General features: G+C 44.8%; 5 protein-coding genes across 6 annotated transcripts; 3 read left to right on the top strand and 2 right to left on the bottom strand.

The window, feature by feature from the left end:
• The first annotated feature begins 5,555 nt into the window (after positions 1-5,555).
• Positions 5,556-6,058, top strand: LOC125535443. Its single transcript, XM_048698492.1, has one exon. It carries the CDS (start codon positions 5,564-5,566, stop codon positions 6,056-6,058), a length of 495 nt encoding a protein of 164 aa, XP_048554449.1. The 5' UTR covers positions 5,556-5,563.
• Positions 6,059-22,738: 16,680 nt separating this feature from the next.
• LOC125536415 (putative pentatricopeptide repeat-containing protein At1g26500) lies at positions 22,739-24,707 on the top strand. The gene has a single exon (XM_048699632.1). The coding sequence runs from the start codon at positions 23,076-23,078 to the stop codon at positions 24,633-24,635; it is 1,560 nt and encodes a 519-aa protein (XP_048555589.1). The 5' UTR covers positions 22,739-23,075; the 3' UTR covers positions 24,636-24,707.
• A 156-nt stretch (positions 24,708-24,863) lies between these two features.
• LOC125536414 (disease resistance protein Pik-2-like) lies at positions 24,864-30,052 on the top strand. The gene is made up of 2 exons (XM_048699631.1): positions 24,864-26,772; positions 27,365-30,052. Exons 1-2 carry the CDS (start codon positions 26,357-26,359, stop codon positions 29,829-29,831), a joined length of 2,883 nt encoding a protein of 960 aa, XP_048555588.1. The 5' UTR covers positions 24,864-26,356; the 3' UTR covers positions 29,832-30,052.
• A 13,254-nt stretch (positions 30,053-43,306) lies between these two features.
• On the bottom strand, positions 43,307-47,209 carry LOC125536412 (pentatricopeptide repeat-containing protein At1g26460, mitochondrial). Its single transcript, XM_048699628.1, has 7 exons — positions 46,515-47,209; positions 45,667-45,883; positions 44,997-45,476; positions 44,271-44,477; positions 43,961-44,101; positions 43,704-43,890; positions 43,307-43,595 (listed from the first exon to the last, which is right to left on the bottom strand). Exons 1-6 carry the CDS (start codon positions 47,147-47,149, stop codon positions 43,708-43,710), a joined length of 1,863 nt encoding a protein of 620 aa, XP_048555585.1. The 5' UTR covers positions 47,150-47,209; the 3' UTR covers positions 43,307-43,595; positions 43,704-43,707.
• Positions 47,210-48,049: 840 nt separating this feature from the next.
• Positions 48,050-51,898, bottom strand: LOC125536413 (COBW domain-containing protein 1). Of its 2 annotated transcripts, XM_048699629.1 has the most exons (11): positions 51,657-51,898; positions 51,002-51,219; positions 50,733-50,808; positions 50,341-50,475; positions 50,005-50,094; positions 49,675-49,833; positions 49,478-49,597; positions 49,181-49,291; positions 48,814-48,895; positions 48,644-48,725; positions 48,050-48,413 (listed from the first exon to the last, which is right to left on the bottom strand). In XM_048699629.1, exons 1-10 carry the CDS (start codon positions 51,807-51,809, stop codon positions 48,670-48,672), a joined length of 1,200 nt encoding a protein of 399 aa, XP_048555586.1. In that variant the 5' UTR covers positions 51,810-51,898; the 3' UTR covers positions 48,050-48,413; positions 48,644-48,669. The 2 variants fall into 2 exon arrangements, with proteins under 2 accessions (XP_048555586.1, XP_048555587.1); XM_048699630.1 differs by lacking the exon at positions 50,733-50,808 and having other exon boundaries at positions 50,341-50,455; positions 51,657-51,896.
• Between the last annotated feature and the right edge of the window lie 19,287 nt (positions 51,899-71,185).

Genomic DNA, 71,185 nt, shown 5'->3' with positions numbered 1-71,185 from the left:
ATCAAACATGTCAGCAGTAGATAATCTATCAGGATGGAGGCCCCTCGTCATTGGTGACATTGTCCCAGCCACAAAACTTCTCCAACAAAACAGCTCCATCTGACAGCAGCAATTGGGTTCACAAAACCAACATAAAAAATCAGTTCTGAATTGATAAACTAAATGATAGCTAAAATTTATACCGGGTCATAGGAGAATTCACACAGTTTGGCAAATATACAGGCTATAGTACATACACAAAATAACAGCTCTAGGCATAATAAACTTGCAACTTCTGTTGAACACCAAGAACAAGAAAGAAGCATACAATTGCATCCATTCACCATTGCATCAAGTTGTTCCCTTCAAACCTCCAAGAGTGATGGCGGCACCGGCATGACCACACCTGCACCAGTTCACCGAACCAATGAACCAAATCAATTGTTCACACTGTGTTATGATGAACAAATTCTAAGACATCACATCACTGTAGCAGTCCAAATAAATCGGTACATTAGCTTTGAACAAATACTGATATAGATCGAGTTTCTAGCTCAGGGTTGTACGTGCACAAGTCTTATTACTTATTGCCTCACGCAGCGGTCTGTATTGATCCCATTGATCGATTGACTGCTGCCATGAACTGCTGCTGATGAGTTTGATTTGGGCGACGGCTGGCCAGCAAGTCCCATGGAAGAGAGATATAAGGGAGAGACAAAGCTTATATGCATGAAATAGATTACTTCACATCGCGACGGTGGCGGACACCCGGCTGACGGCAAGTTGGTAAGGCAAATGAAAATTAAGGCGCTCTAACCGGAACAGAGGAGTGGAGCGACCATTACCAGATGGAAGAAGATGCACACACAAGGGGAGAGGAAGAGCGGCATGGCAGAGTAACCCACCGACGGCCGTGCCTCCAGTCTGCCTCCCCCGCGCCCCTCAGTTCGTCTCCACCGCACTCGCTCGAGGGCGCGATCACGCAGCCGTGCCGCTGTCTTGCTTTGATGCCGCCGCACGTCATTCCTAGAGAGACCAAGATGGGAGAGATGAGCAGGCTCAGGTAGAGGGAAAAATCTGTACCTCACACCCGTCTTCCACCATCATCCTAAGCCCGCCGCCGATGCTGCCCTGAGCGCCACTGTTTCATCTATCTAGACGCCACAGGAGAAAAACGTGATGGGAAGGGCTCATAGGGTTTGGCTGTCGTGGGTGAGAAGGATATGATCTGGGATTGATCGTCCGTGGCCATAAAAGGAAGATTAAAGTGTCTAAAAAAGGAAGATTACAAAAGCAGGAAGGTAGGGAATCGGTCTGCCAACAAAATTGATCGACCAGGTGGACTTCAAAGGGGAGAAAAAAACATGTGGGATCGATGGAAAGGGAGGTCGAACGAACGAACCAACGACGTACAGACTGCTACTTTAGGAATAGAGATTAGGGGAATATATATATATATATATATATATATATATATATATGTATATATAGGAGTAGGATTTCTACAAGTGCTTGCCACAGAACTAGTTAAGGGTTTTAATGGTGCAAAAGTTCTCAAAAATTTTGAAAAAAATACTGAACCAGCACACCTATAATATAACATGATCCAACGGAGGGATTAAAGAAATACGACTGTATGTGTTCTGGACAAAAAAAACAAATAGTTCAGTATATATTTATGTCGCGGTGAGCTGAAATGCTTATTATTTTTGGCTAGGACACATAAATGCATATTTTGACAATCCCTCCGTTGGATCATCTTATTACATTAGAGAGATGCTCCCATATTTATTTCATATTTTTTGATAACTTTTGAACCGTTAAAAGTTTAGGGACACTTAACTAGTTCTGTGGCAAGCTATGGTAGACACAGTTTTACCTATATATATATATATATATATATATATATATTCATTTTTCCCGTCCTCCACTGACCCTTCCTCCCACTCTCTCCCTCTCTGCGACTCCCTCATAAAGATTATTTCCTAAATTTTGTTTAACTTAGCATTACCCTCTTTTTTGTTGCCCCTGCCTCATCGAAGGGGGTCCGGTCCATCTGGCATCCAAACACGGTGGCGGATGGGAAACCGCTTCATTGGCGCGTTGAGATGGAGGTGAACGCATAGGCGTCGTTCGACGCAAGTATGGCTCGGCGTGCCCGTCATGCAAGACAGCATGCGCGAAGGCGGCCACGGCCCTCGCAGCAGACGTTGGCGAGGCGGAGTCGCACTCTACGGTGCTGTGTATGGTGCACGGCCACCCCGGCTGCTGCAACCGGTTATGGTGGACGTAGCCGGCTCAATCCATCATCGATCCCACATCCACCGGAGACGTGCAGACGACAGGCTCTGACGAGGAAGAGTAACGCATGGGAGATGGCGGCAACTCGAGTCCTGTTAGCCGGTACGTGTCCCATGTCCTATTGAACCTCGCCAGCGACCGGAGCAACACTTTGAGGGGCACAACCGGCCGCTAGACAAGGTTCCGGCGGAGATTAGGTTTGATGTTGCATGTAATATGGATTTGATGATTTGAATATGAAGTATCTGGTTGAGGAATCGATTGTTTGTGTGCTGGCCTGTAACTGTACGCAGACGCGTCCACAGGCGATTGGGGACCGGATCTTGGTACTTGCGTATTTTTAAGCAACCATATATTTCATTAGACAATCGATTTACAAAGATTACACATATGATCACCATAGGAGAAAAATATGCTTGTCAAGCAATTTTGCACAAAGAATTTCACAATAAGTAAAATTAATATTCCACCCTTGGAAAAACTTGTGCCTCGCCGAAACGTAGTCCACAAACATCCTCCGCCACCATCATGGCAACGCCAGAAAAAGAATAGCCGCCATACCAAGATCTGGGAGAGCACCATCGCATACAAAGATACTTTTCGAGCCGATGAAGCGGGTCGCCGCAAACTATGAAACCGAGTCTTTGTGGCATGTAGGCCAGGGATCTTCTCGGTGGTCACCAGATCTCGACGTCGTCAACTTCATCCAAAATAGTCGAAAAAGAGGAACGTCGCCGCCTAACGTCGTCCATGCACCCAACTGCAAGACAGTAAACACAACTATAGCAGCTGACACGAACGCCACCCGCGAGAGCGCCGGCAGCCGACCACCAGACACGAACCTCGCTGGACCCAAAGATCAGCGAGACGACCGAGCCACCTGCCCCCCGTTGCCACCAGTTGGAATGACGGCGAGATGGAGGAAGAGCAAAGGCAATTTATTCTGATGAGGTGCCGTCTCCTCCATGGAAGCAGCGCCCCAAGAAAACACTACGCCAACCCTAAACACAAGTCAGAGCCGAAGCACCAGGGTCCCCACCCCTCCCGTCGCCAAAGCGATGGATGGAGGAGGCAGGGACCGGCGGGCAGCGGATTGGAGGCCAGTGAAGTTGGGGGCAGAAGGATTGCCCGGGTCCTCTTTTCTCGGAGGGAAACAAGGTGGACTGGTACTTGCCGTTTGTAAATGCTCTGAAGCGAATATGAGAAAGGGAGCCATAGGTGGGACTGTTTTTTTTTCTTGTTTTTTGACGTCAAATTTTAACATGGATGACGGGGAGGTGGGGTCGTTCGGTGGGAGGGAGGAGATCGACGAAGGTAACCTGGGGGTTTCCTTTTAATGTTAGAGATTTGCAAAATATAACATTTTATTTTTGTATTAGGAAAAACTGTAAATGTGATTCAATAGTAGAGTTAATAGTAATAGATAATAAATGATATATTGCATGGGATTAGCAATTTTTTAGTATTGAGGAATACTAAAAATCTTTTGGAACGTTATTTTAGTAATAGATTCAATAAATAATTTTATTTTGGAAGGTTATTGAGAAAAATCTTTTGTCTATGTTTTAGAAAAAGTGATAGCATATATATGGTGTGATTTTTGAATTTTTGATTACTAATATTTACGTGATTTAATTGAATCAGCACCTACCATGAAAAAACAGAGTTGAGAGGTGAGGCAAAAATTAACCATGTAGCGTGCTCGGTTTTCGATAGGACTTGGTTTCCCTATTTGAATGTTACTGTTTATTTAAATGGAAGGTTATTGGGTGGATTAGGGGTGGACCCCCTGAAAATCAGGGGGTGGAGATATTAGGGCCTCCTTTGGTTCACATGATAGAAATGTTATAAAAATAGAAAAATCATAGAAAGTGAGATGACATGTATCTCAATTTCTATAAAGAAAGAGATGCCACTTGATGCATATAGGATATGAATTTTTCCATTGAGTTTTACAGTAGGAATTAGGTGGGTTGGAGTCTTGCATACACATCCCGTGCACACACATACCTTATGCATGTGGTGGGACCCGATCAGAGAAGCCTGTCGGGTGAGTGGTCAAGTTTTAATGAATTCGCTCGTTGGAGCGCGCGAGCTTGAAAGAGCTTTTCCGGGATTAGAGTCCTGCATGCACATCTTGTGCACACATATACCTTATTCACATGGTGGGACCTGATCAGAGAAGCCTGTCAGTTAAGCGGTCGAGCTTTGATGGATTCGCTCATTGAAGCGCACGGGCTTGAAAAAGCTTTTCCAGGATTAGAGTCCTGCATGCACATCCCGTGCACACACATACCATATTTATGCGGTGGGACCCGATCAGAGAAGCTTGTCGGTTGAGCGGTCGAACTTTGATGGATTCGCTCATTGGAGCGCGCATCTTGAAAGAGCTTTTCCGGGATTAGAGTCATGCATGCACATCCCGTGGACACGCATACCTTATTCACGTGGTGGGACCCGATTAGAGAAGCCTGTCGGTTGAGCGGTCGAGCTTTGATGAATTCGCTCGTTGAAGTGTGTGGGCTTGAAAGAGCTTTTCCGAGATTAAAGAGGGTGTTTGTTTTTAGGGACTTATTGGTTTAGGGACTTAAAAAAAGTCCTTATAAGTTCCATCTAAACCAAATAGGAGGGACTTATAGGGACTTATGAAATAAGACTATCAAGGAGGGACTTATAGGGACTTATAGTTGTAATATGGTCTTATAGAGACTTATAAGTCTGAGGAACCAAACAGATAGACTTTTTAAGGACTTGGAACTTATAAGTTAGGACTAAAAAAAGTCCTAGGACTTATGAATCAAACAGGGCCAAAGTCTTGCATGCACATCTCGTGCACACACATACCTTATTCACATGATGAGACCCGATCAGAGAAGCTTGTTAGTTAAGCGGTCAAATTTTGATGAATTCGCTCGTTGGAGCGCGCGGGTTTGAATGAGCTTTTCGAGGATTAGAAACACACAAGAAAAACATATACGATTACTTCCACACTTTCCGATTTATGATCAACAAATGGCAGTCATTAACGCGCGATCTAGTAACTGATTTCTCTCAATAAATACGAGATTTTATGTTGCGTCGTTAAAGACACTAAAGCGCTAGCCAGCTAGATCTGATTGATTTGGTAAAGACTGCAAAAGCAAGAAAAATTGATATATTTCTATTGATTTCATTCCATCTGTTCCTTACTTAATCCATTCTATTCGTTGCCTGCATGCATAAATACACGCCGCCGACTGGTGTGATACGATAGTCACGGTGAGGTGAGGACGACGACAGTCATATGTCGATGGATCCTCATGCTGTTCTACTTCTCACCCTCATCCTCCTCCTGGGTACCGGAGACGGCAGCCTCGCCGTCGGCACTCCGTCCGCGATCATCAGAACGACATGCGCGGCTGTCGGAGTGGGTTACGACTCCTGCGTGGGCGCGCTCTCGGCCGCCCCGGCCGCCGCGGCCGCCAAGGACGCGCGTGAGCTCGTCGTCGTCGCCACCAGCCTCATCGTGGCCAATGTCACGTCGACGGTGCTCGTCCTCGACGACCTTGTCAAGAACCTCGGGGAGTGCCTCCGCTCCTACAGGCACATGAACAAGAACCTAGCGGGCGCGCTCGGTGACCTAGCTGCTGGGCGCCTCAAAGCGGCGACCGACAAACTGCTGCATGCCTCCTTCGCGCCCAGCGACTACGACATCCTCTTGCTCGAGGGGAGAGCGGAGAAGAACCCGATGAGCGAGGAGAACAACGACGCCCGTTGGCTGTCCCGACTGGCGGAGTGAAATATATGGTTGGTCCATAAACTTAAATTAAAAGCACACTTTAGACCACAAACTCAAAATCTGCACAGATTAGGCCACAAACTAGATTATGAGCACACTTTAGACCAAAAAAACGTTTCGGAGGTCTGATCCTGCACACGTGGCTGCCACCTCGGCTATGACTAGACCGCTCTGCGAGTGTTATCTTTCCCAGGGTGTTAATTGCAAAATGGACGAAACTGAAATCCCGCGCCAATCACGGCTGGACCAAGCCCTTCCTTTCTCGTACTCTTCTCTGGACGGTTTCCGTGGAGCAGGACGATCGACGGCGACCTAAGGCGGCTCAACGCCGGCAAGCCGTGGATGGCTCGGCTGCGTGAGAAAACCGATCCTCCACCCTTATATGGTATGATCTTCCTCCTCTCCTCTTCTCTTTGCTTCTGTGTCCTCTTCCATGGAATAGGGCATATGTGATCATCGACAATTGGATCTTTTCTTTGTTGTTAATCATTTTCGATGGATTGATGCCAAATTTCTGTACTGAGGTCTAGTTTGTAAGCATGGCTGCCGTTTTGTTCCTATGTGTGGTGATATAAGGGGGAAAACCTGAACCTTTACACTCAGTTTAAACTGAATATATATGTGCAAAAAAACTGAACCCTTACACTTGTTCCTATGTGTGAAAATCTGCTCCGGACAGGTGGAAGAATAAATCGTATTCAGTACAAAAACTGAAGCTTTACACTTTGTTGTAACTGAATATATATATGGGAAAGAACTAAACCTTTACAAATTATTCCTATGTGTGAAATCTACACTATCTAGGTGAAAGAACAGATCATTTTCGGTGCTAAAACTGAACCTTTATACTCTGTTTTAACTGAAAAAATGAACATCTACTCATGTTCAGCGCAAAAACTGAACATATTCTCATATTTAGTGGAGAAACTGAATATATATGTGCCATATTCATTGCATGAACTGAATATAGGTGGTGATCTAAGGGGAATGATACGGCTCAAATAGCTTTGAGTCGATTTTATGGGGTGTCCCTGATCTTTCACCGGCGCATAGGGCTATCAGATTAGAATTGACCCGAAGCAGATGAATTAAAACAAACCAGATAAGATGTGTACGGGGCGGAAGTACTGGTATAGTTGCAGGAAGTAGTAGACGTGGTAGACGGATGGATTATGCTAATGATGATCAGCGGCGGCGGCGGCGTAATTAGCCAGATGGAGTTCACAAACTAGTAGTAGTAGATGAAAAAAAGAAAGGACTGGATCGCTCCTTGAAGAACAAGAACCGAACAAAGCTATGCCCTGGAGATCAAGTCGCCAAAACACATGCGATCACCGATCCAATTCATGGAACGCAGGAACACAGAGGGGCGCACATCATCAGATGCCTTTCTGAGTATTTTTCTTGACCAAAACTAAAACCTCCCTTTTACATGGCCATATGGCCTTTATTTATAGTCGCACGCAGGCAACCTGGGCTAAGCCCAAAACTCACGAGAACACAAACCGGACTTGACAAAACTAAATAAACTAGGACTCGGCTAGATTCAAACTAGTAGACTTTCCATGTAACTAGGAGACCTTCACGTGCATGGTTTCCTACTACCACCGCGAAGATGATTAATTCCAACGCGGGGGAGTCCGAAAGTTTGGCATGATATCTTGCTTTGGTGGTGTCACTGTTGATTGATATTTAACCGAACATTGTATCTTCTGTCGATTTGCACGCGGCACAGGTCCAAGTATACCTGCGCCTCTTCTCCACATGCCAGCTGCTTCTCCACGTTGTGCTGGTATGACATATTTTCTAGAACCGGACTCCCACACCTCCTTCTCAGGCGTGACCTTTTTCGACGATGCAATAATATTGGGTACATAACTAGGCATGATTACATCAGGGAAAAAACAGAACCTTGCACTCTGTTTGAACTGAATATATGTGCACAAAAGTAATGCATGTTTTTTGTTGAAGTGCAAAGATTGAACCTTTACTTTGTGTTAGTGTGCATTGTAGGTCTCAATGATCCAGTGTTCACTATTGAGGTTCATCATGGTGGATTTTTCTGTGGTTTGGGAAGCAACAAAACATATATTGATGATAAAATTGACTTCTTTGACTTTTGTGTTGTTGAGGAATGGTCAGTACTTTATATTGTGGATTTGTTGGAGAAATTGGGCTACCCCGACAGTACCAAGTACAAGGTGTACTGGTTGCTGCCTGGCCACACAATTGTTGATGGTTTTTTCTTTGTGTGCAATGATGATAACCTTCAGAAGCTCATTTCTTCAGTGCCCAGGGACAACAATATAGTTCTTTATTTGGATCAGATGTATTTGATTGACAATAGCATATGGGATGGTGTGTTGATAGAAGCAAATGCTTCAGAACAGCCTAGTATCATTGTGAATCAATGCAAGCCTACAGAGCAGTTTTCAGGGCAGCCAGAGGGAGATATCACTCGCCAGATGGATGAGAAGCTGGAGAGATTGCAGAAATTTAAGAGCTTGAAGGAAGATGGTAGTGACAGTGACAGGCTTGATTCAGATGCAGACTTTTTTGACAGTGACAATGATCCATTTGATGGAGATGATGATTTGTTTGCCGCCTTTGTGGATCAAGATGTGAAAGATTGAATGATCCCTGACAAAGGTAGACAACAAGTTCAAGACAATGAGGTGAAGGACAAGGATAAGAAGGATAAAAGGAAGAGGGAAGATTCTGATGGTGAGCTTGAATTACCAGATTCTGAAGATGAGAACTTCAAGTTCAAGTTCAAGTCATTCACATCAGTGGACATGAAGGAACCCGAGTTTAAAGTTGGAATGTTCTTTTCAACTGTTGAGCAGTTGCGAGAAGTAATAGATGAATATAGCATAAAAAACAGAGTGCCTGTGAAGAAGATCAGAAATACTAGAACCAGGGTTGAGGTGATATGTGTTGAAGATTGTCCCTGGTGCTTGTATGTAAGTCATGACACCAGGTCCAAGAGTTTGCTTGTCAAAAGATATATCAATGAGCACACCTGCAGCAAAGAGTGGGCTATCAAGGCAATGACAGCTCCATATATTGCCAAAAAATATCTTGAAGATATCAGAGATAATGAGACGATTGATGCACAATCATTGGGGAAAAAAGTGCAGAAGGACTTCAACTTGGCTGCTGGAAGAATGAAACTATAAAGGGCAAAAAAGAAAGCAATGACTGTTATTAGAGGTGATGAGGAGAAGCAATACAATTTGCTTTGGGATTATGCTCAGGAGATAAGGAGATCAAACCCAGGGAGCAGTGTCTTCCTAAACTTGGATGTTCATGGTTTGTTCCAGACTATGTACTTCTCCCTTGATGCTTGTAAGAGGGGGTTCTTAGAGGGCTGTAGGCCTCTACTTTTCTTTGATGGTTGCCACTTGAAAACTAGGCATGGTGGTGTGATGTTGACAGCAATAGGGATTGACCCTAATGATTGTGTTTTTCCAATTGCAATGGCTGTGGTGGATGGGGAGAACAAGAATAGCTGGAAGTGGTTCATGAACACTTTGAAGCGAGACTTGAACATCAGCAACACTGCGGCATATACCATCATGTCAGATAAGCAGAAAGGTTTGATACTTGCAGTAGAACAAGAATTTTCAGATTGTCCACATAGGTTTTGTGTAAGACATTTGTACCAAAACTTCAACACGATTCACAAGGGGGAAGTTCTCAAGGATCAACTTTGGGCTTGCGCTAGATCTAGCAACACAGAACAGTTGGAAAGAAACATGGAGAAACTCAAGTTGTTGAGTCCAGAAGCACATGCATGGCCTGATGGGCACCCACCAGACCAATGGTGTAGAGCCTTCTTTGATTGTTTCTGCAAGAGTGACACACTAATGAATAATCATTGTGAAGTGTTCAACAAGTAAGATACTAAACATATATGTGTTCATGTTCTTTGTGCCATTCATGTTCTTTATAGTGATCTTGTTCTTCATTACATGTGCACACAGATACATACTTGATGCTAGAGAGCTTCCTATCCTTAGTATGTGGGAGAAGATAAGGATGCAGCTTATGCACAGAATGGTTGAGTATGCAAGGATTTGTGAGAACAAATGGACTGGCAACATATGCCCCAAAATCATGGACAAACTGCAGAAGAATGTGAAATATGCAAACAATTGTTTTCCTCACAGATCTGGGCATGGAGTATACGAAGTCAAGAGCAAATCCTTCAGCTATGAGGTCAACATGCTGCAAAACAGTTGTGACTGCCGGAGATGGCAACTAACAGGCATTCCATGTTCTCATGCAGCTACTTGCATGAGAGAGGAGAGAATAAAGCCCGAAACACGGATAGCAGCTTGTTATACAAGGGACAAGTATATGAAAACTTATGGACACACTATATGGCCAGTTAGGGACAAAAGTTTTTGGGAAAAGACAAATGGAAGGGAAGTGGGAGCACCATTGTATAAGAAGAAAGCCGGAAGGAAAGCAAATAAAAGGAGAGAGCACCCATCAGAGAAAGAACAAGGTACAAGGCTCAGCAAGCATAGTGTGAAGATGCATTGTAGCCATTGCAGAGACCCTAACCACAAGAGGCCAGGTTGCCCTATCCTACATCCAGCACTGAAACTTCAACCACAAAGAAGAAACAATGAAGAAGATATTGATGATCCTTCTATTTTAGAGGTTAAAAAGAGCAATCGTTTTTATTCCTTAGAGCTAAATGAATTGTTATATTTAATGCAGCTAATCTTTGCTTCATTATTTTCAGCATATTGTTCCTGAAGAGGGCATTCCTGAGTTAATTCCAACACAATGCAGTGAAACTCTAGTTGACGAACTGCTAGTAGAAGAAGTACATATAATCATTTGAACAAATTGTTTAATACTCTATTTCAGTTACTACTTCCCACTAATCCTTGCTTTATTATTTTTGCAGATCACTGAGTTGGAGAATTTTCACAGTCGAAGGAAAGGTCCACTGCCTAGCAATGCTTTCGTTGAAGAGCACATAAATAATATTCCTGCTCCAAGGGCAACAATAGCAACAAGGGGAGGGATGGCCATAGCAAGGGGAAGAGGAAAGGGGAGAGGAAGGGAAAGAGGAAGAGCAACTAGCTCTACTACAAGTACTTCTATACTTGATGATGTTGTGCCAACTACCAGAGGGAGAGCAAGAGCGAGAGGCACTACAAGGAGAGCAAGTACAAGCAGGGTCACAGGAAGTATTTCTGTAGTTAATGATGCTATAGGAGCAAGTGATGCTGCTTCAAACATGGTAGATGATGTCCCAAGAGCAAGCACAAGAAGACCAAGAAGTGGAGGAAGAGGAGATGGTGCAGCCAGAGAGAGAGAGAGAGAAGTATCAAACACGGAAGATTGTACCACTTGCTCTTTGGGTCTCATTAGTTAATTTCCTGGTTTCTGTCATGCTTATGAAAATTGGAGATTTGGTTGTGATACTTTCTGGAACTATGAAGTTGTGATGTGAACTTGGAACCTTTCACTTTTTTTAGGGAATGGAACCTTTACTTTTGGAACTACGTAGCAGTGTCATATTTATTTCATCAAGCAAGCTTATGAGCATAATCATGTGCACTATGATGTTATATTTCACATGAATCTGCATGTTATTGTTGGAAATATGCCCTAGAGCAATAATAAATTGGTTATTATTATATTTCCTTGTTCATGATAATCGTTTATTATCCATGCTATAATTGTATTGATAGGAAACTCAGATACATGTGTGGATACATGTGTGGATACATAGACAACACCATGTCCCTAGTAAGCCTCTAGTTGACTAGCTCGTTGATCAATAGATGGTTACGGTTTCCTGAACCATGGACATTGGATGTCATTTGATAACGGGATCACATCATTAGGAGAATGATGTGATGGACAAGACCCATCCTAAGCATAGCACTAGATCGTGTTAGTTCGTATGCTAAAGCTTTTCCTATGTCAAGTATCATTTCCTTAGACCATGAGATTGTGCAACTCCCGGATACCGTAGGAGTGCTTTGGGTGTACCAAACGTCACAACGTAACTGGGTGGCTATAAAGGTAGCACTACGGGTATCTCCGAAAGTGTCTGTTGGGTTGGCACGAATCGAGACTGGGATTTGTCACTCCGTGTGACGGAGAGGTATCTCTGGGCCCACTCGGTAGGACATCATCATAATGTGCACAATGTGATCAAGGAGTTGATCACGGGATGATGTGTTACGGAACGAGTAAAGAGACTTGCCGGTAACGAGATTGAACTAGGTATTGGATACCGACGATCGAATCTCGGGCAAGTAACATACCGATAGACAAAGGGAATTGTATACGGGATTGATTAAGTCCTTGACATCGTGGTTCATCCGATGAGATCATCGTGGAACATGTGGGAGCCATCATGGGTATCCAGATCCCGCTGTTGGTTATTGACCGGAGAACGTCTCGGTCATGTCTGCATGTCTCCCAAACCCGTAGGGTCTACACACTTAAGGTTCGGTGACGCTAGGGTTATAGAGATATTAGTATGCGGTAACCCGAAAGTTGTTCGGAGTCCCGGATGAGATCCCGGACGTCACGAGGAGTTCCGGAATGGTCCGGAGGTAAAGAATTATATATAGGAAGTGCTATTTCGGCCATTGGGACAAGTTTCGGGGTCATCGGTATTGTACCGGGACCACCGGAAGGGTCCCGGGGGTCCACCGGGTGGGGCCACCTGCCCCGGGGGGGCACATGGGCTGTAGGGGGTGTGCCTTGGCCTATATGGGCCAAGGGCACCAGCCCCAAGAGGCCCATGCGCCAAGAGATGGGAAAAAGGGGAGAGTCCTAAAAGGGGAAGGCACCTCCGGGGTGCCTTGGGGAGGATGGACTCCTCCCCACCCCTGGCCGCACCCTTCCTTGGAGGAAGGGGCAAGGGCTGCGCCTCCCCCTCTCCCTTGGCCCTATATATAGTGGGGAAAAAGGAGGAGCAAACCAATCTAAGGCCTGGCGCCTCCCTCTCCCTCCCATGACACATCTACCTCCTCCCGCAGCGCTTAGCGAAGCCCTGAGGGATTGCCACGCTCCTCCATCACCACCACGCCGTTGTGCTGCTGCTGGATGGAGTCTTCCTCAACCTCTCCCTCTCTCCTTGCTGGATCAAGGCATGGGAGACATCGTCGGGCTGTACGTGTGTTGAACGCGGAGGTGCCGTCCGTTCGGCACTAGGATCTCCGGTGATTTGGATCACGATGAGTACGACTCCATCAACCCCGTTCTCTTGAACGCTTCCGCTTAGCGATCTACAAGGGTATGTAGATGCAATCTCCTTCCCCTCGTTGCTAGATTACTCCATAGATTGATCTTGGTGACACGTAGGAAAATTTTGAATTTATGCTACGTTCCCCAACAGTGGCATCATGAGCTAGGTCTATGCGTAGTTTCTATGCACGAGTAGAACACAAAGTAGTTGTGGGCGTCGATATTGTCAATTATCTTGCCGTTACTAGTCTTATCTTGATTCGGCGGCATCGTGGGATGAAGCGGCCTGGACCAACCTTACACGTATGCTTACGTGAGGCTGGTTCCACCGACTGACATGCACTAGTTGCATAAGGTGGCTGGCGGGTGTCTGTCTCTCCCACTTTAGTCGGATCGGATTCGATGAAAAGGGTCCTTATGAAGGGTATATAGCAATTGGCATATCACGTTGTGGTTTTTGCGTAGGTAAGAAACGTTCTTGCTAGAAACCCATAGCAGCCACGTAAAACATGCAAACAACAATTAGAGGACGTCTAACTTGTTTTTGCAGGGTATGCTATGTGATGTGATATGGCTAAAAGGATGTGATGAATGATATATGTAATGTATGAGATTGATCATGTTCTTGTAATAGATGATCATGGAGCCCCAAGATGGAGATCAAAGGAGCTATATGATATTGGCCATATCATGTCACTTATTATTTGATTGCATGTGAATGTTTATCATGTTTATACATCTTATTTGCTTAGACACGGTAGGTAAATAGATGATCCCTCATTAAAATTTCAAGAAAGTGTTCCCCCTAACTGTGCACGTTTGCGACAGTTCGTTGTTTCAAGCACCACGTGATGAATCGGGTGTTAGATTTAACGTTCACATACAACGGTGTAAGACAGATTTACACACGCGAAACACTAGGTTGACTTTGACGAGGCTAAGCATGTGACAGACATGGCCTCGGAACACAGAAGACCAAAAGGTCGAGCATGAGTATGGTAGATTACGATCAAACATGAAGGATGTTCACCGATGATGACTAGTCCGTCTTCACGTGATGATCGGACACGGCCTAAGTGACTCGGATTCATGTAATCACTTAGATGACTTAGAGGGATGTCTATCCTGAGTGGGAGTCATAAGATGAACTTAATTATCTGAACATAGTCAAAAGGTCTTTTGCAAATTATGTCGTAGCTCGCGCTTTAGTTCTACCGTTTAGATTATGTTCCTAGAGAAAATAGTTGAAAGTGATAGTAGCAATTTATGCCGACGACTAGGTTCCGTAAAACCTGTGAAGGATATTGTGCCTTCATTGCTTTCATAAGAAGGCTTATGTCCTTAATGACTAGCACCGCTCAATGTGCTGAACCTCGAACGTTGTCTGTGGATGTTGCGAACATCTGACATACACGTTTTGATAACTACGTGATAGTTCAGTTAAACGGTTTAGAGTTGAGGCACCAAAGACGTTTTTTGAAACGTCACGAAACATATGAGATGTTTTGAGGGCTGAAATTGGGATTTCAGGCTCGTGCCCACGTCAAGAGGTATAAGACCTCCGACGATTTTCTTAGCCTACATACTAAGGGAGAAAAGCTCAATTGTTGAGCTTGTGCTCAGATTGTCTGAGTACAACAATCGCTTGAATCGAGTGGGAGTTGATCTTCCAGATGAAATAGTGATGGTTCTCCGAAGTCATTACCACCAAGCTGCTTGAGCTTCGTGATGAACTATAACATATCAGGGACATATATGATGATCCTTGAGATATTCGCGATGTTTGACACCATAAAAGTAGGAATCAGGAAGGAGCATCAATTGTTGATGGTTGGTGAAACCACTAGTTTCAAGAAGGCAAGGGCACGAAGGGATACTTCATAAAACGGCAATTCAGCTGCTGCTCTAATGAAGAAACCCAAGGTTGAACCCAAACCCGAGACTAAGTGCTTCTGTAATAAAGGGAACAGCCACTGGAGCAGAATTACCCTAGATACTTGGTAGATTAGAAGGCTGGCAAGGTCGATAGAAGTATATTGGATATACATTGTGTTGATGTGTACTTTACTAGTACTCCTAGTAGCACCAGGGTATTAGATACCGGTTCGGTTGCTAAGTGTTAGTAACTCGAAATAAAAGCTACGGAATAAACGGAGACTAGCTAAAGGTGAGCTGACAATATGTGTTGGAAGTGTTTCCAATGTTGATATGATCAAGCATCGCACGCTCCCTCTACCATCGAGATTGGTGTTAAACCTAAATAATGGTTATTAGGTGTTTGCGTTGAGCATAGACATGATTGGATTATGCCTATCGCAATACGGTTATTCATTTAAGGAGAATAATCGTTGCTCTGTTTATTTGAATAATACCTTCAATGGTCTTACGCCTAAAATGAATGGTTTATTGAATCTCAATCGTAGTGATACACATGTTCATGCCAAAAGATATAAGATAGTAATGATAGTACCACCTACTTGTGGCACTGCCACGTAAGTCATATCGGTATAAAACGCATGAAGAAGCTCCATGTTGATGGATCTTTGGGCTCACTCGTTTTTGAAAAGTTTGAGACATGCGAACCATGTCTATTGGTGTATATGCATGAAGAAACTCCATACAAATGGACCGTTTGAACTCACTTGGTCTTGAATCACTTGAGACATGCAAATCATACCACATGGGCAAGATGACTGAAATCCTCGGTTTCAGTAAAATGGAACTAGAAAGCAACTTGTTGGAAGTAATACATTTTGATGTGTGCAATCCAATGAGTGCTGAGGCATGTAGTGGATATCGTTATGTTCTTACTTCACAGATGATTTGAGTAGATGTTGAGTATATTTACTTGATGAATCACGAGTCTGAATTATTGAAAGGTTCAAGTAATTTCAGGGTGAAGTTGAAAGATCATCGTGACAAGAGGATAAAATATCTATGATATGATCATAGAGATGAATATCTGAATTACGAGTTTGGCACACAATTAAGACATTGTGGAAATTGTTTCACGACTAATACCTCCTGGAACACCATAGTGTGATGGTGTGTCTGAACATCATAGTTGCACCCTATTGGATATGGTGCATACCATGATGTCTCTTATCGAATTACCACTATCGTCTATGGGTTAGGCATTAGAGACAACCGCATTCACTTTAATAGGGCACCACGTAACTCCGTTGAGATGACACAGTATGAACTATGGTTTAGAGAAACCTAAGCTGTCATTTCTTAGAAGTTTGGGGCTGCGACGCTTATGTGGAAAAGTTTTAGGCTGATAAGCTCGAACCTAAAGCGGATAAATGCATCTTCATAGGACACCCAAAACAGTTGGGTATACCTCCTGTCTCAGATCCGAAAACAATAAGGGATTGTTTCTAGAATCGGGTCCTTTCTCGAGGAAAAGTTTCTCTCGAAAGAATTGAGTGGGAGGATGGTGGAGACTTGATGAGGTTATTGAACCGTCTCTTCAACTAGTGTGTGGCAGGGCACAGGAAGTTGTTCCTGTGGCACCTACACCAATTGAAGTGGAAGCTTATGATAGTGATCATGAGACTTCAGATCAAGTCACTACCAAACCTCGTGGGATGACAAGGATGCGTACTACTTCAGACTGGTACGTAATCCTGTCTTGGAAGTCATGTTGCTAGACAACAATGAACCTACGAGCCATGGAGAAGCGATGGTGGGCCCGGATTACGATAAATGGCTCGAGGCCATAAAATCCGAGAGAGGATCCATGTATGAAAACAAAGTGTAGACTTTGGCAGAACAGCTCGATGGTCGTAAGGCTATTGAGTGCAGATGGATTTTTAAAAGGAAGACGGACAATGATGGTAAATGTCACCATTAAGAAAGCTCGACTTGTCGTTAAGAAGTTTCCCGACAAGTTCAAGGAGTTGACTGCGGTGAGACTTTCTCACTCGTAGCGATGCTAAGAGTCTGTTGGAATTATATTAGCAATTACTGCATTATTTGTGAAATCTTGCAGATAGGATGTCAAAACATTGTTTTCTCGGTGATTTTCTTGAGGAAAGGTCGTATGTGATACAACCGGAAAGTTTTTGTCAATCCTGAAAGATGCTAATAAGTATGCAAAGCTCCAGCAATCCTTCTAAGGACTGGAGTAAGCATCTCGGAGTTGGAATATACACTTTGATGAGATGATCAAAGATTTTGGGTGTATACAAAGTTTATGAGAAACTTGTATTTCCAAAGAAGTGAGTGGGAGCACTATAGAATTTCTGATAAATATATGTTGACATATTGTTGATCAGAAATGACGTAGAATTTCTGGAAAGCATATAGGGTTATTTGGAAAGTGTTTTTCAATGGAAATCCTGGATTAAGCTACTTGAACATTGAGCATCAAGATCTATAAGGATAGATCAAAACGCTTAATAGTACTTTCAAATGAGCACATACCTTGACATGATCTTGAAGGTGTTCAAGATGGATCAGTCAAAGAAGGAGTTCGTGCCTGAGTTGTAAGGTATGAAGTTAAGACTTAAAGCTCGACCACGGCAGAAGAAAGAGGAAGGACGAAGGTCGTCCCCTATGCTTTTATCATAGGCTCTCTACAGTATGCTATGCTGTGTACCGCACCTGAAGTGTGCCTTGCCATGAGTCAGTCAAGGGGGTACAAGAGTGATCCAAGAATGGATCACAGGACAGCGGTCAAAGTTATCCTTAGTAACTAGTGGACTAAGGAATTTTTCTCGATTATGGAGGTGGTAAAAGAGTTCGTCGTAAAGGGTTACGTCGATGCAAGCTTAACACCTATCCGGATAGCTCTGAGTAGAGATACCAAATACGTATAATGGAGCAACAATTTAGAATAGCTCCAAGTAGAACAGTTATTTGGAATGGCTCCAAATGTAGCATAGTAGTCGCATCTACAAGATGACATAGAAATTTGCGAAGTACATACGGATCTGAATGTTGCAGACCCGTTTACTAAAACCTCTCTCACAAGCAACATGATCAAACCCAGAACTCATTGAGTCTTAATCACATGATGATGTGAACTAGTTTAGTGACACTAGTAAACTCTTTGGATGTTGGTCACATGGCGATGTGACCTGTGAGTGTTAATCACATGACGGTGTGAACTAGATTATTGACTCTAGTGCAAGTGGGAGACTGTTGGAAATATGCCCTAGAGGCAATAATAAATTGGTTATTATTATATTTCCTTGTTCATGATAATCGTTTATTATCCATGCTATAATTGTATTGATAGGAAACTCAGATACATGTGTGGATACATAGACAACACCATGTCCCTAGTAAGCCTCTAGTTGACTAGCTCGTTGATCAATAGATGGTTACGGTTTCCTGACCATGGACATTGGATGTCATTGATAACGGGATCACATCATTAGGAGAATGATGTGATGGACAAGACCCAATCCTAAGCATAGCACTAGATCGTGTAGTTCGTATGCTAAAGCTTTTCCTATGTCAAGTATCATTTCCTTAGACCATGAGATTGTGCAACTCCCGGATACCGTAGGAGTGCTTTGGGTGTACCAAACGTCACAACGTAACTGGGTGGCTATAAAGGTACACTACGGGTATCTCCGAAAGTGTCTGTTGGGTTGGCACGAATCGAGACTGGGATTTGTCACTCCGTGTGACGGAGAGGTATCTCTGGGCCCACTCGGTAGGACATCATCATAATGTGCACAATGTGATCAAGGAGTTGATCATGGGATGATGTGTTATGGAACGAGTAAAGAGACTTGCCGGTAACGAGATTGAACAAGGTATCGGGATACCGACGATCGAATCTCGGGCAAGTATCGTACCGCTAGACAAAGGGAATTGTATACGGGATTGATTAAGTCCTTAACATCGTGGTTCATCCGATGAGATCATCGTGGAACATGTGGGAGCCAACATGGGTATCCAGATCCCGCTGTTGTTTATTGACCGGAGAACGTCTCGGTCATGTCTGCATGTCTCCCGAACCCGTAGGGTCTACACACTTAAGGTTTGATGACGCTAGGGTTATAAAGGAAGTTTGTATATGGTTACCGAATGTTGTTCGGAGTCCCGGATGAGATCCCGGACGTCACGACGAGTTCTGGAATGGTCCGGAGGTAAAGATTTATATATGGGAAGTCCTGTTTTGGTCACCGGAAAGGTTTCGGGGTTTATCGGTAATGTACCGGGACCACCGGGAGGGTCCCGAGGGTCCACCAAGTGGGGCCACCAACCCCGGAGGCTTGTATGGGCTAAGTGCGGGAGGGGACCAGCCCCAGGTGGGCTGGTGCACCCCCCCCCCCCACAAGGGCCCAAGGCGCCTAAGAGGTGGAAAGGGGGCAAACCCTAAAGGGGTATGGGCCTTAGGGCCCATCCTGGTGCGCCTCCCTCTCCCCCTCCCCTCTTGGCCGCCTCCCCTTTCCCATCTAGGGCTGCCCCCCTAGGGGTGGGAACCCTAGAGGGGGCGCACCCTCCTCCCTCTCCCCTATATATAGTGAGGCCTAGGGGCTGCCCATAACACGCGATTTGATCTCTCTCGTTGGTGCAGTCCTCCCTCTCTTTCTCCTCATATCCCGTGGTGCTTGGCGAAGCCCTGCAGGATTGCCACACTCCACCACCACCACGCCGTTGTGCTGCTGCTGGATGGAGTCTTCCTCAACCTCTTCCTCTCTCCTTGCTGGATCAATGCGTGGGAGACATCGTCGGGCTGTACGTGTGTTGAACGCGGAGGTGCCGTCTGTTCGGCACTAGGATCATCGGTGATTTGGATCACGACGAGTACGACTCCATCAACCCCGTTCTCTTGAACGCTTCCGCTTAGCGATCTACAAGGGTATGTAGATGCAATCTCCTTCCCCTCGTTGCTGGTCTCTCCATAGATAGATCTTGGTGACACGTAGGAAAATTTTGAATTTATGCTACGTTCCCCAACAGTTATGTGCACTGCCATGTTTATTTCCTGAAGAATGAGGACTTTTTGAAGATTAGTTGTGATTTTCATCTCCTGAATATTGTATGACTGTGATTTTCATACCCCTAAAGATTGTACAACTGTTATTATCATTTCCTGAAACTAATATAGTTAAAGTGTACACCAATGCAGAATATAATTCAAATGAAATAGTCACTGTTGTCCAACTTTATCCTTCATTAATGTACCAGTTTACAGATACATCACACGGAGGTGCATAGAAATTGGGCATAACATCTCACTGTCCATACACCCTCTTCTTCGCATAAGAAAAAGAACAGAAAACACAAAATTAAGATGATCCTAATGTTCTTCAGGGCACTGACTAGCTGCACTAGCATCTTCATCAAAAGCACCATTCTTCACAAGAGCAGCACCTTCAGTTTCTCTATGACATGAGCACTAGTAGTCTGCTCTTTGACATCAGTACAATAACTCTGCTCATGATTGAAAGGGACAACTTCTCTAGGATAGACATCCTTGACATCCTTGATGGCCAGACCAATTTTACCAACACAATCCTTGTACTCCTGTTCCCATTTCCAGAAATTGCAAGGATTTTGCCAACCTAAACAACAAATATATAACGAAAGGTTCAGAATTTTGTGTAACCAAAAGAAAAAATGGATCAACACCGGCGCCAGCGAGCTCTGTCGGCAGCTTGTGCGCTCATGGCACCCTTGCGGGCCAGCGACCGGCGCTGCGGAAAGGCAACGGCGAGGGTGCGAGGCTTCCTCTGCCTGAGCAGGCTGCCCACGCGCCCAATCCGTCCATCGCCATGGCTTCCGGAGCCGCGGCCGCCGCCCGCCATCTTCAGCATATGGGCCACCGGTCCTGCCGCCATCAGCACATGGGACGCCGGTCCCGCCGACTAAAGCACATGCGCCAGTGCCGCCACCCCAATAGCCACTTCTCTTCCTTCTCCGGGGCCGACGCGCTCGACGGCGGTGACGGCTGCAGCGTGAAGAATATGTCGGGGAATTGGGGAAAATGAGTTCGTGAGAGATTTTGCAGCTACGTCCATTTTGCGGAAAGCCTCCTTGAAAATCTGAATCTCGCAGGTGCGTTACAGACTGAGCCGAGGTGGCGGCCACGTGTGCATGACTGGGCCTTGCGAAGCGTTTTCAGCCTAAAGTGTGCTCATAATCCAATTTATAGCCTAATCTGTGCAAATTTTGAGTTGATGGCCTAAAGTGTGCTTTTAATTTGAATTTATGGACCAACCATGCATTTCGCTCCGACTGGCGTATGAGATTGCTAGCTTGTAGGCGCCGATCCTCGGCACCGACGTCTAAGTTTAATTCTTGCCTCACGCGGCTTATTAATCTAGCTACGTAGCTAGCTGGTGGTTGATTTCCATTTGCTCGATCGATAGCATAAAATGGAATTGCCATTTGTTGTCCAACGTGTGCGTTGTCATTTCCACTAGTAGAGCAAATGTTTATATGTATAAGTTGCATCCTGATTTTAATAAATTTAGGCTCACTTATAAATCACTTGTCGATGATTATTCTGGAGAATTTACTATTTAAGGTATGTTATATTGTTCACTATAAAAATATGTTACACTTCTCTAGGAGCAAATAGTTGATTTCCCTTTATATAAAAAACAACCGGCTTTTCTAAAATAAACAGGTCACCCCTTTCACTCCCTCGCTGCACGGACACAAGCCCTTACTCACATCTCACTCAACCCGCACAAGTCGACACCGCCATGTCTCCTCGTTACGGTGTCGCCACCGCCATATCTCCTCATGATGTCGTCGTCGCCATCTCTCTCCCCGTTGTGGCTTGGATCTGCTGCCACCCCTCCACGCTCACTGCCGCCTCCTATCCCCTCCACCGCGATGTCACTCGTCCCCTCCACTCCTCGCCATGGTTTACAGTTTTGGCCGGATCCGGTTAACAGCCGTTAGCACATCTGGCGCAGTGAGCAGCCAGGTCCGTCGTCAGCCGGGAGGTGCAGAAGGGTCGCCCTACCACTTATCGCTAGGCCCCTTGCGGCTCCAAGTTGTGATCGTGCTGTCCGCGCTCCGTTCCCCTGAGCGCCCTAGTGTCTTTGTAAATTATGTAAATTATACTCTCTTAACAAAATATATCGCTGAAAAAATACATAACACACTTTTTTGGATCAATGCACGTTTTTTGTCACGTAACGACTACTTCCCAATGTAGCACGACACCGATGCCGCACAATGCTCTCGTTCCTCTCACTCTCTCCGCATCATTCTCTCATTCCCATCCACCGAATCCCTAGCTCTCCTCCGACGATGTGCGCTGCCGCCTCCCTCTCGCCCGCGTCGCCGCCTCCCTCAGACGGACGCGCGTCGCCACTTTCTCTCCCTCTCGCACGTGTCGCTTGCTCCAAAGTTTTCTTTACCGAGGTTGAGGAGGAGCAGGCGGGGCGCGTGCAGGGCGGACTTCTCCTACTCGACAACAGTTGCGACGAACGCCGGCGCTCCTTGTCGCCCTCGACCTGCAAGAAGGAGCGCCCGTACTGAACAAAATCGATGGGGCTGGGATCGACCCGTGGTGGAGGCATTGTTCGATGGAGAGGGTGACGTGAGGACTCTTCCATTAGGAATAGATGTTTGATGAGTGAGGCACCATGAACGAATTTAACGTGCACTCTGTGTAAAAAATGCATTTCACCTAAGTTCAGTAAAAAAATCTTTACTGACCATGAACAAATCGGCACATGAAAAGCTGCCAAAACAAACCGGCCCATGATGAAGATCTTGCGATTCTCTCCGAGCAGCATTCGCGCCGACGCGCGCCCTCTTCAGTACTCCGCCTTTTCAGCCACCGCGACCCGCGACCACCTCCATGCCTCCGCGCCTCCTGTTCCGCCGCCTCCTCTCCACCGCCGTCGCAGCGCCCGCTCCGGAGGCCGCCGCCGCCTCCGCCGCCGCGCCGAGGCCCACCGACCCGGCGCTGCTCGTCCGCCTCTGCACGATCATCTACCAGCAGCAGAACGCCCCGGACGCCGCCCTGCAGCGCCGCCTCTCCGCGCTCCCCCTCCCCTCCGCCCCCGCCGACCTCCGCGAGCTCTTCCTCCAGGCGTCCGCGCGGTTCCCGCTCTCCTGGCGCCCCGTGCAGCGCCTCCTCGCGCACCTCACCGCCCGCCACGGCTTCGCGCACTCCCCCGCCACCGCCGCGCGCTTCCTCGACGTCCTCGCCAAGTCCAGCAACGTCGACCTGCTCCACTCCACGCTGCTCGCCCTCCCGCCCGGCCTCCTCTCCGACGCGGCCCTCCGCGCCGCCGTTCGCGGCCTCGCCCCCGCCCGCGAGGTCGGCAAGGTCTCCGCCCTCCTCACCCTCTTCCCCGAGGCGCAGCGCCCCCGCGCGCTCGCCTTCATCGTCGACGTCGTCTGCTCCGTCTGCAAGCTGCCCGACGTGGCAGAGAAGGTCGTCAAGCAAGCCGAGCACCGGTACGGCCTCGCGCGCTGCGGCAGGTGCTGCGAGCTGCTGGTCGTCGCGTACTGCCGCGCGGGGATGTTTTCCGACGCGTGCAGTGTGTGGAACGGGATGGAGAAGCGCGGGATTGAGCCCGGCGCGGCGGCATATCAAGAGATCGTGGTGACGCTGTTCAAGAACAACCGTATCCCTGACGCCATGAAGGTGTTCGACGGAATGCGGAGGAGGGGATTGTCTGCCGGCGGTGGTGGCGCGTGCTACCACGCTGTGGTTTCGTGGCTGTGCAAGGAAGGAAGGACCTGTTCAGCGTTCATGGTGCTGGCCGAAATGGTTAAGAGAGGGGTGGAGGTGGACGGAGAGGTGCTTGGGGATTTGGTGTATGGGCTCTTGGCGAGGCGGAGGGTGAGGGAAGGGTACAGTGTTTTCTATGGTGTCAAGGAGAAGGATATTGCACTGTACCATGGGTTGATGAAGGGTTTGGTGAGGATCAAGCGAGCTGGGGAGGCGACTGAGGTGTTTAGGGAGATGGTTGCCAGTGGGTGTGAGCCAAACATGCACACATACATCATGATGCTTCAGGGGCACTTGGGGAAGAGGGGCAGGAAGGGCAGGGATCCATTGGTGAATTTTGAGAGCATCTTCGTCGGCGGATTGGTGAAGGCGGGGAGGACACTGGAGGCCACTAAGTTTGTGGAGAGGACAATGTGGGGTGGAGTGGATGTGCCGAGGTTTGACTATAATAAGTTCTTGCACTACTTCTCGAATGAGGAGGGAGTAGCGATGTTTGAGGAGGTTGGAAGGAGGTTGAGGGAAACAGGTCATGTTGATCTTGGGGACATCTTTCTAACCTATGGCGAGAGGATGGCCACAAGGGACAGGAGGAGGAGAGCGATGAATGGGCGTTTGACAACAGTTGAAGATTATAGCTGCTTACCATCATCTCAGGAGTCAGAAGCTAGGAGCGTGTGATGTGTATTACGTATCATAGAAGTGTCAAATACAGTACAGTTTTGAGGAACAAACAAATATTTTGTGCTTGCATTCTTGCCTCTTGCTTCCATTCTCTTTGCACTTCTGGTAGTATGTGTCTTTTTTCCGAGTGTCTTGGTAAGTTCTTTTAGGAATTAGGAGGATACACGGTTCACTTCCAGCCCTCTCTTAACCATTTCATTTAAACATCCGAATGACGCATGTAAGTTCAAATGACTTTTATATCTTAGCATTTTTTGTGATTTTATTTAGTTCTGACTTTTAGATGCTTCTTCAAAAGAGAATCTTTTAATGAGCAGTTTTTCTTGAAATAAGAATGTTGCAAGTTAAATTTCTGCACATACATACATTCTTTGTGGTAAATAATCACCTATAAATTGTTGAAATAACCACTCAAAAGATTTTCCTAACCTAACAATAACATTCATAGTTGAAACAACCACACCAAAGGCCTAAACAAAATTTTAGACATAAAAAAGGCATCCATGAGTAGCATTTAAAGTTGACATGAATGACGCTTGGATTCAAATATAAGTTGCATAACACCTTGATTTATGTTATTTAGCTGAATTTTTTTTATACTGATGGTTTGTTCTTATCAATTTCGAGATAAGGTAATGTATCTAATTAGGAAAATTACACACGATGAACCACACCATCAAAGTCTGACAATGTGAATCCAACATATCCTGAAAGGCTCCTTCAGCTGCTGCTCCATTTGAATTATGGGGCAGCAAGACAACGACATATCATTGAAAAGTCATAAGATTCTTTGTTGGCAGCAATGGCTGATTCAATGGTCATTGGTTCCATGACTCAAATGACCTGTTGTTATCATCATGATGTACGATTGGATAAATAATTGAGGGGCAAGATTGAGCGAGCCAGCTGCCTCCATGTGGTGAAATCTCATAGCCTACAAGTGAAACCATCGCTTGGTTATCAAGTAATCAACCAAAAGCACACTGGTAAGAAGTCTCATTCATTCATTAAGGTGGCATGCGTATCCATCTAAATGACTTCATGGTTCATATCTTAGCATTTTTTTGTGTGATTCTCTCTGGTTCAGATTTTCAGATCCTTCTTCAAAACAGAACATCTGAATGAACAGTCTTTTTTTTAATAAGAATGTTGCACGTTAATTTCTGCAACTACATAAATTACTTTTGGTAAATAATCACCTACAAGTTGTTGAAATAACCACTTGAAAGATAAACAACCACCCCTAAAGGTCTAAACAAGTTTTTAGGCATGACGTAAACAAAGGCTTCAGTGAGTATCATTTAAAGTTGATGTGAATGGCACTTGGATTCAAACATAACCGCCTTGATTTATGCTATTTAACTGACATTTTTTATACCAGTGGTCTGTTCTTATCAATTTTGATTTGAGATGATGTACCTAATTTTGAGGTAAGATGGTGTATACCATTCAAGTCAGACAACGTGAATCCAACATTTCCTGGAAGGTGTCCTTCAGCTGCTCTCCCCTTTGAACCATTGGGCAGTAATATGACAACGACATATCATTGAAAAGTCATAAGATGCTTGTGTGGACTATATCAGTATACATGTGTGGCCTGGACTCTTCGCTTGGAGGATGGTGAGGACCATTTCCTGTGCCCCCCACACATATTGCCCAGTCCCATTCAAACAGACAACAGCAGAAACTCTTATCCCCCTTTGGTACTTGATAGAGAGATGGAGCATCCTGTTGTTAGCGCTGGTGGGGGTGCCATTAACATACTATTATGTAAGCTGGGTGCGGTGCTCATCCAAGAAGCACAGCTCCTTGGAGGCATCCGAGGCGAGCTGGAGTACATGAAGGATGAGCTTGAGAGCATGACAGCATTCCTCCAGGACCTTGCTGAGGAGGGAAACCGCAGGAAGCAGGTTAAGGTTTGGATGAAACAGGTGCGAGAGGTCGCGTATGATGTTGAGGATTGCGTTGATGAGTTTACATATCACCTTGGCAGCACCACAAGTGGTTCTGGCCTTGCCGGGCTCTTCCACAGATGCATCCGTTTCATGCAAACTGTCAGGGTGCGGCGTCAGATTGCGAAACAAATCCAACAACTGAAAGCGCGCGCTACAAGTATCAGCGACCGAAACTCAAGGTAATTGCCTTCCTTATATAAAATTCTTATGCGTCTTGGCATTTACCTTATGATTTCCCTCTAAATGAAACATGGTAAATGTGGTAGCTCTGTAGCAGGAGGACTGGAGGAGGTATAAATTATGTGTTCTGGTGTTGTGATAAAAATTGAAAAGATTCATTCCACTGTTGCAACTATTGGATAAAATTTTGTAAATACTACCTGTGTCCCAAAATAGATGACATTGTTAAGCATGTCGTCAAACTTTCTCTATCTTTGACAACTGACTAAGAAAAAAATGTTTAGATTAGTTGAGTAAAATTGTACTACCACTGGATTTGTCATGAAAAACAATCACAATATAAATTTTAATTGTCATTTACTTACATATTTATAGAGAACAAAATGGCCAAAGTTGCTCCTTAGAGATTGTGCAAAGTCACAAACATTATCTATTTTGTATGTGAGAGAGTGAACTTTAGATGAGAGTAATTCAGCCTTCGAAACTTTATAGCTACAATGTGTTTTTGCTGTAAAAAAACATGGAAGTTCTTTCCTCTTTCCCGTCTACTATGTATGAGCTGTAGCAATAACTTACAAACTCTTCTCGTAGGTATGGTGGTAATCATCTCATTTCTGGAGCAGAAGGAAACACACTTGCTGCACAACCAGCACCATCTTATATTACTTCTCTGGATATTCGTACCCCCGCACTCTTCCCAGAGATAACGGAACTTGTGGGCATTGAAGCGCGTCAGAGTAATCTTGTGAATTGGTTGGTGGATGAAAACGTACAACAATTACTGGTGCTATCTATATTCGGTTTTGGTGGTTTGGGAAAGACAACTCTTGCTATGACGACATATCAGACAGCTAGTGCAAGTTTCCAGTGCCGAGCTTTTGTAACTGTATCCCAGAAATTTGATGTGAAGGGTCTCATAAGGGACATTCTTCGTCAGATTATTCGACCAGTAAATCAAAATGGTCCAGCACCAGCAGTAGACCCACTCAAAGGCATGGAAGAATGGAACGTGGGACAGCTTGCAGATATGCTAAGGCAGCATCTAGAAGATAAGAGGTATCTTATTGTTCTCGATGATATTTGGAGCATGTCAGCATGGGAAGGTATTCGATTTTGTTTGCCTAACTCACATACTGGAAGCAGAATAATTGTTACCACAAGAATGAAAACTGTAGCACAAGCCTGCTGCCTCCATGAGTATGACAGAAATTACGAAATTGAACAACTCAATGGTAGTGAATCTAGCGAGTTATTTTTCAAGAGAATATTTGGTAACAGGGAAAATTGCCCAGCTGCCTTCATAAACATTTCAGAGAGGATCCTGGGAAAGTGTGGTGGTATACCCTTGGCCATAGTCAGCATTGCAGGTCTTTTGGCTAGCACACCCTTGTACAGTTATGATCGCTGGGAGAAGATCTACAACTCTCTTGGCTTGGAGCTGGAAACCAGTCCCTGGCTTGAAAAACTGAAGAAAATTCTTGAGCTTAGTTATGATGACCTTCCATATCATTTGAAAACTTGTTTCTTATATTTAAGCACCTACCCTGAGGATTATAAGATCAGAAGGAAAAGTTTATTGAGAAGATGGATAGCAGAACGCTTTGTGACAGAGAAGCGTGGATTAAGTGCCTTGGAGGTGTCTGAGAAATATTTCAATGAATTACTCAACAGGAGTATGGTTCTTCCAATTGAAATGAGCTTTGATGGGAAGGTCAAGACCTTTCGAGTTCATGATATAATGCTAGAGATCATTGTTTCAAAATCAATTGAAGAGAATTTCGTCACTTTGGTAGGTCAACAGTCTACTTTAGCTCCTCAAGAGAAGATTCGGCGGCTATCCATTCATGGAGGAAGTAACAAAAATATTGCCACAAGCAAATTGTTAAGCCATGTCCGATCATTGAGTATATTTGCTGATGGAGAAATGTTACAGTTTGCTTGGATAAAACTTCTTAGAATATTAGACTTAGAAGGTTCTGGGTTTGCCAGGAATGGAGATATCAGAAATATTTGTAAACTGTTTCAGTTGGAATATCTCAGTCTCTGGAGTACATATGTCACTGAACTCCCTGTGCAAATAGGAAACCTCAAAAAGTTGGAGACACTTGATGTCAGGGACACAGCCATAAAGCATTTGCCTCCACACATTACCAATCTGCCAAATTTGTCAAACCTACTTGGAGGGAGAAGAGTTTATAACTACAGTGGTTTGTTTCCCATTTCCAATTTTTGGGGAATGCACATCCCTAACAAGCTTGGCAATTTAGAAATGCTTACAACACTTGCAGAAATAGAGATCACAGACTCTACTTCCTGTTACATATCTGAATTAGGGAAGCTTTCACAGTTGAGGAAGCTAGGGGTAATGATGTTTGTTGACGACGACATGAACTGGATGTCCTTGATCACCGCCATTGCAAAACTGAGCAGCTGCCTTCAGTCACTGCTGATTTGGCGACCGGACGGAGTAATGAATTTCAGGATTCTTGATACACTATCCAGGCCACCAATGTTTCTAAAAAGCATAAACTTCCGAGGTAAGTTGGGACGGCTACCAGAATGGATTGGTTTGCTGGATAATCTAACTGAGTTGACCCTTCGCGCCACTGAATTGGAATCTGAGGAGCACCTGAAAGTTACCTCTCAGTTACCAAGCCTGCTCTACCTTAGGTTGCATCACAGTGCATACACCGGAAGAGCACTCACCTTCTCTGCGTCAGAGTTCCCAAGTCTCAAACTGCTCACCATTCATCTCGCCGTATACCAGGCATTGAACCTGAGGTTTGAGGAAGGCACTGCACCTAAGCTCCATAGGCTGGAGCTATCTTTCTTCGAAAATGCTTCCATCCGGCAGCCTTCAGGTATCAATTTTCTTGCAAATCTTCAGGAGGTCTTGGTCCACGCTGATCCATGCCATAACTCGGAAGCTATGGTGCACTATTTGAGGAATGAAGCTAGGAGGAATCCCAACCAACCTACTGTCACTTTCAAGGCGAAACAATGGAAGTCAGCACGGACAGGTCCAGCAATAGATTACAGAGGAAACATCTGGTTTTGATAATACGGGCACCGCTGAACATGCGTGAGCTGTACTCTTGACAGGATTCAGAATTTCCGACACGTCAATATTTGGTTAATCAGGTCTCAAGTGCCAATAGCCAAATCTTTTTTTTTTTTTTTCTGGTGATCTGTACAGATATGTGGACATTAAGGATGAGTTGTTGAGACGGTTTACCGTCTGTCTTTTCTTCTCCAATGGATAAGAAATTTGCAGTGTTACTGAACATTCTTTGAGGGGGACTTACTGTCCTGTAGAGTCGATATTTGGATGGCTTCGGTCTCTGCTACCTGGTCGTGAATACATAGTAGAGTATGTTTTTGGATTAGCATCACTCTGGAAATCTTGCAACATCGTTGTACTTTACCAGAAAAGAAACATCACACTTTGGTTGCCAATTTGTAACGTTATCTTTTTACAGCAGCAAACTTGTAATGTTGCTATTGGTTGTGTGTACGTTCTTTACAATGCTTCAGTTGCCCTGTCTGCATTGTAGAGAAGCCACCGCTGCTTGCAATGCTTCAGTTGCCCTGTCTGCAATGTAGAGAAGCCACCACTGCTGGTTTTTCACTGCTGTGGTAGTGTGGTGTCGAGTGTTGGTCGATCAGCCGATGGCTGTGTTAAAATCCCTTCTGCGTGCTCTGTGCGTCGCCGAGTTCAGTATAGAAGCTCTGTAAGCTGTTGCATTCCGTTCCGCAGTTCCTCAGTGAAGAAGTCATATAGAGAAGTTTGTGAAGAGAACAATGTGGGGTGGAGTGGATGTTCCGAGGTTTGATTACAAAAAGTTCTTGCACTACTTCTGTAATGAGGAGGGGGTGGCGATGTTTGAGGAAGTTGGAAGATGACCGGGGGAAACAAGGCTTGTTGATCTTGGTGACATCTTTCTAACCTACGGCGAGAGGATGGCCACAAGGGATAAGAGGGGAGTGATGAATGGACATTTGACAGCTGTTCATGATTACAGTTGCTTATCATCGTCTCATGGTCATAAGCTGGGAGCTTGTGAAGTGTGATATCATAGAAGTTGTGGATGATGTAGTTTGGAGTAATAGAGAAATACTTATTGTTCTTTAGTCTTGGTATAAGCCGGAGAAGGACACCCGAGAGGCACCAGATGGGATCTCGGGGGCGCGGGGACGCGGGGCGGATCTGCCGCTCCTGGCCGTGGCCATGGACGCCCCCAGCAGCTCCCTCCCCTCCCCGGTGACGTGACCCAGCCCTGCTGGTTCTGCTGCTGGCCGTGGGCGGGGCGTTGGATCTGCGTCTGGAGGCGGCGGCGTTCGTGGCCTGCCTTCCGTGCAGGCAGCCCCCTCGTCTCTGGTGGCCCTCCCCTGCCTCGAGCCATGGTGAAAGCTCTCGCGTGGAGGCAACGATGCTTCTGTGGTGTGGCAGACACGGGGCTCCTCGTGGTGGATCATTGCTGGTGCTGTTCCGGCCCCGGTAGCCTCGGGCCCGTGTCCCTCCAGTGTCCCGCGCTGCCGGCGTCCTGCCGGGCTGCCCCGGTCTCGACGACTGTGTATCTGCGTCCCTCCAGATTACTTGGCTCGTCGACGTCCCGACGGCTAAGGCCACGGTAGCACGGATCTGCGTCCCTCCAGTCCTTGCTTGCCGGTGTTGCTGGCCGCCGCCGCCCCTGACCCACTCGCGTGTTTGCTTTGTCGCCTGCCCCGCCCCGTATGACTCAAAGCCACCCCTTTTGCCAGATCCTGTGCTCGTTGGTTCAAGGGCAGTGCCACCCTCCGATGACAAGTGCAACCCCGCCAACCCTTGCCTGACATGGTAGTTCCGACCAACTTTGGTTTCCTCATCTTTGATTTGAGACTCGGCGGCTATGGGATTGCTCAGCTTCAGGCCAGGGAGAGATCCCTGCTCGGCTTGTCGATGCTGGCAACGGCGGCGCTCGTGGGTGTCGTTTTCTTCTTGGAGACGTTGCCAAGGCCTTAAGCGGTGCCCCTCTTCGAGCTCAGGGGAAACCTGAGGTCCGACTCTCCCGGACCGGATAGCGGCGGCGTCCCGGCGTCGTCCTCCTTCTTGAAGGCGCTATCTTGCGAGCTCGTGGTGTCCCCGATTTTGGCTCGAACGATGTTGGAATTCTTGTTGGCTCGGCATTGCCGTTCTTGGTTCGGGTTTGATAGGTCTAGCTGTGATGTTTCCTTTGTTCAGGCTGAGCATCCACTTCTCTCTGCTCTGGGCATCATGTTCACGCCTGTGTGCGTCCGTGTCATGTGTTGTACCCCTATTTTATGTTGGGGAACGTAGTAATTTCAAAAAATTTCCTACGCACACGCAAGATCATGATGATGCACAGCAACGAGAGGGGAGAGTGTTGTCTACGTACCCACAAAGACCGACTGCGGAAGCGTTGACGCAACGTAGAGGAAGTAGTCGTACGTCTTCCCGATCCGACCGATCCAAGCACCGTTACTGCGGCACCTCCGAGTTCTTAGCACACGTACAGCTCGATGACGATCCCCGGGCTCCGATCCAGCAAAGCGTCGGGGAGGAGTTCCGTCAGCACGACGGCGTGGTGACGATCTTGATGTTCTACCGTCGCAGGGCTTCGCCTAAGCACCGCTACAATATGATCGAGGTGGAATATGGTGGAAGGGGGCACCGCACACAGCTAAGGAACGATCTCAAGGATCAACTTGTGTGTCCTAGGGTGCCCCCTTGCCTCCGTATATAAAGGATCCAAGGGGGGGGTGGTGCGCCGGCCTAGAGGAGGGCGCAGGAGGAGTCCTACTCCTATCGGGAGTAGGACTCCCCTCCCCGTTCCTTGTCCAACTAGGAGAGGTGGAGGGAGAATAGGAAAGGGGGGGGCGCCGCCCCTCCCTCCTTGTCCAATTCGGACTAGGGGGAGAGGGGGCGTGCGGCCTGCCCTGGCAGCCCCTTCCTCTTCTCCACATTAGGCCCATAAGGCCCATTAACCCCCGGGGGGTTCCGGTAACCCCCGGTGCTCCGGTTTTATCCGAAATTCATCCGGAACACTTCCGGTGTCCGAATATAGTCATCCAATATATCAATCTTTATGTCTCGACCATTTTGAGACTCCTCGTCATGTCCGTGATCATATCCGGGACTCCGAACTAACTTCGGTACATCAAAATGCATAAACTCAAAATAACTGTCATCGTAACGTTAAGCGTGCGGACCCTACGGTTCGAGAACAATGTAGACATGACCGAGACACGTCTCCGGTCAATAACCAATAGCGGGACCTGGATGCCCATATTGGCTCCTACATATTCTATGAAGATCTTTATCGGTCAGACCGCATAACAACATACGTTGTTCCTTTTGTCATCGGTATGTTACTTGCCTGAGATTTGATCGTCGGTATCCAATACCTAGTTCAATCTCGTTACCGGCAAGTTCTGTTTACTCGTTCCGTAATACATCATCCCGCAACTAACTCATTAGTTGCAATGCTTGCAAGGCTTAAGTGATGTGCATTACAGAGAGGGCCCAGAGATACCTCTACGACAATCAGAGTGACAAATCCTAATCTCGAAATACGCCAACCCAACAAGTACCTTCGGAGACACTTGTAGAGCACCTTTATAATCACCCAGTTACGTTGTGACGTTTGGTAGCACACAAAGTGTTCCTCCGGTAAATGGGAGTTGCATAATCTCATAGTCATAGGAACATGTATAAGTCATGAAGAAAGCAATAGCAACATACTAAACGATCGGGTGCTAAGCTAACGAAATGGGTCAGGTCAATCACATCATTCTCCTAATGATGTGATCCCATTAATCAAATGACAACCCATGTCAATGGCTAGGAAACTAACCATCTTTGATTCAACGAGCTAGTCAAGTAGAGGCATACTAGTGACACTCTGTTTGTCTATGTATTCACACATGTATTATGTTTCCGGTTAATACAATTCTAGCATGAATAATAAACATTTATCATGATATAAGGAAATAAATAATAACTTTATTATTGCCTCTAGGGCATATTTCCTTCAGTCTCCCACTTGCACTAGAGTCAATAATCTAGATTACACCGTAATGATTCTAACACCCATGGAGCCTTGGTGCTAATCATGTTTTGCTCGTGGAAGAGGCTTAGTCAACGGGTCTGCCACATTCAGATCCGTATGTATCTTGCAAATCTCTATGTCTCCCACCTGGACTAGATCCCGGATGGAATTGAAGCGTCTCTTGATGTGCTTGGTTCTCTTGTGAAATCTGAATTCCTTTGCCAAGGCAATTGCACCAGTATTGTCACAAAAGATTTTCATTGGACCCGATGCACTAGGTATGACACCTAGATCGGATATGAACTCCTTCATCTAGACTCCTTCATTTGCTGCTTCCGAAGCAGCTATGTACTCCGCTTCACATGTAGATCCCGCTACAACGCTTTGTTTAGAACTGCACCAACTGACAGCTCCACCGTTTTAATGTAAACACGTATCCGGTTTGCGATTTAGAATCGTCCGGATCAGTGTCAAAGCTTGCATCAACGTAACCTCTTACGGTGAGCTCTTTGTCACCTCCATATACGAGAAACATATCCTTAGTCCTTTTCAGGTATTTCAGGATGTTCTTGACCGCTGTCCAGTGATCCACTCCTGGATTACTTTGGTACCTCCCTGCTAAGCTTATAGCAAGGCACACATCAGGTCTGGTACACAGCATTGCATACATGATAGAGCCTATTGCTGAAGCATAGGGAACATCTTTCATTTTCTCTCTATCTTCTGCAGTGGTCGGGCATTGAGTCTGACTCAACTTCACACCTTGTAACACAGGCAAGAACCCTTTCTTTGCTTGATCCATTTTGAACTTCTTCAAAATCTTGTCAAGGTATGTGCTTTGTGAAAGTCCAATTAAGCGCCTTGATCCATCTCTATAGATCTTTATGCCTAATATGTAAGCAGCTTCACCGAGGTCTTTCATTGAAAAACTCTTATTCAAGTATCCCTTTATGCTATCCAGAAATTCTATATCATTTCCAATCAGTAATATGTCATCCACATATAATATCAGAAATGCTACAGAGCTCCCACTCACTTTCTTGTAAATACAGGCTTCTCCGAAAGTCTGTATAAAACCAAATGCTTTGATCACACTATCAAAACGTTTATTCCAACTCCGAGAGGCTTGCACCAGTCCATAAATGGATCGTTGGAGCTTGCATACTTTGTTAGCTCCCTTTGGATCGACAAAACCTTCCGGTTGCATCATATACAACTCTTCTTCCAGAAATCCATTCAGGAATGCAGTTTTGACATCCATCTGCCAGATTTCATAATCATAAAATGCGGCAATCGCTAACATGATTCAGACAGACTTAAGCTTCGCTACGGGTGAGAAAGTCTCATCGTAGTCAACCCCTTGAACTTGTCGAAAACCTTTTGCGACAAGTCGAGCTTTGTAGACAGTAACATTACCATCAGCGTCAGTCTTCTTCTTGAAGATCCATTTATTCTCAATTGCTTGCTGATCATCGGGCAAGTCAACCAAAGTCCATACTTTGTTCTCATACATGGATCCCATCTCAGATTTCATGGCTTCAAGTCATTTTGCGGAATCTGGGCTCACCATCGCTTCTTCATAGTTCGTAGGTTCATCATGATCTAGCAGCATGATTTCCAGAACAGGATTACCGTACCACTCTGGTGCGGATCTCGCTCTGGTTGATCTACGAGGTTCAGTAGTATCTTGTCCTGAAGTTTCATGATCATCATCATTAGCTTCCTCATTAATTGGTATAGGTGTCGCAGAAACAGTTTTCTGTGATGTACTACTTTCCAATAAGGGGGCAGGTACAGTTACCTCCTCAAGTTCTACTTTCCTCCCACTCACTTCTTTCGAGAGAAACTCCTTCTCTAGAAAGGATCCATTCTTAGCAACGAATGTCTTGCCTTCGGATCTGTGATAGAAGGTGTACCCAACAGTCTCCTTTGGGTATCCTATGAAGACACATTTCTCCGATTTGGGCTCGAGCTTATCAGGTTGAAGCTTTTTCACATAAGCGTCGCAGCCCCAAACTTTAAGAAACGACAACTTTGGTTTCTTGCCAAACCATAGTTCATAAGGCGTCGTCTCAACGGATTTTGATGGTGCCCTATTTAACGTGAATGCGGCCGTCTCTAAAGCATAACCCCAAAACGATAGCGGTAAATCAGTAAGAGACATCATAGACCGCACCATATCTAGTAAAGTACGATTACGATGTTCGGACACACCATTACGCTGTGGTGTTCCGGGTGGCGTGAGTTGCGAAACTATTCCGCATTGTTTCAAATGTACACCAAACTCGTAACTCAAATATTCTCCTCCACGATCAGATCGTAGAAACTTTATTTTCTTGTTACGATGATTTTCAACTTCACTCTGAAATTCTTTGAACTTTTCAAATGTTTCAGACTTATGTTTCATTAAGTAGATATACCCATATCTGCTTAAGTCATCTGTGAAGGTGAGAAAATAACGATATCCGCCACGAGCCTCAATATTCATTGGACCACATACATCGGTATGTATGATTTCTAACAAATTTGTTGCTCTCTCCATAGTACCGGAGAATGGTGTTTTAGTCATCTTGCCCATGAGGCACAGTTCGCAAGTACCAAGTGATTCATAATCAAGTGGTTCCAAAAGTCCATCAGTATGGAGTTTCTTCATGCGCTTTATACCGATATGACCTAAACGGCAGTGCCACAAATAAGTTGCACTATCATTATCAACTCTGCATCTTTTGGCTTCAACATTATGAATATGTGTGTTACTACTATCGAGATTCATCAAAAATAGACCACTCTTCAAAGGTGCATGACCATAAAAGATATTACTCATATAAATAGAACAACCATTATTCTCTGATTTAAATGAATAACCGTCTCGCATCAAACAAGATTCAGATATAATGTTCATGCTCAACGCTGGCACCAAATAACAATTATTTAGGTCTAATATTAATCCCGAAGGTAGATGTAGAGGTAGCGTGCCGACCGCGATCACATCGACTTTGGAACCGTTTCCCACGCGCATCGTCACCTCGTCCTTTGCCAGTGTTCGCTTAATCCGTAGTCCCTGTTTCGAGTTGCAAATATTAGCAACTGAACCAGTATCAAATACCCAGGTGCTACTACGAGTTCTAGTAAGGTACACATCAATAACATGTATATCACATATACCTTTGTTCACCTTGCCATCCTTCTTATCCGCCAAATACTTGGGGCAGTTCCGCTTCCAGTGACCAGTCTGCTTGCAGTAGAAGCACTCAGTTTCAGGCTTAGGTCCAGACTTGGGTTTCTTCTCCTGAGCAGCAACTTGCTTGCCGTTCTTTTTGAAGTTCCCCTTCTTCTTTCCTTTGCCCTTTTTCTTGAAACTAGTGGTCTTGTTGACCATCAACACTTGATGCTCCTTCTTGATTTCTACCTCCGCGGCTTTCAGCATTGCGGAGAGCTCGGGAATAGTCTTATTCATCCCTTGCATATTATAGTTCATCACGAAGCTCTTGTAGCTTGGTGGCAGTGATTGGAGAATTCTGTCAATGACGCAATCATCTGGAAGATTAACTCCCAATTGAATCAAGTGATTATTATACCCAGACATTTTGAGTATATGCTCACTGACAGAACTGTTCTCCTCCATCTTGCAGCTATAGAACTTATTGGAGACTTCATATCTCTCAATCCGGGCATTTGCTTGAAATATTAACTTCAACTCCTGGAACATCTCATATGCTCCATGACGTTCAAAACGTCGTTGAAGTCCCGATTCTAAGCCGTAAAGCATGGCACACTGAACTATCGAGTAGTCATCAGCTTTGCTCTGCCAGACGTTCATAACATCTGGTGTTGCTCCAGCAGCAGGCCTGGCACCCAGCGGTGCTTTCAGGACGTAATTCTTCTGAGCAGCAATGAGGATAATCCTCAAGTTACGGACCCAGTCCGTGTAATTGCTACCATCATCTTTCAACTGTGCTTTCTCAAGGAACGCATTAAAATTCAACGGAACAACAGCACGAGCCATCTATCTACAACCAACATAAACAAGCAAGATACTATCAGGGACTAAGTTCATGATAAATTTAAGTTCAATTAATCAAATTTAAAGAACTCCCACTTAGATAGACATCCCTCTAATCCTCTAAGTGATTACGTGATCCAAATCAACTAAACCATAACCGATCATCACGTGAGATGGAGTAGTTTTCAATGGTGAACATCGTTATGTTGATCATATCTACTATATGATTCACGCTCGACCTTTCGGTCTCCGTGTTCCGAGGCCATATCTGCATATGCTAGGCTCGTCAAGTTTAACCTGAGTATTCTGCGTGTGCAAAAACTGGCTTGCACCCATTGTAGATGGACGTAGAGCTTATCACACCCGATCATCACGTGGTGTCTGGGCACGACGAACTTTGGCAACGGTGCATACTCAGAGAGAACACTTCTTGATAATTTAGTGAGAGATCATCTTATAATGCTACCATCAATCAAAGCAAGATAAGATGCATAAAAGGATAAACATCACATGCAATCAATATAAGTGATATGATATGGCCATCATCATCTTGTGCTTGTGATCTCCATCTCCGAAGCACCGTTATGATCACCATCGTCACCGGCGTGACACCTTGATCTCCATCGCAGCATCGTTGTCGTCTCGCCAAGCTCGTGCTTCTACGACTATCGCTACCGCTTAGTGATAAAAGTAAAGCATTACATCGCAATTGCATTGCATACAATAAAGCGACAACCATAAGGCTCCTGCCAGTTGCCGATAACTCGGTTACAAAACATGATCATCTCATACAATAAAATTCAGCATCATGTCTTGACCATATCACATCACAACATGCCCTGCAAAAACAAGTTAGACGTCCACTACTTTGTTGTTGCAAATTTTACGTGGCTGCTACGGGCTTAAGCAAGAACCAACCTCACCTACGCACAAACACAACGATAGTTTGTAAATTGACTCCGTTTAAAACCTTCCGCAAGGACCGGGCGTAGCCATATGGTTCAACTAAAGTTGGAGAGACAGTCGCCCGCAAGCCACCTATGTGCAAAGCACGTCCCGGGGGAACCGGTCTCGCGTGAGCGTACGCGTAATGTTGGTCCGGGTCGTCTCATCCAACAATGCCGCCGAACAGAAGTATGACATGCTGGTAGGCAGTATGACTTATATCGCCCACAACTCACTTGTGTTCTACTCGTGCATATAACATCAACATAAATAACCTAGGCTCTGATACCACTGTTGGGTTTCGTAGTAATTTCAAAAAATTTCCTACGCTCACGCAAGATCATGTGATGCATAGCAACGAGATGGGAGAGTGTTGTCTACGTACCCACGCAGACCGACTGCGGAAGCGTTGACGCAACGTAGAGGAAGTAGTCGTACGTCTTCCCGATCCGACCGATCAAGCACCGAAACTACGGCACCTCCAAGTTCGAGCACACGTTCAGCTCGATGACGATCCCCGGACTCCGATCCAGCAAATTGTCGGGGAAGAGTTCCGTCAGCACGACGGCGTGGTGACGATCTTGATGCACTACAGCAGCAGGGCTTCGCCTAAACTCCGCTACAGTATTATCGAGGAATATGGTGGCTGGGGCACCGCACACGGCTAAGGAATAGATCACGTGGATCAACTTGTGTTTCTTGATCTGTCTTTGGTGCTAGCCCTGCCCCTCTATTTATATCTTGAGCCCTAGGGTCGAAACTTGGAGTAAAAGTCTCCACAAAGTCGGTTTCACCCGATAGGCAAGAGTCCTTCTCGGACTCCAGGGCCAGACGCCAGGGATCCCGGCGTCTGGACCCAGACGCCGGGACCCTGGCGTCTGGCCACCCCTGGACTCCGCAAAACTTCCTTTTGCGCTTTCCAAAAACCTTGTGGGCTTTCCCCTTTGGCCCAAATAAAGTGTTCTCGTACCCAAACATTTCGGGAAACATCCGGAACCCCTTCCGGTGATTTCTGGAACCCTTCCGATGACCAAACACTATATATATCAAACTTTATCTCCGGACCATTCCGGAGTTCCTCGTCATGTCCGTGATCTCATCTCGGACTCCGAACAACCTTCGGTACATCAAAATGCATAAACTCATAATATAACTGTCATCGTAACCTTAAGCGTGTGGACCCTACGGGTTCGAGAACAATGTAGACATGACCGAGACATGTCTCCGGTCAATAACCAATAGCGGGACCTGGATGCCCATATTGGCTCCTACATATTCTACGAAGATCTTTATCGGTCAGACCGCATAAAAACATACGTTGTTCCCTTTGTCATCGGTATGTTACTTGCCCGAGATTCGATCATCGGTATCCAATACCTAGTTCAATCTCGTTACCGGCAAGTCTCTTTACTCGTTCCGTAATACATCATCCCGCAACTAACTCATTAGTTGCAATGCTTGCAAGGCTTAAGTGATGTGCATTATCGAGAGGGCCCAGAGATACCTCTCCGACAATCGGAGTGACAAATCCTAATCTCGAAATACGCCAACCCAACATGTACCTTTGGAGACACCTGTAGAGCGCCTTTATAATCACCCAGTTATGTTGTGACGTTTGGTAGCACACAAAGTGTTCTTCCGGTAAAACGGGAGTTGCATAATCTCATAGTCATAGGAACATGTATAAGTCATGAAGAAAGCAATAGCAACATACTAAACGATCGGGTGCTAAGCTAATGGAATGGGTCATGTCAATCAGATCATTCAACTAATGATGTGACCTCGTTGATCAAATAACAACTCTTTGTTCATGGTTAGGAAACATAACCATCTTTGATTAACGAGCTAGTTAAGTAGAGGCATACTAGTGACACTCTGTTTGTCTATGTATTCACACATGTATTATGTTTCCGGTTAATACAATTCTAGCATGAATAATAAACATTTATCATGATATAAGGAAATAGATAATAACTTTATTATTGCCTCTAGGGCATATTTCCTTCATTTTACTCTTTCAACTCACTAGTAGAAAAAGGGTCATTAGTCCCGGTTCATAAGGGCCTTTAGTCCCGGTTTTCGAACCGGGACTAAAAGGTCGTTACTAAAGCCCCCCCCCTTTAGTCCCGGTTCTTACACGAACCGGGACTAAAGGCCCTCCACGTGGCCGCTGGCTAGAGCTCCACCTTTAGTCCCGGTTGGTAACATCAACCGGGACTAAAGGTTTTTTTTTGAAATTTTTTCTCGATTTTCAAATTTCTGAATTATTTTATAATATAATCTCTAATCACCCACCCCTCATCACTGCTCAATTTAACCTCTAATCTCTAATCACCCCTCATTATTCCAAATCATCTAACTTCCCGAACGGTCACCCATCCCTCTCACTACTCCAGCTCGAGCACGCTTAACTTTCGGGTTCTATTCTCCTTCGTTTAAGTCTGCATTTGTTGTTTTCCTAACAATAATAAGATGTCAATCCTATTAACCCTCGGGAGTTTAGCTTGAGCATGAAGTCACACATTTTACTGTTTGAGTTTGAAACTATTATTGTACAAAACAATAATTATTTAGTAACACTAATATTTCTTGAATAAATAGTTTGACCTTAGTTTGACCACAGTTTAACCAGATTTGATCAAAATTCAAAAAAAACAAAATAATTATTTAGTAACACTAATATTTCTTGAATAAGTAATTTGACCATAGTTAGACCACAATTTGACCAGATTTGACAAAAATTCAAAAAAACTGAAATAATTATTTAGTAACACTAATATTCTTGAATAATTATTTAGTAACACTAATACTTCTTGAATAATTATTTAATAACACTAATACTTCTTGAATAAGTAGTTTGACCAGATTTAACGAAAATACAAAAAAAACTGAAATTTGAGCATAACTTTTTTTCCTTTTAGAATTTGAGGATTCTAAAAATTTGCAAACAAGCCATAGGCTGTCAAAATCGGAAGCGGATTTTCGTTCTGAACATTTTGATATATTATATGTTTTTTTCCGACATCGTATGCAAAAGTTATAGCCGTTTTACATTTTCCCTACATTTTTTGCAAAACATGTCCAAATTTAAGTTTTTAATTTTCCTAATTAGTAGATGTAGTAATATAACTACCTCTCGAAGGATTTTATTTTTTTGAAGTTTTTATCATTTTCTTTTGATTTTTTCAAAACAAAAAAGATGATCCATCGGGGGGGGGGGGGTGTAGAGTTTGAAAATGGGACCTTTAGTCCCAGTTTGAGACACAAACCGGGACTAAAGGGCATCGCACCCTTTAGTCCCGGTTCGTGTCTCCAACCGGGACTAAAGGTCTCAGGCAGTAGCGGTCCCAGGTTAAAGTGACGCCCCAGGCAAACTATGCATGTACAGTGTCAAACAGTAAAAATTACTGTAGCTATACCTATAGCCAACGAAGTGCTAGCCAGCCACGCCCCAGGCCGAGGCCCTGGCTGCCTGGGGCCTGAATCCGCCACTGGTCTCAGGTGAACCGGGATTAATGCCTTAGCCGCATGAACCGGTACCAATGCTTACATTAGTCCCGGTTCGTGACTTAACCAGGACTAATGTGAATATTGCCCTGTGACTAAAACCCTGTTTTCTACTATTGACTCCTTCTGTCAATGAAATGATACGCAACAATGCGTATTCACCAAAAAAGATTAGTCTTGGTATAAGTGTTTTTTTTAGGCATGGTTTGAGGACTTGTTCTAGTTAATCATAGGTTCTGGATATTGATGGGATAATTCTATTTTTGTTCAAAAATTTGGAAGAACTACCTCTTTGTTTCTTGTGCAATGAATCAAGATGTTTGCAGTATTATTGGGTATCCTTTGTGGGCTACCAACTGGCCTGTATAATCTGTATATCTGGGTAGCTCGGTCTCGGCTATCTTGTGAAAAGATGCAGACGTTTGGGTGGATCATCTCGAAATTTCGCAACAGCGTTGTATCAAACCAGAAAAGAAACACCACACCTCCTTTGCAAATTTGTATTGTTAGCTGTTATGTGTACGTTGTTGCACTTTGTGCACAGCGAATCCTACATGGTGTGATACTCCCCCTTGTTGTTTTCAGGGGGTGGACGCGTTCGAAGCTCTCTTTTGCCTGCTGTGGTCGCCGTGTACCTCCGTTAAGCTTGCCGGCCTCTGCTCTGTAGGTTTTCAGTGAAAATTGTGGTTGGGATCACTCTTTTGGACTGTTCAATTTAACACGAGTAGCCCCTTAGTCATTTTCCCAAAATTTCTCATAATCTGGTTCGGTCCGCTCGGTAGCAGAGGCAATATACGCTTACATGCCAAGGTAATGCTCTTGAGCCATCGGGAATGACTCCATTGCGTTCATCAATCAAAAGTTTGACGATCAACGGTAATCTTGATAATCAGAGCATCTAGAAAAGCAGTATTGCGCTGATAATCCTACAGCAAACAAACCATAAGTACGTCGTGCACTGCACATTACGTAAATCTAGAGTCAAGCAGAATTGACACGACCTGTGTGATCAAAACAATACAAGAGCCATGCAGAAGGATAACATTATGATGAACTAACGTTACATCCATCCTCTGACTGTGGAAGATAGCGCGTTGAGCAAAGAAACAAATGTATTAGGACCTTATTCTGAAATCCTAACAAATAAAATCTCATCCTGTCTCTCCAGCGAAAAAAGAAAGCCTGGGATACTGAAGAATGATTAGGAAAACTGTTACAAAGTATAATTTACAGACTACAGCCTCTGTGCTCTTCGAGTACCGGCAAACACTACACGTGCCTACTTGATTGAAAGAACACCGGCATCATCAAAATCAAACTGGAAGAAACAAAATCAGCAAACAAGGCATAATCAGTAAAAATGACTGCGGCTGAGGTACTGATAACAGGTAGATGTTGAAATCAGGGAAGGTTGCCCAGTACTCACTGCTTCAGTACTCGGCACTGTATTCGATGTTATACAGCAACTCCCTACGGGCCTCACCGCCCATCCGCAAGTTCAACCGTTTACACAGGGACTGCAGCTTCTCGTCGCTGTCGAAGTCTGATTCACGGGAGCAGCGTCTTCGGACCTTCTTAAGAGTCTCCTTTGAAGGAGTGAAGCCCACATCAACCTGAACAAAATGTTGGTTTGAGGGAACCGTACATAAGGAATGTATAAAGGGCGGGTTCAGTTCAACTGACCATTTCGTCAAGAACAGCAAGAGCAGCTTTTGGATCTCGGTTGACAAGATGCGCATCAACAAGCAGGGAGTATGTTGTTGCATTTGGCTTAACATCCTCAAGGCTTACTAAATGCTGGAATACATTACTAGCTTCCTCTGTCTGTGAAACACAAAGGGGAACACATTAAAAGGGATTTTGTTATCTACTCCCTCCGTTCCAAATTACTTGCCGCAGAAATGGATGTATCTAGAACAGAGGGAGTAGCTGCCAAACAGGTACTTTGAAGAGACATAAGAAACAAAGGAAATATGGCCAACAATAATGATACCTTTTTTAGCTTCCCGAATGCATGCAACAGGGCATTGTACGAATGTATGTCAGGCGTAAGCCCAAACTTTTCTTTCATTGCCTCAAAAGTTTCGTATGCTCGCTCAATGTCCCAAATATTTGCACAGCCTAGTATAACACAGTTAAGAGCAGCAACAGATTTGTATGGTGGATCCGCGGAACTCAGATTCTCTAATTGAACATAAACCTGCAAATGGTAGCCTATAGGTTAGAGCATTCAATCATACTTCGAAAACAAAAAGACATAGCAGGCCAATAAAATGCTTATTCCAGATTATGAAGTCCAATTGACAAAGATCATGCAGTTGTAAGCATGTCATGAACAAATGAAGTCTGGCTAACCATGTAGACGTTGTACAACAAGTATCTTCCAAGTCTAAGTAAGCAAGTGAGTCGCAGTTATGTACGAATGCAAGCCAAGTCATTCAAGAAATAATGTAATGCTAGCAGAATGGAATTAAGGTACAGAAAGCCATGAGAGATTATTGCCAGTGGAGAGCCAACGCACAATTTCCCACAAATATTACAGTAGTAATGCTGACCAAGTGAAAATAACAGTAGAGAAGAAACTGGCATAGGGAGCATTCAAGCAATGTCACAGCATATAGAATGGATGCAATCATGTCGCCGACGGAATTATATGGTAGATGCTTTTTCTTGAAAGAAGACTCATTGCATCATGAATAGCAAGTGTAAGCGGATCTACCGAGTCCAATGTGGTGAAGCCATCCTTGCAGCAAGCAACAACAAGTGGTTGCAATGAAGTAAATGGTGAGAAGAGCTCTTTATCGATACCCTCAAAGTTCCTATAGGCATTTTCAAATTCACGAAGAGTGCCAAAAGCTCGTTGGAGTTGACCAATTGATGAATGAGCATAAATCTTCGCAAGATAAGTCTCTGGCATGGGTGCCCTTTTCTGGCGCAAGGACTTGCGTAATATTGACCAAGCAGCGTTCAAGAGGTCACTGCTGCAGGTTCTACCAGCAGCACTGAAAGCTGAGAGTACTAAACCTTCATCGACTGAACGGTGAATAGGGGGTTTAGAACCCTCGCCATGTGCAATCCATCTCGCAAGAAATTCCAAACCAAACATGGCTAGCTTGCTATTGTTAGCTTCAAAAGCAGCTTCTGCTATGTCAATGCACCAGGCCCATTGTGGACACAAGAGTTTGTTCTTCTCTGTTGCCTGAAATAAACCAAATTGCACGGTCATAAATATGGCAGACAAATGATTTTTACTTGACAAGCATGCCAAAAGTATGAATGTCAGAGGCCATCAGTGTAACTCACAAACATGTAAGGAATGAGGTCAACTGTAATATCAAATTCCTAAATAGCATACAAGCAATGAATGAACTGTTGTTTAGAATAAGTACCTTGCACTTCTCTATGATTGATGCCAATGTGTCCAAACTCCCAGATTTAACACATACTCGGACATACTCAGCAAATACAAGTGAAGATACCGCGTAGCCTGATTTAAGCATCAATTCCAAATATTTGAAGGCTGAGTCAGCACGGTTGTGTCTAAGAAGCAGATCTACAACCAAATTGTAGGATTCATCATCTGGCACAATTCCTGTTTGCAGCATCCTGATTTCAACAGATAGAGTGATAGACGATCATTCTGAAAGCCGACTTTATTGCAGCAGCGAGTCACAAAAATTTATGATGGCCTCGAAATAACACATTTGGTACAAATGAGAGCATAAGCTACTGCCATGCTAACCATGTAGGGAAAAACCAAAGATAAGCTATCTCGACCGGAAAAATCAAAGCTAAGCAGTTAACCAGAATTGTATTAACAGTAACCCTCTGCAGGAAAACTCGATAGTCTACATATTTTGATGACAAAAGTAGTTACAAATCTAGTCTGTCGGTGAAGCAAATCTCAAACGTACCATGGATCAAAGTTGTATGTCAGCACATCCATAGAAAAAGGAAAATGAGAATGGGCTTGCGCTTGAGCACAACGAATATATGACCTTTGCGACTAGCATCAGATCACCCTACCATGCTAATACCAGACAGAAGATGATTTATTTGTAGATTGGGTTGAGGTTCCACAATAGTACAATTTTAAAACAAACGTATTCTTGTGTAACAAGAGATAACTAAGCAATCCATATGTTGACAATAACTTAGGATATGCTACGAGTTTGTTAACTACCTAGAGTACACTAGAGCAGTTGAGTCGCAGACAGGCAGAAAGAGGAGAACTCACCGTTCGACGATTTTCTCGGCCCCTTCGACCTCGCGGGCCTTGACCATGGTCTTGAGGACGAGGTTGTAGGAGGCGGTGTTGGGCGCGAGGTCGAACTCGCGCATCTGGTCGGCGAGGTCGAGCATCTCGTGCGGCAGGGCGCCGGACATGAGGTTGGCGCGGAGGTAGTGGTTGAAGAGGTCGACGTCGGGGCGGTTGGGCTTGCCGGTGGCGGCGTCGAGGGAGCGGACCCAGAGCTCGAAGAGCTGCTTCATGTCCTCCCAGTGCTGCTCCGTCATCCAGGCGGCGAAGGTCTGCTTGAGGTCGGCGGCGCTGCGGGCGGCGGAGAAGGCGGCCGCGCGGTGGCGGTCGGGGAAGGCGACGACGGCGGGGAGGAGCGAGGCCGGGCCAGAGGCGGCCGGGTTGCGCCAGTTGTCGCCGTAGAAGGGGATGCCGGCGGTGGGGTTCGGGGGGAGCGGGGAGGGGGGGTCGGCCTGGGCGTGGGCCGGGGGTGGGGGCGGGAGCGGGGAGAGCTCGGGCTGCTGCGGCAGCGCGCGGGTGGAGGAGATCGCGGCGCGGAGGAGGAGGGGCAGGGGCGCCGGGCCCCTGCGGTGGCGGCGGAGGAGGAGGGAGGTGGCGGCCGCCGCCGCTGCCATTGCGGCGGGCTAGGGTTTTAGTGGGGGCGCGGGGAGTGGCGGGGTGGGGGACGGCGGCTGAGATCGGGTGGGCGGGGGAGTAGGCGGAATGGGAAACAGAAGAGGAAGCCCGAGCTCTTGTGCGCTGTGGACCTTCCGAAGGGCTGTTTCGTCACTGCCCTTCTTCTTCCTTTTTTCAGGAAAAAAATTCCTCTCCGTCTGGGACACTAGTGATCCTGGGATGAAATCGTGAAGTTGTAGATGCGCCGAAGCCCCATAGATTATTTCTGTAAACTAGTAGGGTTATGGGACGGAGGGAGTACATTTGATACGGAAGTACTCTTTCTGTTCCTAAATATAAGTCTTTATAGAGATTTCACTATGAACCACATGTGCGGGAGTAGTAAATATGAGTTTCAGAAATGGCTTGCTTTGAGTTAAGATGGATTAAATATGAAAATGGTCTGCTTTGAGTTAAGATGGATTTTCGAGGATATTTGTAGTAGTATAGTTGTGTCATATAATTTCTATGGTTTTATAAAAAAATGAACTCTCCGTACTCACATGGTGTTCACCGTATAGTATTCTACGACCCAAATACTAATACTAACACTAAGATAGTGTTGTATTCTTTGTCCAAAAAAGATAGTGTTGTATTCAATTTATAAGCCTGGGATTATCATCCTATCTCGGTTCACCTACGCGTCATGCAGCATGTTAGTGTAAGCTCGAAGTTGCTCGGAATTGACGTAATTAGTCTCAGAATTAAGCTCGAAATAGCAATTACTAAATGACAGCAGCACAAGAGGCGACGAATCATGGAAGCAAGCTACGGCTCAGGTAAGGTCTACAGGATGCCCCTGTCTGCATCAACCGATGCACGCAACCATCAGCTTGTCTACCAAAATCACCCCAAAAAAATAACCAAAAAGTTCCAGAGGCATCTTCCGTTCATTTCAATTTAGGTCTTTCTGCACCATGTTCAGATCACATCCTCTTACGATTGGATAATTTTCCCTCTGCAAAACCCTAACACGGTTGCATTCGCTATACTGAACATTTACAAATGCTCAGCACAATGCCTTTCTAGTGTATCAGGGAGGTGCTCCGATGGCACATAGCCTCACAGCAGCAATTGAAGTCGTCTCTTGGTCTCGGCACTGCAAACTGCTTCGCCTCTACTGAAGATCGTTCAACAGAATGTAACTTCGGGAACCATACGAGAACACCCTAATCCCAGTCCAGGCTGTGTGAGCGTCCATGAAGTATTCAGTGACAGAGGTGCCTGCGAGCACAGAGGACACAGTTAAAATGCTAAACGCCGATAGGGCAGAATTACGGGATTATGTGAACGAAGTACAAACACCATGCCTGTTTGCAAGCAGCAACTCATGATGATAAGCAGTGCAAAAGCCTCAAACAGCAAAACCATACATACCCGCTTACAAGGTGTTCCCCAAAACAGAAAACGTGAACAAGAATCGTCAAAACGGAGGACATAGGTGAATGACTTACAAGGTGACATGCAAATCATTAGAGAATTAGTGCTTGCAGCGACTAAATGAATCTTGGAGGATACTGATATCCAAATCACGGCCTGTAGCAAAATAGGCATGGAAAGATTCAGGACTGGACTTGTAACTTGAAAGTAATGGATGATCAACTATCATATTTTAAGATTATACCTATGAAAACTATCTTGTTCATGCGAGATTGTGTCTCCGACCATTCTCGAGCCGGCACAACCTCATAGACTTCCCTCACTGCCTGCATAAGGGCAAAAACAGACTTCAGTAATGACAATCTATTCAACAAAGAAGGCATACTTTGGTAACTTTGTATTGCAGAGGACTGGGTAGAAAATTTCGTCAACAGTTCTAGCTTATCATGTACAACCTCTGTCCCAAATTAGTTGACTTAGATTAGTCTAGATACGGATGTATCAAACACTAAAACGTGTCTAGATACATCCGTATCTAGACAAATCTGAGTCATCTAATTCGGGACGGAGAGAGTAGTTCTTTCAGATGCCTTGTAATATGTCATAAAAACCTGTAATGTATGAAGTTGGTTTGAATCATGGATATTCAAAATCCCTTTGCAACGATATATATCCATGTTGGATTTCTTCTCCCAAAGAAGATCTTCAAGCCATGATTCCACCTGTAAAGCAAAATGCATAAGGCAAATATGTAAAACAGATGTCCTTCCGGACTCCAATTCTAAGTGCACGGATGAATGAATTAAATACTCTATTCAGTTGTTTATAACTGCTTGCAATAATGTGTTATAAAGCTACCCTAAGAACATAGACATCACTGACACATCTCATTCAAGGAAATAAAGTACCTTAGCCAAGCAAACTGGATCCTGTTCATAAATGCACAAAGTGGAAATACTGTTATCATGGCGACTATTAGGTGGTGCTGATTTACTGTACTCCAGAAGCTCCTGTAGTTGTGATGAATTCTAGGGGAGGAAAAACAAAGTAAGTCGGAGAAGCACCAAAAGGTAGTGACCAAATCAGACTTCAGTAGTTTATTTACCTTCACACCATATGCCTGTCGATCAAATATTGTATTTAAGTCAACCTGGCACCGCACAGACCGCACCACTGTAACAAGCGCATTGACATCATGAATTTGCCTTTCCAAATCCTCGAGATCGTCTTTTACTAAATCAATTTTGTTTAATATCACAACATCCTGTTACACAAGAATTGACACTCTGTTATATTCGTTTGGATAATTATCACGAACAAGAGAAATTTTAACTGCATCAGCCCATAGGGATCAATACAAGAATCTTGGATGCAAGAAGCAAGACCCCAAAAAGAATGTGTGAATGAGAGATTGGTGCCAAAAACAGCAAATTACCGCAAACGCGATTTGGTGAAATGCTTCAGGAAATGAGGAAGAGTTCATGTGTTCATCAATTTGCCGCCTGAAGTTTTTTGCATCAATAACCTGAGCATATACAGTAACATGTTGAGCAGGAAACAGTGAAATGTGATCTCATGTTATAAATTCTGGTCCGAAGAGCAATTGCCAGAGAAATAAGCATTTATCTGAACTTGTAAGATATTAGCAGAATGACAAGCTTAAATGAGAAACTGCACTGCAGCATGTGTTTTCTTCCTATTACAAACTAATTATAGGAAACTGTGGCAACAAAAGGACATCACATAACAATAGAAAGCGAACTAAACTAACCGTAATGATAGAATCTAGTCTGATTGATGACTCCAATTGATCGTCCAGCCAGAGAATGGAGACAAGTGGTGCAGGATCAGCCAAACCAGTTGTCTCCAATAATATATGATCCATTCTGCAGCAGATGTAGTGAGTCTGACAGGTTAGGGGAGTGCATTACTATCAAATCCAACATTGAATGGAAGTCAATGGAAGAGCATGAGCTCTGAAACATTTCTAAATATAAATATACAGCGGAACAGACCAGTGCATTGAATTAAAGAAGCGTTGAACTTATTTTTAGAATAAGAAGCACTAAACTAATTCTAGCACTTCATGTAGAACTAGAATAGGAAAGCAGACAAATTTAGCAACAGAAAAAAATGGCCCCTTTGAAGGAATAAGCAGGATACACATAATTTGACTTGAGGTAAAAACAGAGCTTCAACACCGAGTCTGGAAATTGCCCCCTCCCCCCAACATAACTTTCTGAGGTAAAAACAGAATGTCAACACGAAGTCAGCATATATAGGTAGACAATTTTGGTGACTCGAAACATCACAAGCAACAAATAACCATAGAACAATCGAGTAATGATAGTATTGTACATATCTACAGTCGAGTCCTATGTTGTATGTTAAGTACCCATTCAAGATACTAGATAGGAAAATGTGTCTCTTACCTCTCCTTAGTCTGCACAAGTTGCTCAAGTGCTTGAACCAGGCTGTGTTTTACAGTGCAACAAACGCATCCATTTGCTAGCTCCACCCACTCCTCAACAACGGCACCACCTTGCCCCTCATTGATCATTGCTCTTTCTACTCCAATTTCCTCTCCGAACTCATTCAGTATTACCGCTATTCTTTTCCCATGTTGTCCACTCAAAATGTAGTTGACTAACTGAAATTTTTAAGCACGGCGAGTGACTGTTAACCCATGGGGTCCCAACTAGCTCAACTAATAAAATGACTAGGAAATTATAGAGCACAATTGTGAAGAAAGGGGGAAAAAAGGTGATATACAGCCTAAAGTATCAACATGATGACATTAATTGGAGATGACACTTGAGTGCTGACAGAAAACACAAAGAACAGTGCTACAGTTCGTGCCAGTGATTCCTCATAGTCATAGGACACAAATACAGGCTTAAACTACGATTCAATTTTGGTAAAATTAGAGGCATCCTTGTCAGTAAGGAGTCGGTAGTAGCTGGCGATTTGTCTTTGGTCGTATATGCAGCACCAGGATATCTCGCGCCTACTTTATACAGAAACAGTGGATGGATGGTGCAGCGGACGGGGAGGGAAGCGGGGTTAAGGCACGCAGAGGAATCTCACCGTGGACTTGCCGGCGCCGAGGTAGCCGGTGATGACGGTGACGCCGACCGGCGCGGAGGCGGAGGCGGAGGAGGAAGCGGGAAACGGAGGAGAGGCCGTCTGCGGCGGGAGCTCGACAGCGAGGGGAGGGCAGTCGTCGTCGCCGACCTCCATGGCCGCCGAGAGCTCGAGAGCTTCGCCGTTAGGTTGCTAGGTTTGGGTTCGTGTGCGTGAGAAATAAGGAAACGAATAATCATCTTGAAACCTCTATTTTTCTTTCTTCTCTTCTCTAAGAGCATCTAAATGTAAATGTAGTCTATAAATAGTACTAGTATCTAAGAGCATCTCCAATAAAAGATGCAAATTTAAAGATGTAAAACAAGATATGTAAAAATTTACATCTTCAAAAAGTGCCTTTGCATCTCCAAAAAAGTGTCAACTTTATATAAAAGAGCAACTCCAACAGATGATGCAAACTAGAGATGTAAAACCAGCCGCCGCTCACGCGACTGTGTACAAGTAGTCGGCATGAGCGTCGGTGGCCGAGCGCCGAGAGAAGGGAGAAGCGTCGGTGGGTCGAGCGGCGGTAGCAGGTGCGCCGGCGGCCGAGCGGCGAGAGTCGGGAGGTCGAATGCGGCGGGCGAAGCTTGAATGGTGGGCGGTGTGGCTGTGTATCGAGCGGCGGATTGGTCGTGGAGGGGCGACGGGGAGACGGTCGTGCGGCGCAAGAAGGTTGAGTCTGGCAGCAGAAAAGCGGCGGCGACGTGGAGGCAAGTGTGCGGCTTGAATCCGGCGGGAGAGAGGGGCGAGCTCAAATCATGCGGCGGCGATTCGGCGAAGAAGCGACAATTCGGTCGATTTGGAGGAGGGCGGCGACAGAGTAGCAGCGGAACCGGCAGCGGGGGTGGTGGAGAGGCCAGATTTGGCACTGGGGCGGCGGTGGCGTGGTGCAATGGGCAAGTGTCGCGGCGGCGGAAGTGCGGTGGGATGGGCTCCAATCGGTGGCTCCTCGGCGACTACGGCGGCGCGGCGGCGTGGGCAGACCAATGGCGGGGTCGTCGGAGTTGGCCGTGGCCCGGGCAGTGGTCGGCTGGCAGCGACTGGTCGCGTGGAAGTGAAATAAACGACAGTTGGGCAATTGGCGTGTAGTTGTGTTTTTTACAACTCCTGCAGGTGGAGATGCAAAAAAAAGCACCACGGGGTGTTATAGTTTACATTTCTAGGAGGTGGAGATGTGATTTTTTACATCTACATCATCATCTGTTGGAGAAGAGTTTTGGGACTTCGGAGGTGCAAAAGTTAATTATTTTTACATCTATATCATCTATTGAAGACTAATATTTTGCTAATCCTACCGGAGACCATTGCCCCAAATCAGAGCTAATCACAGATAATATTTTGCTCGCTTATGAAGTCACACACTTTATGCAGAATAAAAGGTTAGGGGCTGTTGGGTATACTGATAAAAATATGGATATGAGCAAGGCCTATGACAAGGCTGAGTGGCATTTTCTCGAAGCAATGATGAAGAAGTTGGGGTTTACGAGTCTTGGATAAGTTTAATCATGAAGTATTATACAATAGCAAAATTCCGGTTCAGATTCATTGATACTTTGACAAAGGAGATTGTTCCAAGGAGAAGTTTGAGGCAAGGAGATCCTATATTACCGTATTTGTTTCTATTTTTGTGCAGAAACTTTTTCGAGCCTGCTGAATAGCGCTAAACAAGGAGGTGTGCTGGAGGGAGTAAAAGTGTGTTGTGATGCACCGAGCTTTAATCATCTATTCTTTGTTAATGACTCGTTAATTCTTCTGGATCTTAGAAGATAGTGCACTTCATCTGCAAGATATTCTTAATTTGTATGAGGAATGCCCAGCGCAAACTATCAGTGTGGAAAAGTCAATGATTATGTTTAGTAAAAACACCAAAGGAGTGAACAAAAGACGCGTGATGGACCGACTAGGGCTGATAAGGGAGACTTGGAATAAACGATATCTGGGGCTGCCCGTGTATGTTGGGAAGTCCCGAATGAAAGTATTCGCGTATTTGAAAGATCGAATATGGCAGCACATTCAAGGGTGGAAACAAAAGATTCTCACGAAGGTGGGAAAGGAATTATTGATAAAAGCATGCGCCCAGGCAATTCCCACCTTCGCAATGTCTGTTTTTATCTCACCAAAGGTTCGATCGATTCACTTTGGTGGCTAGAGCCACACCATTCTACTCTCATTCTCCTTCGTGAGGCAATCCAACCACAAGCAGGAGTAGGTTTTTACACTGTAAGGTGGCCCGAACCTGGGTAACTTCAGTGTCCATTGTTCTTCTTTCCTAGCTTGTGCTCGCTGCAGCGTCGCCGTGGGGTTGAGAGGGTAGAGCAGGGCGGTTGGAACAAGTGCACCCTAGAGTTCGAACCTCTTGGGTCCCCGGAGCCCCGATTCTGACAGGTAAAGCTTATTTGAAATAACTGTTTGTTTCAGATTTCAGATTCAGCTTCGCTGACAAAGCTAAATTTGGTTCCTGAAGCTCAAACAAACAGGACCTAAGTCTAACATATTGTCTATGCATAGGTATTTTATAAGCAAACAAATTAATAACATAACGAGAGGTAATTTAGTAACATGAAAAATTCTACAACAATATTTTCCTCTCTCATAATAGTTACTTGTAGGATCATAATCAAATTCAACAATATAGCTATCATATAAAATTTTCTCTTCATGATCCACATGCATAAAAGTTTTATCATCATCCAAAATAGTGGGATTAACATCAACTAAAGTCATGACCTCTCCAAACTCACTTTATCAGAAAATTCACAAGATTAATAATTCTCCAAAGTAGTGGGATCATTATTACCTAAAATTTACGCTCTTCCAAACCCATTTTTAATAGTATTGCAAATTTTATCTCAATAACAGATTCATTACAAGGCTCGGAATTCTCAAGATCTCAAGAAACATCATAATTATCACGCCAATCATGATCATTAGCACAATTGACATTAATAGGATTTACACTAACGGAATTGAAATCATGCTTTTCATTCAATAGATGTATCTCAATAATATTTTCTTTTATCACTTCTTCATTTTTAGCTATTGGTTTGCAACATGCAGCAAGTTTGAAAAGATTAGCAAGTGAATGAGGATCCATATGTCTTTACTTTTACTTTCTGTTTTGGTGTGATGACATGACTAGGCAAATAAAAAGTAGAGCAAGTAAATGATAATTTGTATGTAGGAACTTTACAAGAATTTGATGATGTCTCCCCGGCAACGGCGCCAGAAATTCTTCCTACTACTTGTGAGTTGCGTTGGGATTTTCCCCGAAGAGGAGAGCAGATGCAGTACAGTAGAGATAAGTGTCTCTCTCAATGAGAACCAAGGTTTATCGAACCAATAGGAGAATCATGCAAAGCCTCGTGAACAACACATACACATACAAAAGCAAATACTTGCACCCAACGTGGATAACATGGTTGCCAATCCCCTTGAACTCGTTACTTGCAAGACTTAAATCTTTTATAGATAGATAGATATTGCAAAATAAAATAAAGTTAAATAAATTGCAGCAAAGGAATTTTGGTTTTTATAATATGATAAAAGTAGACCCGGGGGCCATAGTTTTCACTAGAGGCTTCTCTCTCGAACACAGAACATAAGGTGGGTGAACAAATTACTGTTGGGCAATTGATAGAAAAGCACATAATTAGGATGTATTCACAGCAATGATCATGTATATAGGCATCACGTTCGAGACAAGTAGACCGACTCTTGCCTGCATCTACTACTATTACTCCACCAATCGGCCGCTATCCAACATGCATCTATAGTATTAAGTTCATAAAAAATGGAGTAACGCCTTAAGCAAGATGACATGATGTAGACAAAGTAAACCCAATCAATATGAATAAACCTCGTTGTTTTACCCTTAATGGAAAAAAATACAAATACGTGTCTTGTCCCCTTGTGTCACTAGGATGTAGAGCACTGCAAGATTGAACCCATTACAAAACACCTCTCCCACTGAAGATAAATCAATCTAGTTGGCCAAACCAAGCGGATAGATTGTAGTGAAATACAAAGCTGTGACAATCATGCATAATAAAGTTCAGAAAAGACGCAATTACTTTTAATGAATAATTTGATCATAAACTCATAAGTCATCGGATCCCAACAAACACACCGCAAAAAAGAACAAGATTACATCGGATAAAACTCCAAGAAGATCGAGTAGAACATTGTATTGAAGATCAAAGAGAAAGAAGAAGCCATCTGGCTACTAGCTATGGACCCGTAGGTCTGTGGTGAACTACTCACGCATCATCGAAAGGTGGCAAGGATGATGTAGAAGCCCTCCGTGACTGATTCCACCTCTGGCAGAGTACCGAAAAAGACCTCTAGATGGGATTGCAGAAGAACAGAAGCTTGAAGTAGCGGAAAAAGTATTTCGGGTGGCTCCCTGGGGGTTTCTCAATATTTGAGAATTATAGAAGGGGAATTAGGTCAGACGAAGCCTCGAGGGCCCACAAGGCAATAGCGCACCCCCTGGGTGCGCCCTGTTGCCTTGTCGTCTCCTCGTTCGTTCTCTGGTCTCCTCCCGAACCTTCTAGGGTCTCTTATGTTCAGAAAAAATTGTCAAAAAATCGTAGCGTTTGGACTCCATTTGTTACTGATTTTCTGGAAAACAAAAAACAAGTAGAAAATAGCAACTGACATTATGCACTGGATTAATATGTTAGTGAAGGAAATATGCCCTAGAGGCAATAATAAAGTTATTTTTTATTTCCTTATATCATGATAAATGTTTATTATTCATGCTAGAATTGTATTAACCGGAAACATAATACATGTGTGAATACGTAGACAAACAGTATGTCACTAGTATGCATCTACTTGACTAGCTCGTTGAATCAAAGATGGTTAAGTTTCCTAGCCATAGACATGAGTTGTCATTTGATTAACGGGATCACATCATTAGAGAATGATGTGATTGACATGACCCATTCCGTTAGCATAGCACTTGATCGTTTAGTTTGTTGCTATTGCTTTCTTCATAACTTATATATGTTCCTATGACTATGAGATTATGCAACTCCCGTTTACCGGAGGAACATTTTGTGTGGTACCAAACGTCACAACGTAACTGGGTGATTGTAAAGGTGCTCTACAGGTGTCTCCGGAGGTATTTGTTGGGTTGGCGTATTTCGGGATTAGGATTTGTCACTCCGATTGTCGGAGAGGTATCTCTGGGCCCTCTCGGTAATGCACATCACTCAAGCCTTGCAAGCATTGCAACTAATAAGTTAGTTGCGGGATGATGTATTACGGAACGAGTAAAGAGACTTGCCGGTAACGAGATTGAACTAGGTATTGAGATACCGACGATCGAATCTCTGGCAAGTAACATACCGATGACAAAGGGAACAACGTATATTGTTATGCGGTCTGACCGATAAAGATCTTCGTAGAATATGTAGGAGCCAATATGAGCATCCAGGTTCCGCTATTGGTTATTGACCGGAGATGTGTCTTGGTCATGTATACATAGTTCTCGAACCCGTAGGGTCCGCACGCTTAAAGTTCGGTGACGATCTAGGGTTTTTGTGTTTTGATGTACCGAAGGTTGTTCGGTGTCCCAGATGTGATCACGGACATGACGAGGTGAAAGGATCGAGAAGAGGTGTCTAGATGGGGGGTGATTAGACACTAAGTGCCAAAAGTTGCAGTTTTTAATATTCTTAAGTTTAGTGGAGTTTAAGCACAAGTTTAACAAACACAATACATATCAAGCAAGCATGCAATGAGTATATGAGCAGCGGAAAGTAAAGCATGCAACTTGCAAGAATGTAAAGAGAAGGGTTTGGAGTATTCAAACGCAATTGGAGACACGGATGTTTTTGTCGTGGTTCTGATAGGTGGTGCTATCGTGCATCCACGTTGATGGAGACTTCAACCCACGGAGGGTAACGGTTGCGCAAGTCCACGGAGAGCTCCACCCACGAAGGGTCCACGAAGAAGCAACCTTGTCTATTCCATCACGGCCGTCGCCCACGAAGGACTTGCCTCACTAGCGGTAGATCTTCACGAAGTAGGCGATCTCCTTGCCCTTACAAACTCCTTGGTTCAACTTCACAATCTTGTTGGAGGCTCCCAAGTGACACCTAGCCAATCTAGGAGACACCACTCTCCAAGAAGTAACAAATGGTGTGTTGATGATGAACTCCTTACTCTTGTGCTTCAAATGATAGTCTTCCCAACACTCAACTCTCTCTCACAGGATTTGGATTTGGTGGAAAAAATATTTGAGTTGAAAGCAACTTGGGGAAGGTTAGAGATCAAGATTCATATGGTTGGAATGGAATATCTTGACCTCAACACAAGTGTAGTTGGTTCTCTCTCAAAAAAGGTGTATCGGAAGTGTAGGTATGTTCTGATTGCTCTCTCCACGAATGAAGAGTGGGTGGAGGGGTATATATAGCCTCCACACAAAATCTAACCGTTACACACAATTTGCCAAACTCGGTGGGACCGAATGGTTAAACTCGGTCGGACCGATTCAGCAAACCTAGTGACCATTAGGATTTTCGGTGGGACTGAGATGCAACTCGGTAGGACCGATATGGTTAGGGTTAGGGAATAACGTAATCTCGCTGTGACCGATTACACAAACTCGGTAGGACCGATTTTGGTAATAAGCTAACCAGAGAGTTGGTCAGGTAAACTCGGTGGGACCGATTCGCTCATCTCGGTGAGACCGAAGTGTTACAAAAGGGAAACAGAGAGTTTACATTGCAATCTCGATGGGACCGATCGCTCATCTCGGTAAGACCGAAACGTTACGAAGGGAAACAGAGAGATTACAATCCCATCTCGGTGAGACCGAGATCCCTATCGGTGAGACCGAATTTCCTAGGGTTTGTGGCAGTGGCTATGGCATTTGAAACTCGGTGGCGCCGGATAGAAAGAATCGATGGGGCCAAGTTTGACTTTTGGTTTAGGTCATATGTGGATGTGGGAAGGTAGTTGAGGGTTTTGGAGCATATCACTAAGCACTTTGAGCAAGCAAGCCATTAAGAAACACCTCATCCCCTCTTGATAGTATTGGCTTTTCCTATATACTCAATGTGATCTTGGATCACTAAAATAGAAAATGTAGAGTCTTGATCTTGAAGCTTGAGCCAATCCTTTGTCCTTAGCATCTTGAAAGGGTTCCACATCCTCTAGTCCATGCCACTCCATTGTTGAACTTATCTAAAACATACTAGGTAAAAGTGTTAGTCCAACAAGAGATATGTTGACATTAATTACCAAAACCACCCATGGAGCACTTGTGCTTTCAATCTCCCCCTTTTTGGTAATTGATGACAACATACATCAAAGCTTTAGATAAAGATATAGAGAATAGCAAGTAAAGCTTTGGAAAGACATGTAACATGCATAGGCTCCCCCTACATGTATGCAATCATGTGAATATTGAATATAGGAGCATGTGAATGCGTAAACATGACAGAGTAAGCAATGTGTTACATGTATCTTGGCTATATGCATCAGAGCAAATGATGTGAATGTGAGAAATGTACCTTCATGCTCATGAGTCCTTGCAAACAGTATGTACATCAGCAAGAATTTCTCATTCACATGACTGTGATGCATATACTTACCTTGTGGTCTTGAGTTGGCTTAGGATGGGATGAACCTGCGCAAACAAGGTTAAATAACACAGATACACCTACTGACCAGAGCAAGCAAGAGAAACCACAAGAGAACCAAGACTGGGATGACATGTAGAGTGAGTACCAAGTACCATATTGGATATAGACATGTCCCCAAAGGTAAAGATATGCAATAAAATCAGAGATTTCCTTTCCTTAGATGTCTTGCTCCCCCTGAATCTGAATGGGATATTGGGAGAAGATAGGGAACAGAAAATCAGAGCAACAAAAAAGAAAACAACAGAGCTTGAGCTAAAGCAAGCAACCAAACATGTCTTTCCCCTCTTAAAGACATGTGACATCTCTCCTCTTGAACACCAATCATCTAGGGTCTTTGATGATATTACTTTCTCCTAGTTGAGAAACTCTCTCCCCTTGAGTATTCTCTCTTTCTCCCCCTATAGGAAGGATTAAGCTTTGATGTGATCTCTCTCTCCCCCTTTGACATCAATTTACAAGAAGGGATCTTCTGGACATGTGATACAAATGGGTTGGTCCTCGAGTCACAGAGCAAAGCAGCATGTCTAATATGATGCTGGTAGAGGACAAGAATCATTGAGTGGAGCTGGAGCAAACAGAAATCAGGAATAAGTGGCAAGTTAGTTTCTTGTGGTGGAATCGGTGACTCCAAGTTGTGTGCTTCGGTTGCACCGAAAGATTTCGGTTGGGCCGAAGAGAACAAACTGGTGTGACCGAGTTCATTAGAGTGAAACCACTCGTCACCTCAGCTCACTAGACAAGTAAAATCTCACAAGGATATGCAAGGAATTTACTGAAAGATTTGCAATGAATTGGATGCAGAAAATGCAGAACAAAAAGGAAAGAAAAGAAACTAAAAGTTCTAGATGAAGTTTTTTTTAAAGGGGAACAAATATGCAAGAGACAAAAGCACGGAGAGACACACGAGAACTTCATCTAGAGATGGTCGGCGACAAAGTCACCTATGTTAGAGTATATTGACTTAGGAGTCAAGTGAGAGCACTTGATCATAGGTCATACTTATCGTTTAAGTTCAAAATGGGGTTACCATTTTTCGTTTAAGCCTTTTGATGTATTCACGTCTTGTCAAGTTGCTTTGACTCATGACTTTGAGTAAAGCTTCTCTAAGATGGAATAACATACCTTGGGTGGTGGTGTTGATCTTGCTCATGTGGTTGAACTTGTGCGGGTTGCTCAAGGTTGATGTAGTTCATCAAGGGTTGGGAGCACCACTTGGATTTTGAGTTCATCTACCTGCATTGGTTAGCTTTGCAAGGAAGAGCACTTGTGTATCCAAAATGACAATCATGAGACTCAACATAGAATTTGCCAAAGGATATGTTTGAATGGTTTCGTGCTTCCTTGTCTTCAACCACCATTGTGTAGAGACTTGGTGATGTAGAGATTGCTCAAGATGTGAGTGAGTTGCAATCTCATAGATTTAGATTCAACCAAGTACCTACACGGGTTAGATAACATGCAAGGTACAAATATATCCAAGACATATGAATAGCATCATAAGAGAAATATCGAGGATTAGTCATAGGCTCATGCCCCGCATGTATCAAATGGAGTTCCTACTCCAAGTTTGAAGCGTCAATGATGTTCAATTCACCTCTCAACCTGCAAAACACTTTCTCATTAAGTGGTTTAGTGAATATATCCGCCAATTGCTTATCGGTGCGAACATGCTTAAGGTTAATGTCCCCTTTTGCAACATGATCTCGAATGAAATGATGACGAACTTCAATATGCTTAGTTCGAGAATGTTGCACGGGATTGTGAGCAATCTTAATAGCACTTTCATTGTCACATAGCAATGGAACATGTTTCACATATATCCCTATCACGACCGGTTTTCCAATAAAAATATTTATTGAGAAACCAATCTTTTGAGTCCAGTGTGAGAAAAATTCTCCTTACCGGTAGACAAATTCTTGATACAATAAGCCAGTAGCATGAAATATATTACAGGGTTGAGCCACAGCAGCTCAACCAAATTATTACAAGCACGCCAATAATTATACATAATGGCGGACATGACACAGTGGTGTGGAGGCATACTACTGACTCGAGGATAGGGTGGTGGTGGAAAAAACACAGCGGGGAGTGAGATACATGACTCTAAAACTGGCATCTCATCGAGCGTCGAGGTGAGGCTCGATGAATTTATTTGGTAGCGGAAGCGGATATAATATAGTGACCAAATCCAGGGTCGCACGAGACTGACTGGGATTCCTCTAGGCGTCGGACTCGCTATCGAACTCTTCATCCATGAGATCGCCTTCGTCAGCATCTGGCCAAATCAACAAGCCAGTGAGTACTTTGAAAGTACTCGCAAGACAGTTCGGACGTAAGATATAACAAATGCATGCATGAATGCGTCATGATTTATTCACCAATGTACATTCAAAAATTAGCATAACGAAGTAAGTAAAAGGGAAACGGCGGTAGTCCGCCTGAAATCCCAACAAAACATAAATGAAAACCGATCGGGTGTCTGAAGCGACGCCTCGAAGGGTGGACAAATAAATATAAGAAAAGGATGCCACAGTCGGGCGTCTTAGCGACACCACATAAAGGGCTTTAAAAGAAATGCCACAGTCGGACGTCTAAGCGACATCACAGAAAGGGCTTTAAAAGAAATGCCACAGTCGGACGTCTAAGCGACATCACAGAAAGGGCTTTAAAAGAAATGCCACAGTCGGACGTCTAAACGACATCACAGAAAGGGCTTTAAAAGAAATGCCACAGTCGGACGTCTAAGCGACATCACAGAAAGGGCTTTTATCGAAAGTAAAATATAACAATGCCACAGTCGGACGTCTAAACGACATCACAGAAAGGGCTTTAAAAGAAATGCCACAGTCGGACGTCTAAGCGACATCACAGAAAGGGCTTTTATCGAAAGTAAAATATAACAATGCCACAGTCGGACGTCTAAACGACATCACAGAAAGGGCTTTAAAAGAAATGCCACAGTCGGACGTCTAAGCGACATCACAGAAAGGGCTTTTATCGAAAGTAAAATATAACAATGCCACAGTCGGACGCCTGAGCGACATCGCAGAAAGGGCTTTTATTCACAAGTAAATAATACTCATAATCAACATTCAATTCATGAAAATAAACGGGTTAGTCCATCCACAGGAATAATCATTTAACCGGAATTAGCACTCATACGATTCACCGGAGTCTCTGTCATCAAAACTGGCACTTGTCAGGATAAGATAATACTGAACTTGGACATGGAATAGATGATTCAAGGAATATATGACTCTGCAGAGGTTGTACAAAATTTTTCCCACAGCCAACGGATTTCCGTAGTCACGAAGGACTAGTTCCGTTTACAGTATTCGGAAGAAAACACAGCTAACCAGTACACACCCATCCTACCTCTCGATGCTAGGAATCACCCTAGACATCGTCCAAGAAAAACTTTTGAGACGGGGAGATCACAATCTCGAATAGCATGGGATCAAATTTATATACGCGCGCTCTAAGGGGTGCCCCCCTCTCGGTCCCAACCGGAAACACCCATGCCCCCTGACCGGATGACTGGCTTTAATCCAGGGCCATGGAACCATCATCACGGCCTCTCCTTTTGGTGTGTACCAGGGAAGCGGTTTGCAACTTACTAAGCCATATTCCTTGCGGAAAACATGTGGTAGTACAGGGAAGGAAAAAGGAGGAATTGGATCGATACGGTTTGACACTGTAGTCAAATAGTCTGGCATAAGACTGGCATGCTACAACACTGCCATCTTACCCATCCTCATGCCAACACATGGCCATTCATACTCACATCCATCCACTTATGGATCATCGAACTCACTTACCTCAACAATGCATGGAAATAACGTTCATCGGTATGCTCATCAACATGCCATGAGACTAACTAAATGCAAAACATGCCAAGACACTCATCATATCAAAAGTTCAAACATGCTTGCCTAGTTCGGAGTAGTCGGAGCCTAGCTCGGTGAAGTTTGCGGTCCCGTCACCTCCTTCGGTATCTACGGTATAAAGAAAATATATGTGCTATCGTAAATACCACGAGGTGCACAAAAAGTATTCCAATTTTTTTTCAAATAAATATGATAAAAAAATAGATAAAAATCTGAAGAGAACAGAAAAAGAATCAATCAAAAATATTATTTTGTTTAAAAGTTATAAAGGTTTTTGTCCAGGGACTCATCTGTAATGAAACAGAAAGTTTCCAGGGGCTAGCTCATAAAAACAGAAAACGTTCCCGTATAGAATACGCCAGCCCAGAGGGGAAAGCGCATTTTGCCCGAAGGCGCTTCCAGAAAACGATTCAATAGAGAGGGCAGAGAGGCTGACGGTGGGGTCCCACTCGTCAGGTTTAAACTTTCAAATGGGGGGGGGCGAAGCTCGTCGGCGCCCGAGAGCCGCGGTGGTCGCCGGCGGCGATCCACGGCGAGGCAGGGGGATCGGAGGGTACCTCCGTGTTCAGGGCACCCTTCCGCGTCGGTTGGTGGTGGTGGTGGTCGCCGTCGAGTACCACGTCGGCGGCGAGCCTTGCTCCGGCGGACGGCGGCTCGGGGGATCGAGGGGCTCGTCGAAGAGAGCTGCAGTGATCAAATTGAGGAGGGGGTTAGGCTTCTGGTAGCTAGAGGGAGTAACCGACGGGGTTTGGGCGCCGGAGACGGCCTCACCGGAGCGAATCGAGGTGGAGGCCGAGGCGGATCGGGGCGGCCGGAGCTAGGGGAGGAGACCTCCTCGAGGTCCTCCTGGTGGCCTGGCGGGGTGTTGGTGAGGTGTAGTGATGATGCGTGCATGAGGGTGAGCTCGGGGGCCCTTTATATAGGCGGTCCGAGGCGGTGGCCGTGAACGGGGGTCTCCGGTGAAGATTACGGCGGCCCAGAGCTTGGTCGGGGGTGCTTAGGGAGTTGGGCGCCATCACGGAGGTCCACTGGCTCCATTTAGGTGCTAACCCGGCTGGGATTTGATGCTTAGGGAGAGCTCGACAGAACGGGGCGGCGCGGGCCCGTCGGCGGCAGGGAGCACGTCCCGTGCTTGCCGGGCCACGGTGACGGTGCCACGGGCGTGCGCTGGCATGCATGGGCCACGCGTAGAGTCAGGGAGCAAAGGGCGGCGCGGAACGGCGTTGAGCCGCCGTTCTTGTTCCCTGTCGGCTGTAACGGGGTTTCGGCCGCCGCAAGACACGCCGGCGCGGGCGGCCAGGGGCGCCACCGACGCCGGGAAGACGCCAAGCGCGCGTGCGGGATGCTCCAGACAGGAGGAAGAGGCGGCGAGGAACGTGCCAAGGGCACTGTGGGCATGTGACTGAACCTCTGTCGAAGATCGACACTGAACTCTGAATCTTTCTGAATTTTGAACAGCAACAGTGCATGCAAGGTGTTCGACAGAATGAATTTGGCCTCTGGTGATTTTTCCCTGAGCTGATTTTTGGTGGAGTGGCTACTCATTGCTCCAGTAGGCTGCCTGAATTTTGGTGGAATTTTTGGAGAAGTGTAGATATGAATTTCACCAAATTTGGCAAATCTGGTCCAAACTTGCAGAGACTGAATTTTGAAAATTTTGAAAAGGGGAGGAGTGGATCAAGATGGTTCTGGGTTGTGGGTTCAAAGAACTATCCAGGAGAGTTGGTTTGAGGTAAAAACTCAAAAGCAAAAGGGTACTTGCTTTGAAAATCACTCAGGCTCCAAATAATTTTCAGAAATGATTTGAGGGGAAAAATAATTAGAATAAAATCCAAAAACTTGCTTGGATGAGTTGGGACAGAGATCTTAGGTTGATTACAAGGAGGAGGGGAGGTTTTGGAGGGGTTTTAGCACATGGGCAAAAAAATACCAAGTCATGGGTGGTTTCCAAAATATGAAAATCCCAAATTTTCACAGAGTTTCTTTAAAAGAAAAAGATTAAACTCACAAAATAATTTGAGAGGAAACCAACAGAGAAGAAGTTTCAAAAAATCAAACACCATAGTTTTGAAAAAATAAAATCCTTGCCAAAGAAAAGGAAGTTTTTGAGAGGAAGGTTTTCTGGAAAAGAAATTTTAAATGCCTTCTTTTAATAAAAATTTAACAAAGCTTTTGATGAAAACCAATTAAAAATTTTGGAGTGTCACAACACCTACCCCCTTAGGAAAAATCTCGTCCCCCGGATTTCAGCTGATCCTTAAATAAGTATGGATGTTCTGTCCGAAGAAAATCCTCTCTTTCCCAAGTTGCTTCACTTTCGGTGTGATTGCTCCACTGAATTCTGAAAAACTTGATGGTCTTCTGTCGGGTTCTCCTTTCAGACTCCTCTAATATTTTTACTGGGCGTTCCCGATAAGTGAGGTCTGGCTGCACGCCAATGTTCTCATGGGATACTTGCTTCTGTGGTTTGCTTATGCACTTCCTTAATTGAGAGACGTGGAACACGTCGTGGATGTCGGACAAGTCTTCGGGTAAGTCTAGCTGGTAGGCTACAGTGCCTCTTCGTGCCACTATGCAGAATGGTCCAATGAATCTTGGTGCTAACCTCCCTTTAATCTTGAACCGTTGTAGTCCCCTCATAGGTGATACTCGTAGGTACACAAATTCACCGGGTTCAAAATTGACCCCATGATGTTTCTGATCGTAATAGCTCTTCTGTCGGCTTTGAGCGGTCTTGAGTCGGTCCCTGATTAGCTTGACTTTTTCCTCGGCTTCTTTGAGCATGTCTGGGCCGAAGATACGGCTGTCTCCGGTCTCTGACCAATTTAGCGGGGTACGACACCTCCGTCCGTATAGGGCTTCAAAAGGTGCCATCCGCAGGCTGGCCTGGTAGCTGTTGTTATATGCGAACTCGGCATATGGCAGACTTTCCTCCCAACTGGTTCCATAGGTGAGGACACATGCTCTCAGCATGTCTTCTAAAATTTGGTTTACGCGTTCAGTCTGTCCATCAGTCTGGGGATGGTAGGCTGTACTGAAGGCCAATTGAGTTCCCAGAGCCTGTTGTAAATGATCCCAGAATCTCGAGACAAATTGAGTGCCTCTGTCGGATATTATAGTCTTCGGGACTCCATGCAGACAAATTATACGGGAGAGATAAATCCTGGCAAGCTTCTGAGTGTTGTAGGTTGTCTTCACTAGAATAAAATGTGCCACTTTGGTTAATCTATCGGTGATGACCCATATGGCATCATTCCCGTGTCGTGACCGAGGTAGTCCGACAATAAAATCCATCCCTATTTCATCCCATTTCCACTCAGGTATTTTGTTTGGTTGCAGTAGTCCGGCTGGTTTTTGATGCTCAACTTTTATGCGTTGACAAGAATCGCAACACGCAACGAATGTGGCTATGTCCCTCTTCATACCGTGCCACCAAAATCTTTCCTGAATATCCTTATACATTTTGGTTCCTCCAGGGTGGATTGAATATGGGGTGGTGTGTGCTTCAGTTAGGATTTTCTGTTTGAGGTCCTCTATGTTTGGCACACAGAGTCTGTCTCCGTACCGTAATATTCCATCATCGCCTATGACAAATTCCGAGGCCTTGCCCATACTCACCTTTCTTTTAATTCCTTCAATGCTGGGATGACCAGGCTGAGCTTCTTTAATTCTCTCCACAAGGTCGGGCTTTATTTCCAAGTTTGATATGGTGCCTTCCGCGATCATTAATAAGTTGAGTTTGGCAAATTCTTGTTGGAATTCAGGTCTCAAGCTTTGCAGACTGTTTTCGTCGGAGCTGGGGTTCCGACTAAGAGCATCGGCCACTACATTTGCTTTCCCTGGATGATAGTGGATACCAACATCATAATCCTTTACCAATTCCAACCAGCGTCGTTGCCGTAAGTTTAGTTCTGGCTGTGTGAAAATATATTTGAGACTTTTATGGTCCGTGTATATTTCACATCGATTCCCAAGTAAGAAATGCCTCCATTCCTTAAGTGCATGAATAACTGCTGCCATTTCTAAGTCATGAGTGGGATAATTTTCCTCATGCTTGCGGAGTTGTCGTGAAGCGTATGCGACAACCTTGCCTTCTTGCATCAACACGCACCCGAGACCCTTTCTGGACGCGTCACAATACACTTCAAAATTCTTGTGTATGTCGGGTACAATTAATACCGGTGCTGTGGTTAATTTCCGTTTTAACTCTTGGAAACTTTTTTCGCAGGCTTCTGTCCATTCAAACTTCTTGTCCTTCTTGAGCAACTGCGTCATTGGTTTGGCTAGGGTGGAGAATCCTTCAATAAATCTGCGGTAATATCCTGCCATTCCCAAGAAACTTCGTACGTCCGTTACGCTGGCTGGTGCCTTCCAGCCAAGTATGGCCCTGACTTTCTCCGGGTCCACTGCGATACCGTCTTGGGTCAGCACGTGGCCTAGAAAGCCTACTTGTCTTAGCCAAAATTCGCACTTGCTGAACTTGGCATACAATTGGTGTTTTCTGAGTTCTCCTAGCACAATCCTGAGATGTTCCGCGTGCTCTTCTGGTGTCTTGGAGTATACTAGAATATCGTCGATGAATACCACAACGAACTTGTCCATATACTTCATAAATACTTTGTTCATGAGGTGAACAAAATATGCAGGGGCATTAGTTAGCCCAAAAGGCATAACTGTGAACTCATATAGTCCATATCTGGAGGTGAAGGCTGTTTTGGGGATATCTTCTGTTCGTACTTTTAATTGATGATATCCTGACCTTAAGTCAATCTTTGAGAATACCTTGGCCTGAGCGAGCTGATCAAATAAATCATTTATTCGAGGCATCGGGTATTTGTTCTTGACTGTGACCATGTTAAGTGCTCGGTAGTCTATGCACAATCTTAGTGTTCCATCCTTCTTTTTGGCAAATAGAATTGGGGATCCCCAAGGTGAGGAGCTGGCTCGAATGTATCCCTTGTCCAGTAATTCCTTTATTTGTTTCTTCAACTCAATCAACTCGGATGGTGCCATTCTGTATGGTTTCTTGTATATGGGGGTGGTTCCTGGTGCTAGCTCAATGCTGAATTCTATTTCTCGATCTGGTGGCATGCCTGGTAGTTCTTCGGGAAATACATCTGGAAATTCACATACCACTGGAACCTTGCTTAACTCAGAAACGTCCACCTTATTCAATCTCGGCTGCCGGTGTATTTTTCTTTCCTTGGCTGGTACTTTTATTGTCTTCCCGTGGTGATGCGTGAGAATTACGGTCCGGTTGAAACAGTCAATAAAACCCTTGTTGGTGGTTAACCAGTCCATCCCTAGGATGACATCCAGTCCTTTATTTTCCAACACAATAAGATTGGCATAGAATTTCAATCCTTCGAACTCAATAACCACATTCTGACAGTAACTCTGAGTAATTGCTAAATCCCAGGGGACTTGATGATCATGGATTTTTCCAAGGAAACATCGAAAAATTATTTTGCCAAGCGAAACTTTTCGAAATGAATGAGTGAGAAGCTCCAGAATCAAACAAAACCGTTGCAGGTTTTGTGTTGACAGGAAACGTACCAAGTATGATATCCGGAGCGTTTTGTGCTTCTTCTTTGGTCACGTGGTTTAGATGACCCTTCCTGTGGTTGTTGTTGGGGTTGAAATTGTTGCGCTTGGGCGCTCAATTATTTCCACCATTGTTTGGCTTCGGGGTCGAGTTCCTTGGCTTGGGGCACTGTTTGGCGTAGTGCCCTTCTTCTCCGCAAGCGTAGCAAGTAACGCCTGGGCGATATGTGAACTCTTTGTCCCTTGCATGGAAATTCTTGGTTGAGCGTGAGATGTTTGTCGTAGGCTTGTGTGTCCCACCTTTCTGAAAATCTGTCCTGCTTCGGTGGTTGCGCGCAAGAGTAGTCTGGTCTCTTTTTCGCTTGCGTAAATCCTCCAAGCTACGTCTCTCATTTTCCAGAGTAATAGCTTTGTCTACTAGCGTCTTAAAATCTGGGAAAGTGTGAACGACCAGTTGGCATTTAAGCGCGGGTGCCAGACCGTCAAGGAATTTCTCCATCTTCTTGCTTTCAGTCATACGTTCTTCATTGGCGTAGCGGGACAATAGAGTAAATTGACCGTTGTATTCTGACACTGTCATGTTCCTTTGTTTGAGGTCATCGAACTCTCTCTTCTTGATTTTCATAATACTCTTGGGAATGTGTGCACCGCGGAAACCTTCCTTGAAATCATCCCAGGTTATATCATTTTCGTTGGGGTGCATGTGCAGAAAATTCTCCCACCATGATGCAGCTGCTCCTGTGAGATAGTGCGGAGCATATAGTACTTTCTCGAGATCTGAACATTTTGCAATAATCAATTTTCTCTCCATATCTCGAAGCCAATCCTCGGCCTCAAGAGGTTTGTCAGTATGAGAAAATGTTTGGGGGCGTGTCTTCTGTAGCTCAGATAACTTGGAATGCTGCTGATACTGTCCATGGAGTCTGCGTGGAACGACTGTAACAGAAATAAGAACGCCGTTTAGTCCGTCCGAGCGACACCACATAAATAAAAGAAATTCGGGCGTCTGAGCGACGCCACATAAAGGGTAAAAGAAAATGCCACAGTCGGACGTCTGAGCGACACCACATAAAGGGCTTTTAAAAGAAATGCCACAGTCGGACGTCTGAGCGACACACATAAAGGGCTTTAAAAGAAATGCCACAGTCGGACGTCTGAGCGACATCACAGAAAGGGCTTTAAAGAAATGCCACAGTCGGACGTCTAGACGACATCAAAGGGCTTTAAAAGAAATGCCACAGTCGGACGTCTGAACGACATCACAGAAAGGGCTTTTAAAAGAAATGCCACAGTCGGAAGTCTGAGCGGACATCGCAGAAAGGGCTTTTAAAAGAAATGCCACAGTCGGGCATCTGAGCGACGCCACATAAAGGGCTTTAAAAGAAATGCCACAGTCGGACGTCTGAGCGACATCGCAGAAAGGGCTTTATCAAAAGTAAAATATAACAATGCCACAGTCGGACGTCTGAGCGACATCGCAGAAAGGGCTTTTATTCACAAGTAAATAATACTCATAATCAACATTCAATTCATGAAAATAAACGGGTTAGTCCATCCACAGGAATAATCATTTAACCGGAATTAGCACTCATACGATTCACCGGAGTCTCTGTCATCAAAACTGGCACTTGTCAGGATAAGATAATACTGAACTTGGACATGGAATAGATGATTCAAGGAATATATGACTCTGCAGAGGTTGTACAAAATTTCCCACAGCCAACGGATTTCCGTAGTCACGAAGGACTAGTTCCGTTTACGGTATTTCGGAAGAAAACACAGCTAACCAGTACACACCCATCCTACCTCTCGATGCTAGGAATCACCCTAGACATCGTCCAAGAAAAACTTTTGAGACGGGGAGATCACAATCTCGAATAGCATGGGATCAAATTTATATACGCAGCGCTCTAAGGGGTGCCCCCCTCTCGGTCCCAACCGGAAAACCCATGCCCCCTGACCGGATGACTGGCTTTAATCCAGGGCCATGGAACCATCATCACGGCCTCTCCTTTTGGTGGTTGTACCAGGTAAGCGGTTTGCAAACTTACTAAACCATATTCCTTGCGGAAAACATGTGGTAGTACAGGGAAGGAAAAGAACTGGACGATACGGTTTGACACTGTAGTCATATAGTCTGGCATAAGACTGGCATGCTACAACACTGCCATCTTACCCATCCTCATGCCAACACATGGCCATTCATACTCACATCCATCCACTTATGGATCATCGAACTCACTTACCTCAACAATGCATGGAAATAACGTTCATCGGTATGCCTCATCAACATGCCATGAGACTAACTAAAATGCAAAACATGCCAAGACACTCATCATATCAAAAGTTCAAACATGCTTGCCTGGTTCGGAGTAGTCGGAGCCTAGCTCGGTGAAGTTCGCGG

Source organism: Triticum urartu, chromosome 2, assembly GCF_003073215.2.
Source record: "Triticum urartu cultivar G1812 chromosome 2, Tu2.1, whole genome shotgun sequence".
NCBI classification, from domain to species: domain Eukaryota; kingdom Viridiplantae; phylum Streptophyta; class Magnoliopsida; order Poales; family Poaceae; genus Triticum; species Triticum urartu.
This window is presented reverse-complemented; position numbering and strand designations above follow the sequence as displayed.

What these genes read in the sequence shown, in the direction of transcription:
- LOC125536415 (XM_048699632.1), top strand. Translation starts at nt 23,076, where the DNA reads ATGCCTCCGCGCCTCCTGTTCCGCCGCCTCCTCTCCACCGCCGTCGCA.
- LOC125536414 (XM_048699631.1), top strand. Translation starts at nt 26,357, where the DNA reads ATGGAGCATCCTGTTGTTAGCGCTGGTGGGGGTGCCATTAACATACTA. An exon ending in ATCAGCGACCGAAACTCAAG is followed by an intron (nt 26,773 to 27,364) that starts GTAATTGCCTTC and finishes CTCTTCTCGTAG; the next exon opens with GTATGGTGGTAATCATCTCA.
- LOC125536413 (XM_048699629.1), bottom strand. Translation starts at nt 51,809, where the DNA reads ATGGAGGTCGGCGACGACGACTGCCCTCCCCTCGCTGTCGAGCTCCCG. An exon ending in TCGGCGCCGGCAAGTCCACG is followed by an intron (nt 51,220 to 51,656) that starts GTGAGATTCCTC and finishes TAAAAATTTCAG; the next exon opens with TTAGTCAACTACATTTTGAG. An exon ending in GACAGGCATATGGTGTGAAG is followed by an intron (nt 49,598 to 49,674) that starts GTAAATAAACTA and finishes TTCCTCCCCTAG; the next exon opens with AATTCATCACAACTACAGGA.
- LOC125536412 (XM_048699628.1), bottom strand. Translation starts at nt 47,149, where the DNA reads ATGGCAGCGGCGGCGGCCGCCACCTCCCTCCTCCTCCGCCGCCACCGC. An exon ending in GCCGAGAAAATCGTCGAACG is followed by an intron (nt 45,884 to 46,514) that starts GTGAGTTCTCCT and finishes TGTTGAAATCAG; the next exon opens with GATGCTGCAAACAGGAATTG. An exon ending in CAATCATAGAGAAGTGCAAG is followed by an intron (nt 45,477 to 45,666) that starts GTACTTATTCTA and finishes GGTTTATTTCAG; the next exon opens with GCAACAGAGAAGAACAAACT.
- LOC125535443 (XM_048698492.1), top strand. Translation starts at nt 5,564, where the DNA reads ATGTCGATGGATCCTCATGCTGTTCTACTTCTCACCCTCATCCTCCTC.